This window comes from Equus quagga, chromosome 2, assembly GCF_021613505.1.
Source record: "Equus quagga isolate Etosha38 chromosome 2, UCLA_HA_Equagga_1.0, whole genome shotgun sequence".
NCBI classification, from domain to species: Eukaryota; Metazoa; Chordata; class Mammalia; order Perissodactyla; family Equidae; genus Equus; species Equus quagga.
Genome location: NC_060268.1, coordinates 155,511,109 through 155,581,911, shown reverse-complemented (window position 1 = coordinate 155,581,911; position 70,803 = coordinate 155,511,109). Strand labels below are relative to the sequence as shown.

Here is a 70,803-nt window from a genome sequence, read left to right as displayed (position 1 = left end):
TGTGAATGTCAGTTATTTACTTTTCCATAACATTGCAAATTACAGAAAATCTTAATAATTTCAGGGCAAATCTTCTAGACTGAGCAAAAACAGAGAAAGGAGTGTTGCGAAAGCTTAGTGTATGTGATGGGCCTTCCCTGTCTCTTCTTTGTGTGAGTCAGATGTCTGGGGATGGATGACATTGTAACATGTGCTCCCTTTTGGAAATGTGCTAAAAACAAAGACAGGATGTGTACGTCTGTGTATGTGTTAGGTGGGGAGGTAGGGCTGCCACTCAAAGCATTTTATAAAATATCTTCCTACTTGGGTCTGCAGGGTCAGGGGGGCTCCTGGGGACCTGATCTCCTTCCTTTCATACTAAAGACATCGGTGGATGGAAGATACTGACTGATCAGTCTAGTTTGGAAGACAGGCAACCTTATCCAGAGTTGGGTGTTAACAGCTAGGAAAGTGCCTGAGGTCCCCAATTCATCTCCAAAACAGTTCTTTACTCTGTTTCTGTCATTTCCCACCATCTCTTTCGGACCACCATTGTTTATCCTCTGCTGCTCTGGACTATTGCTGTGGTCGCTCTCATCTTAACTATTCCTCCATCCCACCCTCCACACTGCTGCCAGAGTAATCTTTCTGAAATGTAAACTGGCCATGTTACTCCTACTTAGAATCCTTTAGTGCCTTCTCATGGCGTCTTTGAAAAAGCCAGACTCTTTTTTTTTTCCTTAGAAACTAAAATTTTAATGAAATACTTCAATTCACTTTTGTGTTTCTGAGGATGAACTACTCTAATGTAATCCCCTTTGGTACTTTATTAAACTTTCTATAACTGTTTTTCATACAAGATTTGAAACATTTGGCCAGATATACATCTTGATACAGAAACTAGCATTTTGAAATTGACACACACACATATATAGCCGACAACTTCCCCAATTATATTTAGGATGTAGGGTTCTCCCAAGGCAGAGCTGAAAATACCATAGTTTTTTCTGTGTGTATGTCTGGGGAGGGGTGGGTAGTTCTTACTTTATCTTTTTTCCGGCTTTATTGAAATATAATTGACATATAACATTGTAAAAGTTTAAGGTATATAATGTGATGATTTGATATATATTATGAAATGATTACTATGGTAAGGTTAGTTAACACAGCCATCAACTCACATAGTTACCTTTTGTGAGGGTGTGCGGTAAGGACATTGAAGATTTATTATCCTAGCAACTTTCAAGTATAAAATACAATGTTGTTAAGTATAGTCACATGCTGTACATTAGATCCCCAGAACTTATTCATCTTATGACTGGAAGTTTGCACTTTTCAACCAGCATCTCCCCATTTTCCCCACCCCTTCACCCCCTGGCAACCACCAATCTGCTCTCTGTTTCTGTAAGTTCAGCTTTTTTAGATTCCGCATACAAGTGAGATCACATAGTATTTGTTTTTCTCTGTCTGATTTATTCTACTTAGCATATTGCCCTTAAGGTTCATCCATGTTGTTGCAAATGGTAGGATTTCCTTATTTTTTATGGCTGAATGATATTCCATTGTATATATACACACCACCTTTTATTTATCCATTTATCTGTCTGTGGAAACTTAGGTTATTTCCATGTGTTGGCTACTGTGAATAATGCTGGAATGAACATGGGGGTGCAGAAACCTCTTTGAGATAGTGATTTCATTTCCTTTGGCTGTATACCCTGAGTAGGATTGCTGGATCATATGGTTGTTCTATTTTTAATTTTTTGAGGAATCTCCTTACTGTTTTTCATAGTGGCTATCCCAATTTACATTCCCACCAACAGTTCCCTTTTCTCCACATCCTCACCAGCACTTGTTACCTCGTCTGTTTGCTAGTAGCCATTCTAATAGGTGTGAGGTGATGACTCATTTTGGTTTTGATTTGCATTTCCCTGATGATTAGTGATGTTGAGCACATTTTTATGTACTTATTGGCCAATTGTATGACTTCTTTGGAAAAATGTGTATTCAAGTCCTTTGCCCATTTTTCAACTGGATTATTTGCTTTTTTGCTATTGAGTTGTTTGAGTTCCTTGTATATTTTGGATATTAACCCTTTATTAGATAGATGCTTGTGCACCTTGAAAGAGACACAAAGAGCGCAGGAGTAAATTTGGCAACATGCTGATACTTACTGAATCCAAGTGATGGCCACTTTTCCTTTAATTTTTTGATAGGTTAAAAACTGATGGAATATATGTATGGAGGAGTCGGTCTTGGCCACTAGAGTGTTGGGTTAGGTTAGGGCCGAACGTTGTGCCGGGAACTTTCTAGCATCTCGTTAACTTCAATTGCCCCGAAATAAAAAATCATAATTGGAATCCTTTTTGTCATTTCCTCTTTTCTCTACTGCTGTCCTTCCTTGATTCATCCTTGAGGCCAAACGACCTGAGGGTGGCTTCTGTCCCTCGGCGCTCTCCGTAGAAAAGTGAGCCCTCATTGGCTGGCGTGCGCTGACGTCTTATTGTAGTGCGGCCGCAGTTTTCTGAGGAGCGCGGGTTTGGAGTCCTTATATTTGGTGGTCGTCACAACCCAGGCTGTTGGGACGGATGGCTCAGAAACCGCTGCGCCTGTGAGTGAGCCCGAATCGCAGGTCTCCCTTCCTGTCCCTCCCTCTCTCTTTCGCTCTCCGCGAGTGAGCTGGCGGGGGTCTTTCTCCGGACTGGAAGGGAAGAGGAAAGGCGGGGGTGGGGGTGGGGGTGGGAGCAGGGGCGGCGGCGGCTGAGCTCCGATCACGTCTTTGCCTGGCCGGTCCGGCCTCTTTCGCTTCTGAGCGACCCTCGCTGGGAGAGGCGGAAACTCCCAGCATCAGACCTCCATTTTAGGCCGTCCTGGCCTCTGACACATAATTTCCTCTTTATTTCTCCCCACACCACACACTTAATTATTAACAAACATTTCCATGCATGGGGCTCATTGATTGGTCCTGGTCAGTGGTGGACTGGATGGCTTGGTAGGGCTCCTGCCTTGGCGCACTTTTTTGGGAGAAGGGGGCGCTGGGGTGGTGAAGAGAGGACTTCCATTCGTTTCATTCAACAAATATTTATTGAACAGTTGCAGTGTGCCAGGCCCCGTGCTAGGCGTTGCATAGATGGAGTTCCTGCCTTAATGGAGTTTTAGCCCAGAGAAACAGGTACTAATCGAAGAATCCAGATCAATGTAAAATTACGGTAGTGATGAATGTTGGAATAAAAAGTTCACGGGTCTGAGAGGGTGTATAATAGAGGTATTTGGCTTAATGTGAGGAATCAGGGGAGTGAGGATTGTGCCTTGAATAATATTTTTGTCTTTATCCTAAAAAGTCATCCAGGAGCCGGCCTAGTGATGTAGTGGTTAAGTTCGCGTGCTCCTCTTCCTCGGCCTGCCGGGGTTCCGGCTTCAGATGCTGGGTGTGGACCTACATGCCGCCAGTGAAGCCCTGCTGTGGTGGCATCTCACATACAAAATAGAGAAAGTTTGGCACAGTTGTTAGCTAAAGGACAATCTTCTTCACCAAAATTTTCTTTGAAAGGTCATTGAAATGTTTAAGAAGGCTTTGGCATGATCAAAATTCGTTTTGGGAGGTGATTGTGGCTGCAATGTGAACAAATTAGAGCCAAATAGAGGACAACTAGAATTAGGTAGTCTAATGACAGAAGAAAAGACCAGGAACTCGAGGTTTGTTAAGGAGATAAAATCAACAGGGCTTGGAGATGGTTTGGTCGTGAGTGAGAAGGATTTGACATTGTTGGGGTCCTATATTTCTGTCTTTCTTCAGTGGGATAGGAAACACTGGAAAAGGGCCCATATTAGGAGGAAATGAATTTTGAGCTGTCCCATGAAGTGCAAACTGGACGATGGCTCTCCCAGAAATGATGAAAACTACATGTGACAACTTCTATGATAGAGAAAGTGCAGGATCCTGTGGGGGCACCAGGAATCATGACTGATAGGGCCTGGAGAGCTTCCTAGAAGATGTGGTGCTCAGAAGATAAATAAAAATGCCTAAAAGTTTATTACCGAGCTTGCTCTGAAATGCTATATGGGTTTCTGAAGTTTTGAGAAGAGAGTGACTTTCTGAACCAATCAGGGAAACTTTAGAGATATGCTAGGCTTTTAAGGATGTGAAAAATTTAGACTCAGGATGGATAGAGTGGGATTGTTAGAAGTAACTACCCAGGGAATAGCAGAGGCAAGAAGAGATCAGATTGACAGTGGAGAAGGCTTCTGTTAGGGAAACTTGGAGAAAGCAGTGGGAAGAGAGATGAGGGATTTGTGGCGAGTTCTGCAGGTAGTAGAGTTCTCTTAATGTTTTTGAGGAAAGAAGATTAAACTGTTGGCTTTATGTAGGATGGATAGAAGAAGAGAAGGCATTAGAGGAAATTTAAGTGTGCTGTCTACTTTGTATCCGATATCAGATTCATTACATTTCTCTCTGATTCTGCCTCTGCCATATCACAGGACCCTCAGTTGCTCAGCCTTGCAGCTATCCTCCATTCCTCCTTCTCCATCATTTCCCGTCCTATTTCTCTACTCCAATTTGTGTTTGTGTTCGGAATTCTGAATTTCTCATCTGTTTCTCTCCTCCTTCATTTGGCGTTGCTCTTTTTGCTCATAGTCATTTGTTCCTCCAGACCATCTTTCACTCTGTTACTAAAATAATCTTTCTAAAACAGATATGATCATGTCACTCCCCAGCTTGAAAATCTTCAGTGATATGAATGAGAACGGAACTCCAGAGAGACATGCTGACGAAACAATAAGAACTAGAATATTTCAAGATGAGTTAAAAGACATTAAGAAAATGATATGAGGGGCCGGCCTGGTGGCACAGCAGTTAAGTGTGCATGCTCTGCTTCAGTGGCCTGGGATTCACTGGTTCGGATCCCAGGTGCGGATGTATGCACTGCTTATCAAGCCATGCTGTGGCAGGCATTCCACATGTAAAGTAGAGGAAGATGGGCCTGGATGTTAGCTCAGGGCCAATCTTGTTCAGCAAAAAAAAAACCCAAAAACTCAGAAGTAAGAGAATGGAAGAAATTACTACAAGTTAGGGCCAGTCTGTCTTACGAATCTTGGCTCTTGGCACTTTCTCTTTGCCCCATAACACTTTATGTGTATCTCCTGTTGTAGCCCTTTTCATATATATTTATAACTGTCAGAGTATCTCTCCTTCCCTGATTGTGAACTTTTTGAGGCTTGAACTGAGTCTTCCTCTTCTTTGTGCTCCTACTGTGTACTTTGCATAGGACTCGGCATATTGCCCCTGGCATATTGTAGGTGTCCAGTATTTGTTTGTTGAATGGGTGATTGAAGCCCTATACTAAGAGAATGACAGTGGGAATAACAAGCATGGAATGGATGTGTAAGATGTTTGGATTGATGGGACTTAGTGACCGGATGGGAGATTTTTGACTCTTGGTGACTAAGTTGGTGATAGACCTATCCACAACACTTGGGAATTGAGGAGAAGAAGCTCGTTCAGTTTTGGAGGAAATGATAAGCTGAATTTTAGGTATGGTGAGTTGAAGGTGTTGGTAAGACCTTTAGGGAGAGCTGCCCAGTGGTCAGACATAGTTTATGTGCACTGAACCTCTCAGGTAACCTCAGAGAGATGGACCACACATCTTCCTGATCCAGGAACACTAGTATAAACCAAACCTGGCAGGCTGGTTCGTGTTTCCTGAATTGCCTCAACGCTTGTCTCTTGTTTGCAGCTTGGCTTGTGGAGATGTTGAAGGAAAGTTTGACGTTTTGTTCAATCGAGTTCGAGCAATTCAGAAGAAAAGTGGAAACTTTGACGTAAGATGTTTCTTTTTACTAAATTTAATTTTACTGTTGTAGTCAAACATACTAAAATAGAGTTGTGGCTCCTTTATTCATTCCTTGGTTGAACACGTCCTCTCCTTTTTTGTTAGGTTGAGTTCCTTTTGTGAGCCTGGGAACTTAGTCGCTGCTGAGTGCTGGGGGAAGGGAGACCTGTTTACCTTTTTATACTTCTTTTTTTTAAGGTTGGCACTTGAGCTAATAACTGTTGCCAGTCTTCTTTTTTCTTCTTCTTCTTCTTCTTCTCCCCAAAGCCCACCAGCACACAGCTATACATTCTAGCTGTAGGTCCTTTTGGTTGTGCTATGTGGGATGACTCCTCAGCATGGCTCGACAAGCAGTGCCATGTCCGTGCCTGGGATCCAAATGGGCAAAACCCTAGGCCGCCGAAGCAGAATGTGCGTGCAAACCCAACCACTCAGCTACCAGGCCAGCCCCAGTCTTTTTATGCTTTTTGAATTTGAATCTTGTTACTTTATTGCTGTAGCCAAAATTGAAAACAGGCTAGCAAAACCTCCGTGAGTGATTCTGACCACTGGCTTTGGGAAGTGCAGATCTATTTCATGGGTGTATGGTATGGATTAAATCAGATAACGTGCAAATGCTTCACAAACTAAAGAGCTCTATATAAATGTTATGTGTGGTTGCCAAGTAGACTGTAAACTCCTAGAATACAGAAGAGTATTCTAGGTGTGGGGATAATCTGTTTATTGGGTTAAAGGTTAAGTAAAGGGGCCGGCTTGGTGGCGCAGTGGTTAAGTGCGCACGTTCTGCTTCAGTGGCCTGGGGTTCACTGGTTCAGATCCCGGGTGCGGACATGGCACCACTTGGCAAGCCATGCTGTGGTAGGCCACATATAAAGTAGAGGAAGATGGGCACAGATGTTAGTTCAGGGCCAGCCTTCCTCGGCGAAAATAGGAGGATTGGCAGCAGTTAGCTCAGGGCTGATCTTCCTCAAAAAACAAAAAAGGTTGAGTAAAGACAATAGGCAGGAAATGTGTCTTTTATGTCCTGTATCTCTCAGGGTATCTACTATTTAAAGTTTTATATTTCACAGAGGGATTCTCTAAGGTCCATTTCTTCATCTTTCCCTGACTCCCTCTTCCCAAACCCCAATATGAATTTGACAGCCAATGAGCCAAAATTTAGTAATTTATAGAATCAGAGTAACTACAATTGCTGCTAAAGAATTATGTATTGAAATTCTGTAAATTGATTAAGGGAAACACCTGGTTTGAGACCTCTAAGTAGGATAATTAGCTGAATAATGTTGCTATCAATTATGTACGACTTGATATTAAAAAAACTCATATCTGTTTAAAAAACTCATTTTAGCTGCTGTTGTGTGTAGGAAATTTCTTTGGCTCCACTCCGGATGCTGAATGGGAGGAGTATAAAACTGGCATCAAGAAAGGTATAGATACTATTTTTATTTAACAAATAATGACATCTAACAAAGTTTCAAGGCTACACAGTTCTTGCTGGGTTGTTTTTTACATGTGTTAGTTATTTAAGACTTTCTCTTTTAGCTCTACATTGAGCTGGGCAGAATGCCAGTGCATCTAAATGTTCACTTTTTGAATTTGGTTGGATTTAGTTCCAGAAAAATAGTTCTAAGTAGGCAGGAATTGAATAAATGCAACCATATGTTCCCTTTCCTTTTTCCAGTTTTAGTGTTCTCTTTATCAAGTTCTTTAGGGTCTATGTTTTCGTAATTATACATTGACTGTCCTCTCTAAGATGTCAGTTCATCAGCCTTAGTGATATCAGTTGATAGGCCACAAAGTTGGGTATAGGATATCCTATGTGGTGAGCATATTCCACATATAGGATTGTAGACTCTTTACTTTGGCTTGAGTATTTTTCTTATGAGGAAGCATTTTTCAAGTTCCAAAGCAGATCTGGTAACTATGTGGTGTCATGTATGTTTCTCTCACTAGCTCCTATTCAGACATATGTGCTGGGTGCAAATAACCAGGAAACAGTAAAATATTTCCAAGATGCTGATGGGTGTGAATTAGCTGAAAACATTACTTATCTGGGTAAGTTGATATTTTTTGTGTTTGTAATGAACATAATAAAGTGTCCCCAGGAATTAGTCTCCCTGGAGATTTCTGGCTGGATTCTTCTGCCATTACTGCCTGAGAGAATGGGGGTCAAGGGGTTCTTTACTAAAGTCTGTCTATACCCTTAAGACTATGGCATTTTTTCCTTTGTTGTGTCTCGCACCTCTTCTCCAATCTTGTATTCCCACAACCAAATATATACTCTTTCAGCCAACTAGAGGATAAACTACTTGACTACAGTGTATGGAGTACTTAAAGTATAAATTATGATAAAAAAAAATTCCATGTATGTGTTCTCACCATATAACATTGCTAGATACGTACAACTTACTTGTTGGTTAGACTCCTGACTAGCTATAGCTTAGGTTTCACTAAGGTTTTGGAAACTCATTTTTAGTACTGATCCTTGAATTTTTCACTCCCGTTGTCCTTTTCTGGTTCCAGATCCACTTTCCAATTCCAGGTTAAAGTTGTTACCTCCACAATCCCCTGAATCTCTTTTAGTGGTTCTTTCAATGTCCGGCCATTTTGAAAACCAGTATCAAATTGTGCTTTTGTTGCCCAGCCACCCCCTGTTGTCGGTCTCCTGCATCTTGGATCATTCAACTTACTCTTTTCTAAAATGGCTCTTCTGCTGGGCACATTTCCTCTCTCTTGTTCTTTCATTTCTCTGGGAAGCTTCTGCATTTCCTTTGCTGTAAATGCCCTCCCATTGCCTCCTTACCTTAGTCCATCTTGGCCTTTATTCTCTACATCTGGCTGTGGCCCTCATGTAAGCAGTCTCATCTCCTCTTACTTCACTCATATGAGGCCCTTTAGGCAAAAAACTGAGGGATGGATTTTTGTTGTTTTTAACCACAGTTGTGAACTATAAATTTTGAAATTCTCTTCTTATAGATGGGCCTGACTTATGTCAATTCTCACTGTAGTTAATAAATTTGGATTATGACCACTACTGTAGATATTTGAGAGCCATTTTACCATATGAATTTAGTGTCAGGAGTGGAAAGAGCAGCCAAGGTATTGGGGTTGTTTCTGTGGAAGATTTTTTGAGATCCAATAGGAGGCGCAATGAACTTGATAGTAAATGTGATAGTGAGCTTGTAGTGCCAGCAGAACATCCGCCTTATAGATGGAAGTGATAGTTCTTTCTAGAATATGTAAACAAGATTGTTTGAATCTTGTGTTGAAGAGTGTGTGTTTTGGGGACTTGGTCCCATAAAGATGAAAAATAAAGCTGGGGATCGAATTGTTAAGGAAGAAATATGAGAAGGGAAGCAGGCAGATTATAGTTCCCTGTGGTGGGGGCATGTATATCTTCATCTAGAGGCTGTGCAGAGGGAGGTGAAAGTGATTAGAGGTGTGTTTGGGGAGGTAAAAATATACTGTCAAGTTCATAGAATCTAAGTGAAGAGAGCGTAGTTTCAGGAGAAGAGACCTTTGGCAAGTATATAGGGTGATTAATGACCTTAAGAGAATAGTGGCAGAGGGAAACTAGGTTGCAGTGGGTTAAGGAACTAATTAAGAGGTAAACACTTAGCGTGGACTGCTCTTTTGAGAAACTTGAAACTGAAGAGGACGTTTCTTTATTAGTTAGTATGTGTATGACTCCACTGCTCTTCATAGTTTCTCTGTCTTCATCTTTCATTTCTCTAGAAAGCTACATTTCCTTTGCAGTAAATGCTCCTTTATTAGTTTTTTATTAGTATATGTGTCTCTCTTTTTTTTTTTTGAGGAAGATTATCCCTGAGCTAACATCTGCTGCCAATCGTCCTCTTTTTGCTGAGGAAGACTGGCCCTGAGCTAACATCCATGCCCATCTTCCTCCACTTCACACGTGGGACGCCCGCCACAGCATGGCCTGCCAAGCAGTGCCATGTCTGCACCTGGGACCTAAACTGGTGAACCTCAGGCCGCCGAAGCAGAACATGTGCACTTAACCGCTGTGCCACCGACCCGGCCCTTATGTGTCTCTTTTTATTAGTTAGTCTGGACATTCCTTTATTACTTTATTTTTTTATTTTTATTTTTAAAGTCTATTTTTTTTTTAAAGATTTTATTTTTCCTTCTTCTCCCAAAGCCCCCCCGGTACATCGTTGTGTATTTTTAGTTGTGGGTCCTTCTAGTTGTGGCATGTGGGACGCTGCCTCAGTATGGCCTGATGAGCGGTGCCATGTCTGCGCCCAGGATCCCAACCAGCGAAACCCTGGGCTGCCAAAGCAGAGCACACGAACTTAACCACTTGGCCATGGGGCTAGCCCCGCCTTTATTACTTTATTCTTTGTTAGTATACGTCTTCCTTTATTAGTTAGTCTGTGTGGTTATTAGTTAGTATGTGGAAAGAGTCATTTGAGAAGAAGAGACTCACTAGATGAAAAGGAGGTGAAAACTGATGGAGCAAGGTATTGGAGGCAGCCAGAAGGAACAGAATAAAGGGCACAAGCCAGGAGTAAATTTAGAAGAGGGTCAAGTCTCTCAATTTTTCCCAAGCAGTTGCTCTTTCCAAATGTTTTCCATTTGGAAGCTGCTGCCTGCCTGAAGGGTACATCTTTCTAGACTATAGCTTTCTTAGAACTGCTGTTTTTTTTTCCTCATTACCTCTTCCTGTGTTCAGGTGTCTGGATTTCTTTTAGTCCATGTAGAGTCTCTAGAAGGCAGAAAGCCTTTTTCTTAATCAGTGCTTCCCAACTTTTTTCATTTGTAAGGCACCTGGGGTAAACAGACTGGCCTGTGTGCTCCAGCAGCCTCCACATATGGGCTGCTCTTACTGAACAGGAGTACTGTTGTAGCCATCCAACACTGAGACCTAGTAGCCAGAAGTGGGGCTTGAGGAGGGTTTTCACTCATCCAGACACATAGAATGGCTGGGACATAGGAGAGTCATGGCATGGGGGGAGAGAGAGATTCATCACCATAACAACATTTCATCATTCTGCAGTTTTAACTACAACTTATCCATTTTTCTTTGAACCTAGGTCGTAAAGGTATCTTCACTGGAAGCTCGGGGCTGCAGATTGTGTACCTCAGTGGGACAGAGTCCTTAGATGAGCCGGTCCCAGGTTACAGTTTTAGTCCCAAGGATGTGTCTTCCCTGAGAACAATGCTCTGTTCAACATCCCAGTTTAAAGGTGTTGATATCTTGCTCACATCCCCGTGGCCCAAGTATGTGGGGAACTTTGGGAATTCTTCTGTGAGTAGTGCTTGTTCAGTTGGAATTTCTAAAAGTAAATTGCACTGGCTTAATCTGGGCTTTCTTTCTTCTTTATATTGAGTATTTTAGTTCTTAATACCTTTCAGTAGACGTCTTTTGTGAATTTCTTCAGAATACTTAAAGCTGTATCAACTGACCAAAGCAAAAGTTGATCTTAAGAAAGCACAATTCACAAAGGAGATTGCTAAAATTTTAATTATAAATGAATGGTAATTTAAATTATATTCTCTGCTTCAAGTGGCCTCTCTCAAGTTTCCTCTTAATATGTTTTGACTGTTCACTAATTTTCAGTGCAAAGATTTATATCTAGTGGCAGCTCTGCAATTGTATTTCCCCCTTTTCATTCCAGATTATAGCTTTTTGGATCAAAATGTTTTTTTTATGGAATCATTATGGGATCAAAGATAGTGATCTAAAGATGTAAAGATGAGAAATGAGATGTTGAAAACTTGGTACTTCTCTAATATGAAAGGTTTAGTATGAATGCATTGGAGCTCACCATTGCACTTGATCTGAATATTTTTATAAGCTGTCTAGACGAGGATGTACACCAGGTTGATGAGTGATGGCTATCATGGGTTGTGAAATGCTACACTGGTGGTAATAAGGCTAATGAAACTTGAAAGGTTGCATGTGAGGGCAGAAAGCGTCAGGTGAGCTTCAGTGAAGGGAAATGGAAGAATGCATTTAGGGACAAATATCAATTAATAGATGTAGAAGTATCAGCAATGATCCAGAAAAAGGCCTTTTAGACCACTCTCTGTCAACTTCAGCACAATGACTAAAATGGCCAAGAAGATACCAGGCATTGTCAGGGAGGATGTTGAAAGGAAAAGTGCTCTCTTCTCCTTCCACAAACCCGTGGTTCTTCACCCAGAATACAATGGGCAGTGCTGGTTACAGAATAGAGAAGATATAGCAAAGCAAGGGGAGATCCAGAGGACTATTAAAGTGATGATGGAAGGGAGAAAGACACTGATGCTCTGTAAGGAAGGATGAGAAGAATGAGGCCCCTTCATTTTGGGGGTCTAAAAGAGGATTTTGATTAAAGTTTATAAATAACCATACAAGATATTTGTAGGGGAGAAAACAGTATAGTTCACCACTCCCTTTGGTACTATAGCTGACCTCAAGGCCAATTCTCTGCCCTTCAGCAGAAACCTGAAGGAGGCACGCATAAGACAAAAGGAAGTTCTTGCTTTACTTAGTGGGAAGTTAACTTTGGTAATTTCTTTATTTCCAGCTAATACCTTCTTTTAGAATAAAGTACATAAATAACGTTATGGAGGGGCTGGCCCCGTGGCCGAGTGGTTAAGTTCGTGCACTCCGTTTCAGCGGTCCAGGGTTTCGCCGGTTCAGATCCTGGGTGCGGACATGGCACCTCTCATCAGGCCACACTGAGGTGGCGTTCCCACATAGCACAAGTAGAAGGACTCACAACTAAAAATACATAACTATGTACTTGGGGGACCTTGGGGAGAAAAAGGAAAAATAAGATCTTTAAAAAAAATAATAATGTCATGGATGAGAGAGCGCGTAATTTGTTGTTAATGGAAGCTGGGGATGTTCTGGGAACAAGCCTAACTTTTGACAAACTATGTTACAGACTTTGTAACAAGGGTGTGATTGTGCCCTTCAACAAACCACACTTTTCTTGACTGAAGCAAAATAAAAGATTGCATGCTTACGTGAGGAAGCCCTTGAATATTCCATACAAAATAGTCTGTGGATCCTAGAGGCCCTGAAAGCTAGCTTTTAATGGTTATTTTCCACATTGTCTTTGACTGTCTGCATTGTCAGAACTGCAGGTGCACAATAGGGCAAATTCTAGAAGCACAGTTTGCGGGCTCCTGAGAGGGAGCTTACTTTCCAAAAACGATTTTAATAAACCCTATTTTGGGTATTAGTATGGAAAACTTACCTTTTAACCTCTGGCTGCCAGCAACTGTTCCTATTTCAGCATTCATAACAACCCAGTTCCCCTTATGTGTTTGTGCTTTCTCTGACTGCCGTAAGTGTGGAATTCACTATGTAAATCCTACTACCCACATCTGTATCCACATATAAATTTCAGTTGATATATTTTAGGGACAAATATCAGTTCAAAGTGTCTTGTTATTTCTTTGCATTTCTTGATAGCTCTTACATCTCGTGTGATGACTGAGTTTCTGTTTACTAGGGAGAAGTGGATACCAAAAAATGTGGCTCTGCTTTGGTCTCCAGTCTTGCCACAGGCTTGAAACCAAGATACCATTTTGCTGCTTTAGAAAAGACCTATTATGAGAGGCTTCCATATCGGTGAGTAGCATTTTGTTCTTTTGGCTTTTTAAAGAGTTTAACTGGGATCTTCTGTGTAAACTGCTCATGTTCATTTTAGCCATATAACATCTTGGTTCCTTTTAGTTACTCAGGCACTGAAATTAGTGACTCTCAAATCATTCAGCTTCTCTGAATTTGTTTCCTAATTTGGAATACAAGGTATTGGACTATAAAGAACCCCTTAGAGGTTTGAGCTTCTGAGGTAACAATATTGTTTAATCATCATAGCTCAATGTAGCACAGTAAGTGCTGTTTTGATCAGGCCAAACAGTACTCTTTGTAAACTCTTAAACTCAGTATATGGGCCAGCCCCGTGGCCAAGTGGTTAAGTTCATGCTCTCCGCTTCCGTGGCCCAGGGTTTTGCCGGTTTGGATCCTGGACATAGACACAGCACGACTCATCAGGCCATGCTGAAGCGGCATCCCACACGCCACAACTAGAAGGACCTACAACTACAATATACAACTGTGTACTGCTGAGCTTTGGGGAGGAGAAGAAGAAAAAAGAAAATATTGGCAACAGATGTTAGCTCAGGTGCCAGTCTTTAAAAAGAAAAAAAAGAAAACTTAGTATAATCACTTTAGAAGTATTTCAATTTGGGAATCAAGAACTCGTATCAGGGGGCCGGCCCCGTGGTTGAGTGGTTAAGTTCACACTCTACACTTTGGTGGCCCCCAGGGTTTTGCCGGTTTGGATCCTGGGCGCGGACATGGCACCGCTCATCAAGCCACACTGAGGCAGCATCCCACATGCCACAACTAGAGGGACCCACAACTAAAATATGTACAACTATGTACTGGGGGGATTTGGGGGAGAAAAATCAGGGAAGGAAAAAAGGAAGATTGGCAACAGTTGTTAGCTCAGGTGCCAATCTTTAAAAAAAAAGAAAGAACTCATATCAATTTTTTTTCTTTTGTATGAGTTTGGAGGTGGAAGTTTTAAAGGATGTATTGCAGAGAAAAAGAGAAAATAAAACGAGTGTTTTGTAAATGGTAGAGTTAACTGAATTATCTTCGCTGATAAAGGGCATGAATAATCTTTAAAATAATGGGTAAAAACTTTTTTTTTAACACAGACGTAGTAGATGTAGATGTTGAAAGTTCCAAAAATATAGGCGAGCGAAAAGAAGAAAATAGCTTGCCCTTCCCTCACAATCCCATGGCCTCAGGTATAACCACAGGTAATGCAGACTCTTCTGTTATGTCTCCGTGTGTGCATTCCAGAAAAACCTCTTGCACTAAAACCACGCACTAAAAACAGAGGTTAGAGAAACAAGCCACTCAAAACCTGTTTAACTTTTAGGGATCTGCATACATACTTCTCTGAAGAACATATACCAGTGACCAATAGGCACATGAGAAGATGCTCTTTCTCTAGCATGATCATTATTAGCCGTTAGGGTAATCCAAATCAAAACCACAATGAGAGACCACTTCATACCCACTAGGATGGCTGTCATCAGAAAGACAAATTATAATACGTGTTGGCAAGAATATGAAGGAATTAGATCCTCATGTGTTGCTGGTGGGAATATAAAATGGTGCAGCTGCTTGCACAACTGTTTGGCAGTTCCTCAAAAGGTTAAACATAGTTACCATATGACCCAGCATTGCCACTCCTATTCCAAGTGAAATGAAAACATAGCTCCCCCCAAAACTTGTACACAAATGATCATAATAGCCAGAAAGTGGAAACAACCCAAATGTCCATCAGCTGATGAATGGATAAATAAAAAGTGTCCTATCCATACTATGGAATGTGACTCAGCAAGAAAAAGGAAGTACTGATACCTGCTACAACATGGGTGACCCTTTAAAACATTGTGCTGAATGAAAGAAGCCGGACCAAAGGACTATATACTGTGTGATTCCATTTGTATGAAATGTTCAGAATAAGCAAATCCATAGAAATAGAAAGTAGATTAATGTTTGCCGGGGGCTAGTTAGAAGGAAATGGGGAGTGACTGCTAATAGGTATAGGGTTTCTCTTTCAGCTGACAAAAATTTTCTAAAATTAGATTGTGGTGATGGTTGCACAACTGTGAATGTACTAAAAACTATTGAATTGTATGGTTTAAATGAGTGAATTGTATGCTATTTGAATTAGAGCTTAATAAAACTTAAATAAAACAAAAAACCCTCTGCAACTTTTTAACTAGAGCTGTAACAAAAATTCTATCATAGGGGCAAGCCTGGTGGCGCAGTAGTTAAGTGTGCACGTTCCGCTTTGGCGGCCCGGGGTTGGCTGGTTCAGATCCCGGGTGCGGACATGGCATCGCTTGGCAAGCCATGCTGTGGCAGGCGTCCCACATAGAAAGTAGAGGAAGATGGGCATGGATATTAGCTCAGGGCCAGTCTTCCTCAGCAAAAAGAGGAGGATTGGCAGCACTTAGCTCAGGGCTAGTCTTCCTTTAAATAAATAAATAAATAAATAAATAAAAATAAAAGAATAGGTTGTAGCAGACAGAGTGTATTTTGGTTTATTTCCTTTCAATATGAATATAAAATATATATGTGTATATTTATATAAAATGGTATTAGACTAGATTTTGTGAAAATAAAATAGTATTTTGTGACAGATTCAGGAAATTTTTGTAGCATGAGGAAAGTAAAGGACTTAAGGATTAGCATCTGTATTAATAGTCAACTCACTAAAAACGAAAAATATATATAATGCCACGACTTTTTTTTCTTTTAATTACAAATAATAGTTGCTCAATGTAGAATACTTGTAAAACACAGAAAAGCTCAAAAAAGTATTTTGGTATATGTAGTTACCATATCTTTTCCTATGAAATAGAGACACTCATGTATTTTTATATTTTTCTTAGAAATATGAAATCATACTATATATTATTATTTGAAACTTGTTTTTCTGCTTAAAACTAATTTCTTTTTTGTTTTCATTATTTTAGATTTTTATTATACAAGAGAGAATAGTATAATGAACCCTCCTATATACCCATCCCCTAGCTTCAGCAATTGTCAACATTTTGCAAATCTTTTTTTTTTTTAAAGACTGGCCCTGAGCTAACATCTCTTGCCAGTCTTTTTCTTTTCTTCTTCTTCTCCCCAAAGCCCCCCAGTACATAGTTGTGTATTCTAGGTGTAGGTCCTACTAGTTGTGCTATGTGGGACGCCGCCTCGGTGTGGCTTGATGAATGGTGCTAGGTCCACACCCAGCACCAAAGCGGAGAAACCCTGGGCCACCGAAGCAGAGCACACAAACTCAACCACTTGGACGGGGACCGGCCCCAACATTTTGCAAATCTTGCAGCTCTTTTAAAACTGAAAGTTGAAGTTTTTGTGCTTTTTGGATATGTGATCTCGTTTTTTCCTAACAACAGCCCTGTGAGTAGGGATGATTGTCTTACTAGACAGACAGGTAATATCTGAGATTGTTACTTGTGGTGATGGACTCAGGATCTGTGCTTTTTTTGTGGTCGCATGGAGTCTGCATATTTCATAATTGTAAATTAAAAGTAAAGTTTATTGGTAACCCATTATCTCTCAAATATGTTACAGAAACCACATCGTTCTACAGGAAAATGCACAGCATGCCACCAGGTTCATAGCTCTGGCAAATGTTGGAAATCCAGAAAAGAAAAAGGTAAAGATCTGAGTATTTGGTGGTAGGTTAATATTTATCTTCCTGATAAGTATTTCTCTTGCCCAGTTTAACATTCAGATCTTCTCTTTTCCGTAACTGCAAGGTTTTAGCACCTCAGTGACTTTTTGTTAAAGGTATGGTAATGAAAGCTCAAGTTTCCTTGGGTCCTTTTTAGGAAGTTTTAGAGAAGGGTTTGGTTTGGCAAAATAGGCCCAGTGGAACAAAGGCAGAATTTCAAATGAATGATTTTCCTTTCTTCCTACATCCATGTGGTTGCCTCTGGGTACGCATGAGTTTGCCCTCAGATGGTTTTCTTGCTTTCCTTCTTAGCAACTTGATTTAGCAGAAATAACAAAATCCTCCCAAGGATTTGCCTAAGCCCTCCTTGGCTTTGGGAAATTTTAGCGATACCTGGAATCTATCTTTGTACTGGAAGACAGTGCAGCTGCATGAGAGAGAACATATCAGAAAAGTACATTAATTTTCTCACTTCCCTGAGAGCATTTCTTATTCCCTAGGGCCAAAAGCAGGATGTTGTGGATTGAGACAGCTAAAATCCGAACAATCAGTCAAGTGGGAAAATAGATACATAATCTGAAGATTATTCTACTATAACGTGCCATAAACAATGTACATACTATGTACGTTGTTAGCCTCAGCCCTAACCAACTCATACTTCAGTCAAAGAGTATGCACATTTTTAAATGTGGCAAGCACTGTTAATTCTTCTCAAAGTTTTGTTCTGATTTACACCCCCTCCAGCAGTGTATATGTCTAAGTTTTTTTTTCTATCCACATTTTCACTAAATAGTGTCACATTTTTATTAAAGTTTTTGCCAATCTGATAGATGAAAGATGGTATATCATTGTTGATTAGTTGCATTTCCCTGATCAGTAGTGAGGTTAAGCATTATTCATATTTCATCTGAAGTTTTCAATATTTGTGCCATTAGTCCAAGATTCTGGATGCTTTATGAATATTTACTTCTTTGCTACTAGTCCCTAAGAAAATTTATCAGCATGTACAGCAGAAATCGTATAATATCAGAGGGTAGCCCTAAGTTGTCCAGTTTAGTTTTCATTAGGAAAAAAAGAATGGCAGTGCCATGATTCTGTTGACAGAGTCCACAAAGATAAAAGACCCAGAGACAGAAGCAGTTTGTGTTCAAGGGTTAAGGGCCTTGTAGTGATGGTTGTTTGGTGTAAGGACTGATTTTTGTGAGGGCTGGGCCTTTGATCTCTTGCTCGTTACTTCGTCAGCCCTTGGTTAGCCCCGCAGAGATCACTGAATTGGCATTTGATTTACTGTGTATTCTCTGAGCATAGATGGGCCAAGTTGCTGCTCTTTTAATTTTACTCTATTTCTGAAGCTTTCTGTGAAATTGCAATAAAATAGGTTGATTACGTTTGGATAAACAGTATTTCCCCTAATGTTATGTTGTTTTTCTCCCAAAGTACCTTTATGCATTCAGTATTGTTCCTATGAAACTAATGGATACAGCAGAACTGGTAAAACAGCCTCCAGATGTCACTGAAAACCCATACAGAAAATCTGGGAAGGAAGCATCCATAGGAAAGCAAATTCCTGCCCCTGAGGTATGTTCTGATTGAGAGGTGGAATTTTCTGGGCAAGATTGCCCATTACAGGTATCCCTTTCCTGGTTATAGTTTAGTTCATAAGACAAGTTTAATCCTTTGAATCTAGATCTTTTTTTTTCCTTGGGAAATCATGGTGGTATTTAGAAAGCCTTCGTAGATTTCAGGTAATCTGTGGGGTTACCAGTTTCACATGTTCAGTTTTGCTTTGACTAAACTTGATTCATATGTTAGGGTTATTGTATCATAGTGTTAAATCTTTCCTTGTCTGAAGTTGATTATCTGTTCTTAACTTTTCAGGCAAGGCTCCAACTATTTGGTGGCAGTGTAGTTTGTGATTTTATAATGAGTGCTAATAGGTAAATAAGACTCATTCTGAAGAACTTTCTTAATAGTAGACTTTTCTGAAATTAATTTTTCCCTCACTAAAGCGATGACTGTCGGATTCCCTTACTAGTGTGCATGGTCTGCCTTCTCAGGCTTTTTTTCTTTATGAGCAACCTGCTCATCTTTTTAATTAAAGTTCAGTTAGACTTGTTTGACCTGTGAAATTGTAGGACTGTGCTATGGGCCTATTGAGAGAGAAAGGAAAAAGAATTTGAGTGAGTTCATATTGTTCTGTTTTAGGCAAGAATTGCTCTATAACTTGCATTTTAACTTTCTTTTCCAAAGAGATGAATTTGGTAGCTTGGAAAGTATTGAGAAGTAAGACTGGGAATCCAGGCTTCAGGACTGGAAAGATGTTTTTCTTCTCTAGAATAGGCAGAAAGGGCTGGGAGGAAAGATAGACATTACCTGGCAGCAGTGTTCCCTTGTGTGTGAATTGTGGGCTGCTTGTCTAAAGGTTAGTTTAATAACCTTTGCTCTTCTACCTTTGGCCATTCCAGGAAGAAACAGCCTGTCAATTTTTCTTTGATTTAAATGAAAAGCAGGGAAGGAAGCGTTCATCTACAGGCAGAGATAGCAAGTCATCTCCTCACCCAAAGCAGCCTCGCAAACCTCGTAAGTACCTTGATTCTAGAGGTCTCCTGTGTGAGCAATAGCTGTTATTTCAGGTCTTGTTTGGGAAGCAGCATTGCTAAGACAGCCTCTTTTGGCAGAGGGAAATTGTACAATGAGTCATTAGGACCAATAATAAAAATACAATATTACAATGATGGCCTGACTTTAAGGCTGTCTGAGCCTATTCCTGTAAGAACTATGGAAAAATCTCCATTCCTTCATGTCAGATAAACGTATGAGTTAAAGAGCCTTCAAAACTAATGTGGGTTTATAAAATAATAGAAAAATCAAACTGGTGGAAGTGACCTTAAGGCTATTTCGTTGAGATCCTCTTTTCCCATCCCCTTGTTTCCAAGATGAGGAAGCTGACCTTGGGAAGGTAAACTTCTTACCCAGGGTCAGTTGGCTAGCTAGTGGCATAGCTGGGACTATTATTAGGGTTCCTGACACCCAGTTCAGTGTTCTCTCATTGCAGCCTGTTGCTAGTTACATACTGCTTTAGTCAATATGTGGTTATCCACTTGTGGATCACCTACCTGTGGATTGGTTACAAATTCAGAACTTTGAGAATAGAGGTTCATTGATAGTGGTGGTTTTGGGCGGGGGGTTCATCGTGGGAGCACAACGGCCCAGCCCGTTGTGGCAGTGCTGTATACCAGTCCTTGCAGGATATAAATATCAAACTAGACTGAGTTCTGTTCGGTGATTATATGCTAGAGTGCTTGGACCACAGTAACATCTACTTTCTTCCACATGAAGCTCAGCCTCCAGGACCCTGCTGGTTTTGCCTTGCCAGCCCTGAAGTGGAAAAGCACTTGGTGGTCAACATTGGCACACATGTGAGTTACTTCCATGGACCTTTTACAGAGAAGGAGATATCTGTTTGTTTTTTATTAACTTTATTGAGTCATAATTTACATATCATAAAATTTACCCACTTTAATTATGCAATTCAGTGATTTACTGAGTTGTACAACCATCACATAATACAATTTAGAACGTGTCCGCCACTCCAGTAAGATCCCTTGTGCCCATTTACAATTAATCCCTCTTCCCACCCTCAGCCCCAGGCAACCACTAGTCTCCTTTCTGTCTCCATAGGTTTGCCTTTTCTGGATATTTCATTTAAATGGAGTCATACAACATGTGGTCTTTTGTGTCTGGCTTCTTTTACTTAGCATAATCTTGAGGCTCATCTGTGTAGTAGCATGTATCAATATTTCATTCCTTTTTATTGTCAGATAGTATTCTATTGTGTGGATATGCCACATTTTGTCTATACATTCATCAGTTGATGGGCATTTAGGTCGTTTCCGCTTTATGGCTGTTAGGAATAGTGGTGCTGTGAACATTTGCATGCAAGTCTTTGTGTGGACGTATGTTTTCATTTGTTTTGAATAGATACCTAGAAATGGAATTGCTGGTAAATTTATGTTTAACTTTTTAAGAAGGTGCCAAACTATTTTCCAACGTGGCTGTGTCGTATTGTATTTCCACTAGCAATGTATGAAGGTTCCTGTTTTTCCACGTCCTCACCAACATTTGTTATTGTCTGTCTTTTTGATTGTAGCAACTCTCCTCTGGTTTTGCAGAGCCAGTTTCATAAGATCACTCCCTCCTTTTCTCCCTCTTTGACAAATAGTTATGGATCTCCTAGGGTGATGCTTTTATGTACTTCTTGAACTCTGTATTTTTAGTTCATACTTCTTGGGGGTGATGAATTGCTTTTATTAATTGCTCACTATTTAAAACAGGGATTTTCTTTGTCCTAAAAAGGGAGTCCTTTGTTGGCTGTGTACCCATGTTGGGTTAAAGATGTTGATATTCTTTTTTTATATCTTTAGATTCAGAAACTTGAGCTTATTAATTTTTATGGGGAATTTTGTAATGCTGGGAACTGATTCACACAAATTATATAAAAAACTACCATGACAGATTCTCAGTTTTGCCTAGTAGTAGAGGATATAGCTTCCTAATGACAGGAATACCCATATCCACATTTCTGGCGTGGGTATCTGGGAACCCAAGATGATAATTATAAAGTTGCTTGGTAAGCGCTGAATCAGACTATGAGAGCTAGATGATGTTGAGGGTGATTTTATTTAGGCTGTGGAAAACCGTGACGAACTCTCTGTGTCTCACAGTAAAGTCATCCTATTCCAGATTTCCCCAGATACTTTCCTTGGGCAAGGCTCAGTTAGGCATTAAATAATACTGTTCTTTGATCTTCATTTTTTTGAGCTCCCTATAGACCATTATCCTTCTTTTTCACTCACTTAGAATGGAAAAAGCTTCGTTTTCAGGGTTACAGTTTTACCCTAGCCACATGTGGCTAGAACTAGCTGTTTCCCAAGGCTCCTGAGGGAAATATTTATAAACTATTTCCTAGTGTGTGGTGCTTCTGCAGACAGATACTTTCATCCATTTCCATTGATTTGTTCTAATTTTGGTTTCTAAGGGTGACCTTTTCCTCAGCTTCTCTTGACAATCTGAGGGCCCTTTATTGTGGCCTCCGATGGACTGACTAGAGTCTCACTTTTGTCTTACAGTTTGTCACATCCCTCTCCTGTCTTTGTTGTTTCAGACTGAAGCGTCCCAGTCTTTTACATTTATTGTTATGTCTTGATTTTTTGGCACAGTCCTGTCTCTAGGGGGAGCTCTCCTGTCTCTAACGGGGTCAAGGCCCGTGACACAACTGGGACATGGAGCCTGTAGATGAACTCTTCAGAGGGAAGAAGAGCAAACTTGAAAAGCCCTTGCTTTTACAGGAATGCCCTTTTTGGATTCTCTCTCTTGGACCTTGTTTTCCTCTTTGGGTTAGTTTATGCCGTTCTTCTCTCCCATGCAACTTGTATGGTGAGGCAGACTTTGGACTGCCATCTGTTTGGGAAGCTTCAGTAGGTTCAAGATGCCATGCAGGGGAGAAGAGATTTGGAATGGTTGACTTAGCTCAGTGCTGCTCTAGGCCTCTGGGAGAAATGACCTTTTCTTTCTGTTCACCTTTCTATTGCCCACGGTATGTAGCTCAGGGTATGGACTTAGAGGATAATGAGGAAACCTGTTTGCTTCTCATCTAGGCCTGAAGCTAGAAGGGCAAAAAGCATCTCGGGTCTTGTTTATGGCCCAACCCAGCACCCCAAGTAGGAGGGCACGTGAGGATTTTAGCCTGGAGCCTACCTAGTAATCAAGTCTATGCTTACTCGCGCTGTCCTTTGTCTGGTAGAAACCTCATAGCAACCTCTGGTGTCTGGCAAAGGGTTTGGAATCCCCTCCCTGCAACCATTCCTCTTGATCTCCTTTCATTACCTTTTTTCCCCAGCTTTCTCTGTCTTTGCCATGCCTTCCTCAAGGGATATACATAGAACTATGCTGACAGCCCATGGCCACAAATTGGTAAAAGCAGGGAAAGGCTGCTAAGAGTCCAAAATAACTTGCAAAATCCGTGAATTTTACTTAAGGGGGAAACATTCATTCTGGTCCTTTTCATGCATTGTTAGAGATAATTCAAGTATAGAACAGGTTAGAAGGTGAGAGTTTGAAAGGGAGGGAGGAGATTAGGCAAGTGGATTTGGGCAGTTCCAGAAGAACCAGAAGGTGCTGCATTGGGGGTGCTGTTTAGTCCAGACTAGAAACCTTCAGTAGCCTCAGTGCAGATCACAGTATAAAAATTGATGTTTATGGTGGCGACTCTGCCATAAAGGAAAGGCTAGAAGACTCAGGCTTCTAGAGTAACCTTTTAAAACAAATACAATCAAGAATGGTTATTGTAAAAAAAAAAAAAAAAAAAGGCTTATTGTCAAAATTAAAAAAATGTTTTGGTGCTTTACACCAAGTAAATGAAGGATGATCATCCTTTAGTTTGTTTCTAAAACCTATCCTGTCATTCTGTTGGGCTTTCTCGTTGTAGATGAGACATAAATGACTCCTTCTTCACCCTTAACTTTGAACCTACAACACTACAAGTATACTTTGGATTGTGTTTTCTAAAGCTCTCATACCTTCATCATTTGCTTGCATTTGATATTCATTGGCCCTTTGTCTACACACTCAGTGTTTTCCCTTCAAAGAGTGTCTGAGTGTTGAGCAGTCTTGCGTGTTTTGGTTTTGACAGAAATATTTTTGGCTGCTCTTTAGCTGCTGACCTCCACTGTTGGGAACCATAGTTTTCCACCGCTTTGAATGTATCTGAGTTTGAGATTTCTCCTCCTTCCTTCCACCCCATTAGGTTTTATGGTTGCTTTGATGTTGTAGAGGTTAGTCAGCAGCTTAGGGCTGTAGGAACATTGGATGCTAATGAGGTCGTCTTAGCCGTTTTTTGTGAACCCACGGAGTGTATTTAGCAGTGAGATTAGATGTTACTATAGGGAAAGTGGTCGTTTTGAAATCAGAAGTGGGATCTTTCTGTGGCTGAAAGTGATAGTAACTAAAAAATTGTTCTCAAGTTGGGAGCCTGGAAGGGAAAGCCAACTGTTAGTCCAGTCTCCCTCATTTCCAGTGCGTTTGAAGCCAAAAGGCTGTTTGTATGCTGCTCATTTGCTGCCAGTTCATTTGATACTTGCATAGAAATTTGTTGCATCTGATCTTATTCTTCAGCAGGTACTTGAGAACATTGTCGTTATAACTTCTAAAATCAGATTTTTAAAAGTTGAAGAATGTCTCTTGATAGGCTCTTGAGCACTTTTTCCACCCTGTCAGGCTCACCGTTGTGGAAGCTTTTCTCCCTGAAGAACCATGCATGCGGTATTGGTGTCTCGGTTCTGTGTGCTTCCTCTTCAGTGCTACCTTGCCCTGGCCAAAGGAGGCTTGTGTGATGACCATGTCCTCATCCTGCCCATTGGACACTACCAGTCAGTGGTGGAGCTTTCAGCAGAGGTGGTGGAAGAGGTGGAGAAGTATAAGGCTACACTGAGGCGGTTCTTTAAGAGTCGAGGGGAACGGTGTGTTCTATTTGAGAGAAATTATAAGAGCCATCACCTGCAGTTACAGGTAGGTGGTTTCTGCTCAAGAACTTGGAGGGGTCCAATGGGAACCTGGATATTGATATTTAAATAATGTTAATTTTAATTAATATTTAAATATATTATTCTAATATAAAATTAAATATTTAATATGAACTTTCATATTAATATTTGAATAATGTTCATTTGAAAGGTTAAAGAGTCTCTGGTGATAACTCTAGAGAGTGCACAGGGAAGTGCGTGGTCAGGGCAAGTGAACAGCACAGACAGTAAGTACCTTGTTTAGAAAAGGAATGGATAGTTGAGGAAGGTTCCAAGAAAGATTTGGGCCTTCATCGGTAGAGTTTGGAAGAGAGTGGGTATTTTGTGTGAAGGCCCAGTGTGAGTGAAGGCTCAGAGGTAGGAAATAGTCCCAGAACCTGCATGGAGCTAGCAGCTCAGAAATTCCAAGGTTGTTTATGGTTAATTTGTTTGTAGTTGTGGTGGCTTTCTTTCTGGCGCATTTGTTAAGTTTTCAGATGGGCCTGACTCTGCCACATACATTATTTAGGAGCTGGCGAAGGCTTGATGACAGAGCTGTCTCTCTAGCCTTTCCTGCATCAGCGATTGGCTCTCACATGTGGCAGGCCACCTCATAAGTTTAAGTCCTTACAGACAGACTGACATAGGTCTGTCTGGCCTGAGGAGAATCTCTGCTGAGGGGTGTTTCTCCACCCCTGTGATGGATTTGCTGCTTCTCAGGAACTGTGCAGGAGGCATGACCTCTCTGGCACCTGCACAAAGAATTTCTCCTATCTCCCTATCCCCTACCCCTACCCTCCAGGTTATTCCTGTGCCACTCAGCTGCTGCACTACTGATGACATTAAAGATGCCTTCATTACCCAGGCACAGGAGCAGCAGATAGAGCTGTTGGAAATCCCAGAGCACTCTGACATCAAGCAGGTAAAACAGGAGTAGAAGGTGATATAAAACAGGAGTAGAAGGTGATATACAGGGAGAAGTAAAGACCTGGTTTCTCACATGGTGAGCCTGAGGTACTGTCAAGGCATTCCAGAAATGTTAAATAGGCAGGTGACAATTTGGAACTAGAACATGGGGTATTGATTAGACTGCAGATGAAGATGGCATTACAGCAATGCCTTAGTGCTTTCCTGGGAAGAGCAAGAAATTAGAGATTTCCTAGGGCAGGAACTTAGAAAGATGGGTGCCACAGGGAGGATCTTTGTGTTATTTGCCAGTTTGGCTTTTTAAACTCTAATTCCACTAAGTGGCTTGGTATAGCTGCTCACATCCTTTTTCTTGTACTTCTAGACTGAATTCTTTGCCAAATTAATGTAGAGCTGAGCTAGGATTTTAGATTTTTAAAGCACTGTTGTTTGTCCTCATAAAATTCTGTTTACTTTAGATTGCACAGCCAGGAGCAGCATATTTTTATGTTGAACTTGACACGGGAGAGAAGCTTTTCCATAGAATTAAAAAGAATTTTCCTTTGCAATTTGGAAGGTTTGTATGTATTTCTTATTTTAAATGTATTTTCATTAGACCTACTGTGAACAAAGTAGAGAGCTGCATGGATAGTTGAATAAAAAGCCAAATAAGAAACAGTCCTTCGTCCAAGGAACCAGTACTCTTAGGGCAAGGCAGATATTTATGTATATGACAGTAGTGTAATGCAGAATGTGAAAAGTACTGTAACAAGGTTTTGAGGAACAATGTACTTTAGAAGTTCAGAGAAGGGAGAGCTCATTTCTCCTTAGTGAAAGGCTTCATGAAGGGGTTGAAGTTGAGCTCGAGAGAGAGATTAGAGGGCAAGCATTGGGGTGTGGACATTCTAGCTCAAGGGAGTAAAGTGCTGCCAGTAATTGAACATATGCTTAGTGCCAGGCACTTTGCCAAGTGCTTCACATGTGTTGCCTCATTTAATCTTCCCCACTTTGTAAGGTAGGTACTGTCATCCCAATTTACCACTGTGGAGAATGAGGCTCTAGAGCAACTTTCCATGATGATAGAAATGCTGTATAAATCTGCACTGTCCTGTTCAGGTAATCACTAGCCACATGTGGCTACTGAGCACTAGAAATGTGGCTAATGTGACTGATGCACTGAATTTTTAAATTTAATTTAATTTTAATTAGGGTTAAAATTTAAATAGCTGTATCTGGCTAGAAGTTCCTAGAGTGGACAGCATGGCTCTAGAGGGGTTAGGTAGTTTGTCCGTGGTCACACAGTAGTAGGTTCAAACTCAGCTCTGTTGGACCCCAAGATGTGAAGTCTTAACCTCATTATTCTGTAGTATCCTAAAGGTCTGGATAAGGTTTCATTTCTGCTCCTCATATCAGGCAGAACATGACTACAAAAGCATACAGTGATTAAGTAAAGACTGAAGACAGGAAGTTACTAGCAAGAAGAGATAAGAGTACGGAGAAGAGTTGAAAATATGTAGAACAGATTATCTGATGCTGTGTCTGTGATTTGCAGCTGTTTTTTTCCCTAGTTAGAACAGAGCTTTGAGGCAACCTTGAACCCTTCTTGGACTAAATTGGAAAGCCTGCCAAGAGATTGCTACTGTTGGATAAGTCCAATTGTCTACATTTTCAAGAAGATAATTGATAAATGAGAACACGTGTGTGAGGAGCTTCAAAAATCTGACATTATCTTTTTGTTGTTGTCTTAGCAACAGATTCACATGTGGACAGTGATGACATGTAGGCACATGATTGCAGATACACACAGGCACATAAGCCCAAAAAAAGATTCTCTGAATGCTTTTGTGCTCCTGATAGTTGTATTTTCAACATTGAGAATTTTTCAAAATACAAATTTATAGTTATATAGTATTTTATAGTTAACAAAATACTTGAAAAGTATTTTTGAAGTACTTGAAAAGACATATTTTTCCCCATTGTGCAAGAAAGGTGGTTCTGGGGCTGGCCCGATGACTGGTTGGGTTCGCGCGCTCTGCTTCGGCAGCCCAGGGTTTCGCCGGTTTGAATCCTGGGTGCGGACACAGCACTGCTCATTGGGCCATGTTGGGGTGGTGTCCCACATGCCACAATTGAAAAAATGCACAACTATGTACCGGGGGGGCTTGGGGAGGAAAAAGGAAAAAAATAAAATTAAAAAAAAAAGGTGGTTCTATCTTCATTATATGGATGAAGAAGTAGGCTCAACGTTTGCCCAGTGAGCCAGAATTTGAGCTCAGGTCCTCTGACTTTTAGAAGACTCATGTGATTTGTTTTCAACTTTTCCATTTATTGTAGCTTCAAAGTGGAAAATGAACCATATATTACGGATAGTTATTTCTAATATATCAAAATAAGTAAAAATAAAAATATAAAGCAGAGGCAATCAGAAGGTAGCTTGTGTGTGTGTATGTCTGTCTGTAGTTCTGAGAGCTAAGTTGTTTTGTTGACACTGAGCTTGTGATGTTGTGCCTGTGTAGGCCTGAGTCCCCTTGAAGGAGAGAGGACTTTTAAGTCAGAGTGGTGCCTGACTCTGTAAACCTCAGCAAACTCATGGTCTAGTTGGGATGACAAAGCTACATTTTAAGGTAGGATGTAATCACAGCTAGTTCGGTGCTTTGATTGTGTTATCCATACCTCGTAAAATCTTTACTTTGCATTTCATAGGTGAGAAGATCAAGATTTGTAGATGAAGTAATCTGTTCAGGTTGTAGACAGCAAGTGGCAGAGCTAGGGATGGAATTCAGTCTCTGATCTTTCTGACATCAGGACCTGCCCTCTTTCTACTATGCCATGTTGCTTCTCTGAGTACCAGTAAGTTCCAGGTTGTTCAAGAGAGAGAGAAGAAATGGGCTTTGAGGGGTTAGGAAAGAGGTAGGACCTGAGCTGGTCACTTAAAATGGGTATGATTTTGGCAGAGATGGCACTCAGGGCAAGAGAGAATGGTATGAGCAAAGTCGGAAGAATTTGCATTTCTTCTTTGTTGATGCTGAGGAGAGAGCTCTCTGGCCGGAGAGTAATAGAGGGAGGGAGAGGCTTTGGGGCTGATACTGTGCATTTTGACTTGTGTTCTTTCTGCAGGGAGGTCCTGGCCAGTGAAGCCATCCTTAATATTCCTGACAAGTCTGACTGGAGGCAGTGTCAGATCAGCAAGGAAGAGGAGGAGACCCTGGCTTGCCGCTTCCGGAAAGACTTTGAGCCCTTTGACTTCACTCTGGATGACTAAGCAAAGGGAAAAACACTTTATGAACATCACAGGAATTAGTAACAGCCTGTTTTTTAAGAAACTACAGTCTCCCATGGGGACTGTTTTCCTGCCCCTTTTTTTGTGCATTCGCATGGAAGCTGCCTGCAGCAAGAGGCCTCAGATTGAATATTTTTTGGAAAAAGTCACAATCTAGGATGAAAATCCTATGTTAGAAGCACGTCTGTCAGCTCCAAGTACAGCTTGTGTTTATCAATATTTTCAAAAACACTTAAACTATCAAATAAAATCCAAGTGCTTTTCCATGGTTGTGGAAGTATCTTGTGTTCATGTTACCTGTAACCATTAAAATGAAATAGTATATGTGTGTAATAGGAGGGGCCAGGGCTTTAGGCCCAGCAGTTATCCCAGGATCTCACAGGTGACTTCTCCCTGAGCAAGGCCCAGGTGGTGCCATTTCTCTCTTATAGCATTCATTTTATTGATAGAGCTCATTCAGTCCTTCAGCAAATACTTAACTCCTGTGTGCCAGGCGTTTTTCTAGGCTCCAGGACTATAGCTATGTTCCAAATGGTCCCTCTTGTCCCAGAATTTACAGTTTAATTGGGAAGAGAACAGCCAGATCTAAGAAAAGATGAGTTCTGCTTTGGATCTGTTGAGTTTTAGCGTGCTGTTAGATAGTTCCAAACTCATGGAGATGTGGGTTGGTGATAGGGCTTCAGGGAGCATCAGGGTATAGGCCAGAGGTGAGATTATGAGAATGGATGAAAATAAGGGTGAATACAGCCCTAAACTGGAGATAACTACCTGAGAAATCTCAATATTTAAGGAGTGCTTGGAAAGAGAGTGATCCATCAAGTACATGGAGAAGGAACAGAGAGAAAGCTCACAGGAGAATGCTGTATCTTGGAAGCCAAAATAAAAAATTACATGTTGGGCATTCATGGCATAGACACTGTTTCACTTAATCCTCACAAAATGTTTATGAGGTAGGTATTGCCTCCATTTTACACATGAAAAAACCCTAGACTGGGGCCCAGTCCAGTGGCTTAATGGTTAAGTTTGGGTGCTCCACTTCAGCGGCCTGGGGTTTGCCGGTTCAGATCCCTGGCACGGACCTACTCACCGCTGATCAATCCCTGCTGTGGCACACGTCCCACATATAAGGTAGAGGAAGATGGGCACGAGTGTTAGGTCAGGGCCAGTCTTCCTCAGCAAAAAAGAGGAGGATTGGCGACAGATGTTAGCTCAGAGCTAATCTTCCTCAAAAATACCCAAAAGACTGGCAAACTTGAAAATAGTGGAGCCTGAGGTCAAGTGGCCCTGGATTTTTTTTTTTATTTTTATTAAGATTATGATAGTTAACCTTGTGAAATTACAGTTGTATATCATTATTAGTCATGTTGTAGGTACACTACTTCACCCCTAGTGCCCTCCCCCCACCCCTCCCACCCCCTTTCCCCTGGTAACCACCGATCAGTTCTCTTTGTCTATATGTTAACTACCTCCTATGAGTGGAGTCATGCAGAGTTCATCTTTCTCTGTCTGGCTTATTTCACTCAACATAATACCCTCAAGGTCTGTCCATGTTGTTGTGAATGGGACAACTTTGTCCTTTTTTATGGCTGAGTAGTATTCCATTGTGTGTGTGTGTGTGTGTATATATATATATATATATATATATATATATACACACCATATCTTCTTTATCCACTCATCAGTTGCTGGGCACTTAGGTTGGTTCCATGACTTGGCTATTGTGAATAATGCTGCGATGAACATAGGGGTGCATGGGACTTTTGGAATTGCTGATTTCAGGTTCTTAGGATAGATACCCAGTTGTGGGATGGCTGGATCATAAGATCTGGCCCTGGATTTTTAAAAAAGGAGCTACACAGCATCCCTGAAAATGGGAATGTTCAAAGAGTGAACTATGGGAAACAACTCAATTCCTGCAAAGATGGTTACTTCGGTGCCAGCCCAATCATCAGTATCCTCAGGTCTTCAGCATCCTTCCCAAACTCTTCCAAGTGAGAATTAGGAGACTGCAGCCCCATGTGTGGAGATCAGACCCATTCCAGTGCCAGCTATGCTGTACACCTAGCAAACAAGAGGGCTTCATCCTATTGGGACAGTCTGTCCCACAATCGGTGCAGTCTGCCCAGCTCTAAGAGACGTGTTCTTACAGGGACTATTTGCCATCACCTCCAAGTCTGATACTCCAGCTCCATGGCTACCAAGCACACATCAAATCAGAATCGCTGATACCACACATACATCACTGAACCTACAACACGACCTGGTTTGTATCATGCAGTGGGTCTACCTTCTGGTTGAACTGTTCAGCGATTCTGGTAACAATAGACACGTTTGCTCTGCCAAAGGCTGATGGAATGCTTTCAAAGCAGTTAGCAACATTGCTGTGGTGTACATGCCATATCCACCTTTAGACATCTCAGCATGTTATATCTGCCATGGCACAACTAGGTGTCACAAAGGGTTGGTTGGAATTCTAAGTCAACACAACTGACATATTTCTTTAGGGATTTTGACTTTAGCTGATTGTTACACCTGGAGTGATTGACAAGATCCCGCAGTTCCGCATAGCGTCTGACAGACTCAAAGGGAAAACTGGGAGCTGGTTTCCCTACGCTAAGGCAATCCGCCACTTGGAAGCACTTCTTGTTGCAGCAACAGCATTCCCAAAGCTTGCCTCTGTAGCCCCGCAACGCACATCAGAAACAATCCCCAGAATGAAGAACTACTGCACTGGCAAGCCCTCTAACTGAAGGACTGCTTGACCGCAAGCTCCGTGGTAAATTTAGGAAAAACTCCCAAGGTCAGGAGGAACATTCTTTATTCCGGAACAGCGTCACTTCCTTCAGCCGTTTGATTACACACAGGGGAGATCCTGGAACAGGTGTATAGGAAGTCAAGCAAGAGAAGAGCTGAGCCTGACTCGTCTATGCAAGATGATTAATCGTTTAAAAAAAAAAAGTGAACTATGAAGGCTAATGTATCAGCGGGCCTGTTAGCGCAGGATTCTTTCTAGTTCTTTGGATTCCTCAATATTTAAATCACTGGTGGCCTGTGCCAGTGCCAGCTCAGCGGGTGATGAGGTTGGAGGATAGATGGCAGAGGTCTGAAAGGTGAAGTGTAGACAGGGGTGGAGACGATGTGAAGTTTAGAAAAGACGAATACTGGAGAGACTGGTTTGGAAAGTAATTTGAAGGGAATGCAGGATGTGGAGAGAGCTTATATTTTTGAAGACTGAAAAATCACACGACTGGATCTCTCAGCCAGGAAAAGGCCCAGAGAACCTGGCAGCTTGAAAGCGCCCTCTTCCCCCTGTCCTTCCACCGGCTGGTCCCCTGCGGAGCCCCCGAGACTCGGGGCGGAGCTTTTCCTGCGGCAGTTGCCGGAAGTGACGCATACCTCTCGCGAGAGGGAAGACGCGCGAGCCGCGGCGGCCCGGAACCGGCCTTGGAACGGTGGCGGAACCTGAGGCCGCTTGCCCTCCCGCCCCATGGAGCGGCCCCCGGGGCTGCGGCCGGGCGCGGGCGGGCCCTGGGAGATGCGGGAGCGGCTGGGCACTGGCGGCTTCGGGAACGTCTGCCTGTACCAGCATCGGGTGAGGCGGGGCGCGCGAGGGAGCGGCTGTGGGTGTTTGTCAGAGCGTCTGTGGAACACAGTGACTGTCAGTGTGTGAGAGATTGTCACTGGGACCTTGGGCAGTATTGTGGGCCACTGAGCTTCTGTGTGTGTGTGAGAGAGAGAGAGACAGACAGACAGTCAGATTGTGCCTGTGAGCCTGGGGAGTGAGTCCGAGGTTGCCTGAGGTTCTGGGTCAGGTTCTGGTGAGAGCCCTTAGGGAGAACTCTTGCTATGGGTGTCAAGATGTGACAAAGTGGGTGACAGTGCGTGTGTCTTTTTGCATGTAGAGTGTCAGGGTGTGTGAGGCAGATGCACATCAGAGAGTGTATGTGTGAGCACCAATGGGTGAGAAAATGGGGCTGAAGAGGGGGCTGCCTGTTGGAAGGGGTGTGCGCTTGGAGGCCATATGATATTAGTAGGGGCTGGAGTAGGGGAAGAAGGTTTTATGGTGGGTCCACCGTTAAGCTTTTGGAAGCAATAGTAGGCTTTGGAGTTGGGGATACGTTCCAGGTGGGGAACAGTGTGAGGATCAGCTGGTGAAGTGATCATGACTTCACAGGGGAAGGAGATAGCCTGGGGTGAGGTGCTCTAACCGGTGGAAGACAGCTAACATCCGAGTCAGGAGTTTTGCTTTGATTTAATTGAGAACGTTTAACCGTCCTAGCAGCAGTTAATAATCGTGTTTGAGCTCTGTCTTTTGATATACCAATAAAAGCTGTGAACCCTTTCCCCAGAAAAATGCACAGATGCACATCCATACAGCCTTATGCATTGTCATTTGAGGGAGTTCATGCTCTCCTGAAGGACATCCGCAGCCTTTTACGTATATAGACCCTGGACTAATAATCCCTGCAGTATAGCCTTTGTTTTGTCATCTGTAAAATGGTTATATTAATGTATATACATCATGGGTCTGTTTGACAATTCAGTAAGGTAATTGTGTAAAGCTAAGAACAGTAACTGGCCCATGGTCAGCCCTCAGTTGTTAGCTCCTGCTACTGCTGTGTTGTTGTTGCTGTTATCATCATCTTCTTCATCATTAATTGACCTTAAAAAAGGAAATATTGAGATGTATGTGTTATTCTAGGAAGATGTTTTGTAAGAGATAAATCTGAGTGGAAAAACATATGGGACAAAATGAGCAGTTAAGATATTCCTAAAATGCTTGCAATTGGCCTGTGAATGGAGAAATGAATTCAAGAGGGAAAATCATGATTTGCTGTCCTATGGAATATGGGTGTGGGTAGAGAGCCCATAATGTAGGGTGGGAGGTAGGGGAGATGGGACTCTACCTGGGAGCAATAGGCATGTTTGTGTGGCAGTTACAAAGACAAATATCACTGAGGAAATTTTGTGAAGCAGGTTTCTAGATAGAGCATAGGAGGAAATCTTGGAGAGAGGGGGAGTGGAAGGTGAAGGACTAAGGCATTAAGTACTGTGACAGCCAGACAAGTAGTAAATTTAATAGTTCCTACAATAAGAGAGGACATAAGGCACTCAGAAATGAGAGGGAGCCAGGTACTTACAGGAGAATATTGCCTGTGGCCTTGTTATCTAAGCCTGCCCATCAGCCTGTCAGAAGAAAACAGTATGCATGCTGGCATGCTTTTGTGACCAGTATTCTTGGTCCCTGGCCGGAGATGGATGAATACATCACTTTTTTTTTAAAATTGTGGTAAAGTATGTATATCATAAAATTTACCATTTTAACCATTTTTAAGTGTATGTCAGTGGCATGAAGTACATTCATATTGTTTTGCAACCATCACCATCATCCATTTCCAGAACTTTTCATCTTCCCAAACAGGCGGTCTGTACCCAGTAAACAATAACTTCCCATTTCCTCCTCTCTCAGCCTCTGGCAACCACTGTTCTACTTTCTCTCTCTATGGAATTTGTCATTTTTTAAATGGAAGAGATTTGGGCTCCTTTAGAATCTTAGAAATCTCTCGGGAACTTTCCAGTTGTCCAGAGTGGCCCTTCTCCAAAACTGGGACATTTGACAACTGGGCCCGTAGTGAGAAGAGAAGAAATAGTCTGTCATAAGACTTGGGAACAGCATCATTCCTTTTCCAAGCTTGACTTAGGGTTTGCATTTACAGCTTTCAAGATCCTTGTGTTTTGGTGGAAGCCAGGTCCCAGTATTTCATTTACACTTCTTAAAGCACAGTGAGGAAGAGAAAAGGATGTGAGATAGTTTATTTAGCTGGTTATTGTGCTGGGTGCTGGTGGTGCCCAAATCAACAAAAAAAGTATTTTCTGCCCTCAAGGAGACTTCAGGTGAAGTGAGAGAGTAGACACAGAAACACTTTAAGTACGGTGTGTTACCGATATAACAAAGTTATTTGTAAAGTGATGTGGAAGCATGGCAAAATAACCAAAGACCTCTTCCTAGGGAAAAGGGTAGCACTTCTCAAAGTGTGTTTGGAAAAACGATTCCCATGAAATGCTTCGAAAACAAGGATACTATGGTCAAATACAATGGGTGATGCTGCATATAATATTCCTTCATTTGGAGATTCATAACCCATGTAGTATGTTACAAGCCCTGAGCAGTCCTATAGTAAAGAAGTTAACTTAGTATTTTCCAGTTTTTAAAATTGTGGTAAAATATACATAACATTTACCATTTTAACCATTGTTAAGCGTATAGGTCTGTGGTGTTAAGTACATTCACATTGTTGTGCAACCATCACCACTATCCATCTCCAGAATATTATCATTTTTTTAAACACGGAACTCGTCTTTTTGGCCAGACTTGTATGAACTTTCTACAGAACGTTCTTTTTGAAAAGGTAGAATGAGGAAGGCCTTCACAGAGTAGGTGAAATATAAACTGGAGTGTTGAAGGGTCTTATAGAGTGGGATCTTTTTGAAATAGATAGCTTCCTGCCTCATTCATATGAGAATTTAGGACTTAAAGTTGTTTATGGTTGTACCAGGTTGTCTCCATGGTGGTAAAAGCTTACATGGGACCTAGGTAAAACCAGGTATCTGCTGAAAACAAAAGAAGGGTTGAAGGGAGTGAGGACTGTGGTTAGGCTGGATTGTAGTCTATCCTTTCTTCTCTCTCTGTACGTCTGCTATCTTATTTATCTCTAGCTGTTTCCCCCTGCCCCCATTTAGAGTTCCATACAAGTTGTGTCTTGCGTCCTCATCTATATATTTTTTTTCCTTCTCTTTGGTCCTGACTGCTGTCCCTGAGCTGCATTATTACTGTTGCCAGAATGCGATGAGGTCTGGCTATTTCCTGTAATGTGCATCAGGTTGTGTTTAATTTCAGTCAGAACTGGCTAAATTACTAGTCATAGGCAAGAGCTATTAGGTTCATTTTGTAGATATGGAAACAGAAGTACAATCATTGTTAGGATTTTTTTTTTTTATGTCACTTGAAATGCAAAGATTAGGAACTAGTTTTGGAGTTTTTTTGCATTAGAATAGGGCTCTTGTTAGCTTCTTAACTAAGCTCAAAAAGAAGTTTGTTGGGGAGATATTTTTCTAGCGGTATATATGAGACTGTTCTAAAGAGACCTGTTATAGGATCAGCCTCAGTCACTTTTTGCCTGTGTGCTTTGGTGTATTTGGAGGTTAGTTTTAAAGCATTGGTTTAATAGTCTCATGGTTTATCTAGCAAAACTCTGGCTCAAGAGAGCTGAGGGTGAATACAGTCGTGTGCCACATAAACATTTTGATCAGTGACAGACTGCATATACAATGGTGGTCCCCTAGGATTAGTATCATATAACCCATGTGTGTAGTAGGCTGTCCCATCTAAGTTTGTGTAAGTACACTCTATGATGTTTGCACAACGGCGAAATCACCTAACCATGGATTTGTCGGAATGAGTCCCTTCTTAAAATGACACATGACTGTGTTTAATTAGTAAAGCTAAAGAGTTTTGTTTCCCCATTTCTTTGATAGTAAGTAAATCTGCACAAGAACCTAATTTATGTTTTTTTCTGTTGATTTTCTATTTTGGCAGGAACTTGATCTCAAAATAGCAATTAAGTCTTGTCGCCTAGAGCTAAGTACGAAAAACAGAGAACGGTGGTGCCATGAAATCCAGATCATGAAGAAGTAAGTGTGCTTGATGACATATTTCCCCAGTTCTGTAGCCTAGCCAGATGTCATCATAGGGAAGGAGGCCAGGAATCCATTCTTATGAAGATCTTTTTGGGAGCGTGTTTTTCTCTTTCTCATTAAATGTAAGTTCTATTTCAAATAACATCACATTAAGTAAGTCTAGTTTAAAAAGTCAGCTAGGTATTATCAGACTCAGCTCTCTGAGGGCAGAATCTATTTCTTGTGGATCTTGGGCAATGCTCATCTTGTTATACTTTCTAGTTAACAATCACTACTCTCATTTCTTTGCTCTCAGCTACTGTTGTTAAATAATGTATCTATTGCTAAATAAAAAATTACCCCAAAACTTAGTGGCTTAAAACAACAAACATTTAATATCTCACATTTTCTGTGGTTTAGGAATTTGGGAGTGGCGTAGCTGGGTGGTTCTGACTCGGGAGCTCCCTCCTGAAACATCTCAAAATGTTAACTGGAGCTGCAGTCATCCAAAGGGTTGAGTGGGGCTGGAGTATCCACTTCAAGAGGAGTGCATTTATATGGCTTTTGGCTCGAGGCATCAGTTCCTCACCATGTTGACCCCTCCATAGGGAAGCTTGAATGTCTTCATGACACGGCAGCTGGCTTTCCCCAGAATGGGTGATCTGAGAGAGAGAGCAGGATGAAAGCTGACATATCTTTTATGATCTTTCCTCGGAAGTCACACTCCATCCTTTCTATCACGTTCTGTTTGTTAGAAATGAGTCACTAAGTACAGCCTACACTGAAGGGGAGGAGAATTAAGCTCTTGAAGGGAGAAGTGGACATATTTTAAAATCTCTACAGGTAGTGTGCTAAGTGCTTTGCAAGTAATTCTTCTAGTTGTCACAACGACCCTGTATTTATGTATTATCCCTATTTTATAAATGAGGAAGTTGAAGCTCATAGTCATACAACTGATAGGTAATAGAGTCTGGATTTGAAATAAACACTTTCTGACTGCAGTGTCTGTTTCAGTTCACTTTAATGGTTTTCAAACTTGGCTGTGTGGAGAAATCACCAGGAAAGCTTGTTAACAGTATAAATTCTCAAGCCCTGCACATGAAGATTCTGTTTCTTTAGGTCCCTAACACCTGGGAATCTATTCCAGTTTTGAGAACCACTGAGCATAATGATGATGATGATAATGTCTGGGATGATATATTGTTAAGTTAAAAAAAGATATTAGAAAACAATGGATAGTGAGATTCAGTATTTATCGAGAAAATCTATTTGTGCTCAGATTAAAAACTGGAAGGAATTATGCCAAAATTTTAATGGTGTTCACTTCTGGGTGACATCGTGAGTGATTATGGGAGAGGCAGTATGATACGGACTTTGGAGCCAGACTGCCAGATTTGTATCCTTACTTGACCACCTTCTTGCTGTGTAATCTTATGTTACTTAACCAGTTTGTGCTTCAGTTATCTCCTATGTGATGAGACTATTAATAAATCTACCTATAGTAGGATTATTGTGACAAGTAAATGAGTTAATGTATGTAAATTGCTTGCTACTTGGCACATAGAAATGTAATGGTAGTAATAATGATAGTGTTTTTATCTATATCTTCTTTTTAAAAATTATTAATTTTTAGTTATACAGGTGAGACATTAGAATATTATAAATAATGCCAGCTTTTCTTCCCCACACTGCCCCCCAATTAACTACCCTTTCAAACCCAGTTTCTTTTCATTGTAAAAAAATTTTTTCTTCTTCTTCTTCTCCCCAAAACCCCCTAGTATGTAGTTGTATATTCTAGTTGTAGGTCCTTCTAGTTGTGGCATGTGGGACGCCACCTCAGCGTGGCTTGATGAGGGGTGCTAGGTCTGTGCCCAGGATCCAAACCAGCGAAACGCTGAGCTGCTGAAGCAGAGTGTGTGAACTTAACCACTTGGCCACGGGGCCGGCCCCGGAAAACAATTTTTGATTATGGTATTTTCCCCTTCTCGTTAGGTTGAACCACGCCAATGTTGTAAAGGCCTGTGATGTTCCTGAGGAATTGAATTTTTTGATTAATGATGTGCCTCTTCTAGCAATGGAATACTGTTCTGGAGGAGATCTTCGGAAGGTAGTGTGGTTGTCTTGAGATGATGAGATAGCATATCATGAACTTTAGCAGTGTTTGAATCACATTCAATATGATAATCTTGAATAAGGGTTTGTAAACTATGGCCCTGTTACCTGTTTTTATGGATGCTTTCTTACTATAGCAGAGTTGAGTAGTTGTGACAAAGACCATATGGCCTGCAAAGCCTGAAGTATTTACTATCTGGTCCTTTACCGGGAATGTTTGCTGATTTGTTGTTATTGGTAGTGTTTGCAGGATGGGACTATACTGATCGTGTTAGATCAAAATATCAATGTTGAAGATGTTTATAAAAAAGTTTTTTTCTCTATTTCAAATCTTTCTTTCCTATCTCATTTTAAATCTGCCATATGGCTATTTTTTAATATATCTGTGAGATTTTTCAACTTCAAATACTTTCCCCCTTTATCTTTACTTGAATAAGCCTTTTCATGAAATTTACATGTCCTCAGTATGGATTTGGTAATTTTTCCCCTCTTATATTTTCTTTCTTTCTTTCTTTTTTTGGTGAGGAAGATTTGCTCTGAGCTGACATCTGTTGCCAATCTTCCTTTTTTTTTTGGCCTGAAGAACATTAGCTCTGAGCTAACATCTGTGCCGGTCTTCCTCTATTTTGTATATGGGTTGCTGCTACAGCATGGCTTCATGAGTGGTGTAGGTCCACTCCCAGGATCCAGACCTATGAACCAAGGCCACTGAAGCAGAGCACACCAGCCTTAACCACTACGCCATGAGGCCAGCCCCTCTTATATTTTCTTAATCATGACTTATTTTCTTATTTGAATATTCTCTTAGAATACAGTGATTAATGTGTCTCCATTACTGCCCGGCAATATTGGCAGTGTACATTTTTAGACTTCTTTTTTTTTTCCTTTAGCTACTCAACAAACCAGAAAATTGCTGTGGACTTAAAGAAAGCCAGATACTTTCTTTACTGAGTGATATAGGTATGTAATCAATATGAAAATACCATCATAATTTAATGCCCTTTTGGTCTATAAAAGATTCTGTATACTTCTTGGGAATTAAGGAGAATTGTTAATGTACCATTCAAAGCGTAGATTTTTAACATCTATAAGAAATTATTGAAAAATTTAACTATTACTGTTGATGTCAAGTTAAACCTAGGATATTTTGTTATTTATTTTTTGGTTTTGGGTAGGAGTCCATTTTTGACTAATAGGTGTTCCATTTGCTGACAAAAAATGATGTGAAATGACCTTATTTGATTTTACTTCCCCTCCCTCCCTGATTAACATAGTAATTTTTTTTAACAGTGGCATTGCATCTCATGGACATAGGTTCTCAAGTCAACTCTTAGGGTGAAAATCTCTTTTTAATCAGAATTACTCCTAAAAAATCCCTAAAATAACCACTACGTAGGCCTTTGGAGGAAGCTCAAAAGCCATAATATGCATTTTAATTTTGCTTCTTTTCCTAGGTTGTGGAGGCGAAAGTCTAGTTGAAGAGGGTGATTTAGGTGGGAGGGAAACGATACTAGGGTAAATATAGGGGTTTTCTCAGTTGCTTGTTCCATTGCTTTAATACTAATTCTCCTGTTACTTGAGCATGTATTATAATACTACAGTATTTGTTCAATGTTACTGGATTTTCTGTGAAGAAAATATGAACTGCTATAATATCATTAATCGTAGAGTTATGATGGTTCATATAACTTTGAGCATCAGGGCAGATCTGTACAAAATGTGAGGATGAATTTTTTAAAATTGAGTGTTTTCCATTACCTCAAAATACATTTTAAACTTTATTTAGGGTCTGGGATCCGATATTTGCATGAAAACAAAATTATACATCGTGATCTAAAACCTGAAAACATAGTTCTTCAGGATGTTGGTGGAAAGGTAGGTGAAACCTGAAGAAATGTTCCACTCCCTTGAGTCCAGCCTCCCTGATGTAGTTAGTCTTTGAGGTTTGGTGCCTTTCCTGTACACTCACAGCACTCTATACTTTTTCTATCCTGGCCCTCACTACACTGAATGGTGGTTTTGTGTTTAGTTATTTATCTCCTCTGCTAACACAGGAGCTCCATTAGAGAAGGAACTGCACCTGTCTGGTTCACTTCTGTTTTTCTAGCACAATATCTAGCAGAGAGAGTAGGCAGTGAGTAAATAATTTGTTGATCCTTATGAAGCATAGCCAAAAAACACACACATCCTGGATCTGCTTTACTTCAAGAAAAAAAAGTATGTTTACTTAAGTATGTTTCTTATTTAAGAAAAAAAAGAAAAACTCCTTCTCTTCCCCAAAGTCCTAAGTTCTATATTTAATTAAAATTCAAAACCTTGATTTCTCAGATTCCTCGATGAGTCATCTTGAGAAGAACCAGAATTGTGAACTGACTGCTGAAATATTTGTTTTTATCAGAATAATTTGAGTAGTTTTCTTGCTTCTAGCACCCAAGTTGCGTTCCAATAAAGTTGTAAAGCCAAGAGTCTGACCCTTAAACTGGGTTGCATCCTGTTTAGTTAGTGAAGATGGTGGTCAGTTGGAGGTGATGAAACCCTGATGATGATACTTCTCTTAGGAGCTCTTCATGTGTGCTTGGCACCAACTGTCTCTGCTTTTTTTGTGTGTCCAAAGACTTCAGGATGTTCTTGAAGTTAGATAGGTATTTACTCGCATTGATTTACTTTAAGATGGTGTGATGCTTCTTCAAGTTTGCAAGTCACCCTTACCTTTGCCTGATCCTTAATGGATCAAGCTTATTCTGAATATACCAAAATAAAAATTAATAGTCAATCTGTATTTAGTTTTTACCTTGTCCTTAGCGCTATGTTAAATTCTTTCCTTTCAGTATTTCATTGAATGGCAATAACAATTCTGTGAAGTAGGGATTGGTAGTAATCCTGTTATATAGGAAACTGAGAGAAGTTAAATAACTTGATCAAGATCACATGGTTAGTAAAGTGGTGGAGCTCAGGCTTGAAATACGTTTGTGTCATTCCAGAGCCCAGGTTCCTCACCACCAGCATTAGAAGGACATTGTTGCCTTTCGTTTTCAAGTTTCTCAACCATTTAATACTTATTATTTTGCAGATTATGCATAAAATAATTGATCTGGGATATGCCAAAGATGTTGATCAAGGAAGTCTATGTACATCTTTTGTGGGAACATTGCAGTATCTGGTAAGACATGTATTATTTCTTTGAATTTAAGTGTGCAAGATACTCGTTCTTATTTCTGAAGGTCATAAATATACTAGTTCAAAAATAAAGTGGCTTTTCTCTTATAGTATTGACATTTAAAGCATTTTTCCTTTTTAAGGCCCCAGAGCTCTTTGAGAATAAGCCTTACACAGCCACTGTTGATTATTGGAGCTTTGGGACCATGGTGTTTGAATGTATTGCTGGATATAGGCCTTTTTTGCATCATCTGCAGCCATTTACCTGGTAAGAAATGAAAGAGAATTTTGGTGTGCTTAATGGGATACCTCTCTTTAAATGTTATAATTGCTTTTTAAACACATAATTGAATAAAATTAAATGGCAAATATCTTAGAATGTTTATGACAATCAGGTTGTCAACTGAGGTCGTTTTTGTTTTTATATAGGCATGAGAAGATTAAGAAGAAGGATCCAAAGTGTATATTTGCGTGTGAAGAGATGACAGGAGAAGTTCGGTTTAGTAGCCATTTACCTCAACCAAATAGCCTTTGTAGGTAAGTATATTTTAGTTGAGGAAGTTCACCTCAGCTTCTTTACGGTTGTAAAAGTAACAGTAGGGTTGTCTGTTCCAAGTAGCATTATTCAGTAGGACTTTCTGTGATGATAGAAACATTCTATACCTGCATTGGCTGTGTGAAGCTACTGAGCACTTGAAAGATGGGTAGTGTGACTGATTAACTGAATTTTAAATTTTAATTAACTTAAGTGCAAATGCAAATAGCCACTTGTGATTAGTGGCTGCCACATTGGACAGCACAGGTCTGGTGGAAACAAGAACTGCTACCATTTAACTGATTGGCTTAGGTGCTGAGAAGACTCTTGGGATAATGAAGTAAATGGGTTCCTTGGAGAAGGGAACTGGACTCGCCTGTTGGAGTTGCCAGTAACTAATGTATATATGTGGATTTTGGATTGTTTTTATGGAAGAAAGTTTGTCCCCTGTCATTTTATAAATTATTTGAAAGTAAGATACAAAATGGTACAGACAAGTAATGAGAAAGGAAATGGACAACCTATAAAATTACCTTTTTTACACTGCTGAAGGAAAATTGGAACATAATGATTTTCACCCTATTTTTGTATGCTTTCTAGTTTAATAGTAGAACCCATGGAACACTGGCTACAGTTGATGCTGAATTGGGATCCTCAGCAGAGAGGAGGACCTGTTGATCTAACTTTGAAGCAGCCAAGATGTTTTGTGTTAATGGATCACATTCTGAATTTGAAGGTTAGTTTGAATGGGATCTACTTCGTAAGATTTGCATTGAAGTTAACAAATTTATTTGGGAAATGAGCATAAATATGTTTTAATAATCTTTTCCTGATGCTTATTTGAAAAAGAAAATAATATTCTTAGAGCTGATGCATTTTTATTTCTTTAGTAAGCCTTCTCAGTTTTGTTTCTAAGTGGTCTTTGTTGACTACTCATTTGAAGCATCTTTAGGGTTTTCCCTTTCCTCATATTCCTGCCATTATCACCTCACAAATTTAAGTTGAATCATACTGGATTTGGTTTGGTGAGGAAGGTTCCTACCTGGCTTTCGTGCCTCTATACTTCCTCCCTATTCTACAGTCCATGCAGCGTGAACTACCCATCTCATGTTCTGAAAATGCTTTTTCATTCTTCTGTCCAAGAAACTAACATAGTTCTTTCTTGCCAACCAAGTTACTTCTAAACTGATCTGCTTGGCTTTTTTTGGGCTTTCCTAAAGCTGGTCCACCACAACCAAGTGCTTGCCTTGAACCTGCTTCTCTTACCCTTTACTTCACTGAGGACCAACTTGTCACTGCTTCTTATGCCATCAAGCCCAGTATCTTTTTTGTTCTTTGACAAATGCTATCTTTCTACCCAGAATGATCTCTATCTCTGTGTGTCTCCTCACCTACACTGGCACATATTCAACTTTCCTTTTCTCTGAATGGTCTCTGCCAGTCTGTCATTTAGTCATATTTACTATATTCCCTAATTGTTTTTCGTCTTCCACTCATCGTCTCCATGTCGATCATCTTCTTCAATGCTGGGTTTGTTTTTACTACTTTTATAAACAATCGCCCACCCTGCTACCTTGCCATGCCTATCCCTTTGTACAGCATTCTGTACAAAGCAGGGCATGTACCAGGTTCTCAGTAAATATTCACTGCTATGAATGAGAGGTTCTCTTACACTGTATACCCAGAAACAGCTCTCATCTGTGGTCTTTCCATATTGATTGCTTGTAGTAGATATGGTTTCCGAAATTGAAATGAGAAAGTATAATCATAGAAGATTTTACTCTAATCTTGGCATACTTTATTAAATAGGAACTTGAGGCTGTATTGATGTCATTCTTGGCTAACATTGAAAAGATACCTGACTTCTTGAATTTGTTTTCTTCTACTGTGCCAAGGAATAAATCATCCCTTAATGTGTCAGCCAAGCAGGACTTGGTGATGCCTTCTAGTTCTTTGTTGCCTCCAAAAAGTTTTGGTTGTTTATCTCAGATTTTTTTTCAGACTTGTCTTGGTAATCATAGTATCATTTCTACTTTGAAGAAGTCTGTGAGCATCTGCTTGTCATAGGGTATGGGGAAAGAGTCCTCCTTATGTGTTTTGTGGTCTGTACAGTTTGCAGCACCACTGTTTACTTCTGTGAATCTGGGCAAATGTATTTATTTATTTATTTATTTAATGTCAAGTACAATAATATATTCTTGAAAGGATCAATATTATTATGAGGTAGTGGAGCATAAGGTATGCATAGGGTACTATTCATAGTAGTTCAGGGATGCTTCGTGGACATGATAATAGGACTGAATTTTAAAGGATAAGTAAGAGTTAATGAGGGGAATGGGTGGGGGAAAGATTGACAGGCAGGGGACTATCATGAACACAGAAGCATAAACTGCAAAACAGCTTGGTATTATTGTAGGGCATTTTTCTAAGGTGTTAATTTTATTGTTCAGGGAGGGAATGATGTCTGTTTGATTTTCATTTAAAAAAGAAATCAACAAAACAGTTACTGAAATATTTCTTTCCCCTAAAAAAAAAACAGTTGAGAGAGTCTGATTGCGTATTTTTCCAGTTGTTTATTAGGAAAAACTTTAAATATGTGGAAAAGTTGAAAAAGTATACTGAACTTGCCACTGAAGATAATGGTGAAACAGGAGTATTTAATTATTCCTTCTTTGCCTCGTTTTTCATGCCCCTATGTGTAACTGTATCCTGAAAGTCTCTCCTTGGTTTTCTCTTTTTCCATAATAGTTTTTCTTCCTTTTCTTTGGCAGTCTCTTCAGTTGTATAACTTTAACTGTAACTGAATATGGATAACTCACAAATTTATCTCTCCATTGTGACTTTTATGCAGAGTATTTATAACTGGTATGTAACTACATCTGGTGGTCCTACTGGCACCCAAGACTCAATTTATTAAAAACTGAACACATTTGCTCCATTAAATCTACTTCTGCAGCTTTTCCTGTGTCTCTTACTTGCACTGTCACCTTTCCAGTTACCTAGGTAGGAAACTAGCTATCTGACTATTCCTTCTCCTTCAATCTGCATATCCAATTATTTTGTCAGATTTATCTTTTGATTTTTTTTTTTTTTGGTGAGTAAGATTCACCCTGAGCTAGCATCTATTGCCAATCTTCCTCTTGTTTTGCTTAAGGAAGATTAGCCCTGAGCTAACATCTGTGCCAGTCTTCCTCTGTTTTGTATATGGGATGCCGCCACAGTATGGCTGAGGAGTGGTGTAGGTCCGTGCCTGGGATCCAAACCCACAAACCTGGGCTGCTGAAGTGGAGCACACGTGTGGACTTAAACACTACACCACAGGGCCAGCCCCTCTTTTGAATGTTTTAACAATGCAGGTTCTCAAGTTAGAAAGCCTTCCATATTTCCTTTTTGCTTATTGAATAAAGTCCAAACTGTTGCGTTGGTATTCAGAATCTATCTTGTTCTCATTTCATCCTACACTTCCTGCCTTATCTCCTATTATGCCCTAAGGGGACATCATTTTGTGTATGTTTGAACTAGATTGCTTATATTCTCTGATTATGCTCATTTCTTTCTACTTCTCTCCCTCTGCCTACCTTGTTTTCTGCCTAAAAGAACCTTTCTTCTTTCATTCTTTTCTTGTTCTAATCCTTCTTCCTTTTCAAAGTTTAGCTCAAATAGTGCCTCCTTATAAAACACCTTTTTCCTCCCGCCAAGTAATCTCCTTTGGAACCTGCACAATACTTTACGTTATTATTGTACCTATCGCATTTTGCCTTATATTTTAGTTCTCTTAATGTTTCTTAGTATCTTCTATTTGGCTATGATCCTTTGGAGGGCAAGGATCATAAGTTACTCAATTTGCATACCCACTACCACGACAACACACTTAATAGTATGTACCATAGTAGGCACTCATTAAATATTTGAGTGAACAAAAGAAGAAATTTCAGTTGTATTTCCTCTCCCTTTCTTTTGCTCCCTTCTGGCTCAGCTTTGGTAGTGTGATCACTTACCCTGGTTTAACATATACCCGGTGTAAAAGTAAATGTCCACCTTAGGATTTTCATCCTAAGTTTCTGCTGTTGTTCTTAGAGGCAGCTGTCATAGTGTGAAATCTGCCTAGGCTGGGAAGGAATGGAAGTTCTCAGTGGGTTTACTTGTATTGTAAATCTGTGTCAACTTAAAGATCCCCTTCTCATCCCTCCCCCTTTTTTAAACATAAAAGATTGTTATATGTTAAAGGAAAGTTAATGCTTTACCTACTTTTTTTTTTGAGGAAGATTAGCCCTGAGCTAACTGCTGCCAATCCTCTTTTTGCTGAGGAAGACTGGCCCTGAGCTAACATCTGTGCCCATCTTCCTCTACTTTATATGTGGGACACCTACCACAGCATGGCTTGCCGAGTGGTGCCTTGTCTGCACCTGGGATCCAAACCAGCGAACCCTGGGCCACCAAAGCGGAACGTGCGCACTTAACCGCTGCACCACTGGGCCAGCCCCAATGCTTTACCTTTGTAATAAGCATTTCCAGCAGAGATAATTTTAATTATTTGCATATACTAGTCGATGTAAGGCATTGGAGAAACATAGGTATTAATTTTGTATGGCTTATCTAAGGACAATGGAAGGAAGAGGATTTAAAATCATGTTGTGTTCAAAAGACCTTTAACTCTGTGGCTGTCCTTAGTTACCTGGGTAGAGCCCCACCCAAGTCAGTCTCAGACTCCCTTGGCCTGTATCAGACTGCTTTCAGTGGGGCTTTATGTGAGAATATGAACACTGTTTTCTTATCTAACTTTGGGTCCTTAGGCAGATCACTGCTCTGGGATTTGGTTGCCTTATCTGAAAAATGAGAATAACAGTATGTTTTTCTGTTTAAAGAGAGGCCTTGCTCTTCTATCCATTGATTATTTCTTGAGACAGTGTGGGGAGTCAGATAGATATGAGTTCAAAGCTAAGCTCTCCCAGTTATCAGCTGTGTGATCCCTAACGAGTTAACTTCTCAGAGCTCTGATTTCTCTCCTTGCCAAAATGGAGATTAGAAAATCTAATTAACGGGATGTTATGTGAAAGCACTTAACTCTGTGGTTGGCATGTTATTAAGCACTTGATAAATGGGAACATTTCCTTCCAGATCTATGATATGTTTCTCAGAATAAATAAGTGTTGCCTTTTTAAATGGGGGTTTTTATTTCTTGATTTTCTGCATCCTTAGAACTAGAAAGAATAAACTTTGGAACTCTATTCCTTGGAACTAACATCTGTTGTGGTAGAAAAGTAAACACTCCTTTTTCAGTTTTCAGAATGTCATTTTATAATTATAGAAGATCTCACTTTGGAAAATGATTGAACCTTGTTTAGTGCAGAGATAATGCCTTTTGCTCATATACCCTTTAGTATCTAGCACTGAATCTTTTATGTAACAAATGATCCATAACCATTTCTCTTTTTTCCTATTTATCCAGATAGTACACATCCTAAATATGACTTCTGCAAAGATAATTTCTTTTCTTTTACCACCTGATGAAAGTCTTCATTCACTGCAGTCTCGTATTGAGCGTGAAACTGGAATAAATACTGGTTCTCAAGAACTTCTTTCAGAGACGGGAATTTCTCTCGATCCTCGAAAACCAGCCTCTCAGTGTGTTCTAGATGGAGTGGTAAGAGAATTCTCATATACCTAGAGTATAAGAAATCTGTTTACATAGAGGGATTGCATGCCCTGCATTTTCTGATGCATCCTTGGAATCCCTTGGAGGGTGGTGCACATCTTATAGTTCTTTTAGTTTTATCCTAGTCATTACTCTTAGCAACGTGAACAAGGAAGAGATGAAAGATTTGTTGTTTTGAACTTTGTATGACTTTCTCTTCGGTGCCAGTTCTCTCCTGCCTCTTTCTTTCCCTTTTGGTTCTTGAAGCCTAGAACCTTGAAATTAGACCAGCAGTCTCATAGGTCCTACCAGAGGATAGATGCATGGTAAAATATGATTGTGGTCATGCCTCTTTTTTTCTTTTTTTTTGATTGTATTGAGGCATATTTTATGTATCATATAGTTTACTCATTTCAATTGTACAAATTGGTGGTTTTTTTTTTTAGTAATTTACCTAATTGTGCAGCCATCACCATAAATCAGTTTTAAAACATTTTCCTCTCAGTAAAATCGTTCGTGTCCATTAACTAATCTCCATTCTGCTCGCCTTAGGCAGCCGCAAATTTACTTTCTATTTCTAGATTTCCTTTTTCTGAACATTTTATGTGTAGGGAATCATACAATCTGTAGTCTCTTGTGTCTGACTTCTCTCACTTAGTGTTATGTTTTTGAAGTTCATTCATGTCATAGCATGTATCAGTACTTCATTCCTTTTGATTACTGAATAGTATTCCCATTGTATGGATATGTCTTATTATGACTTTTTGCTTTTGTCCTTTTGGGTCTGGTGATTGGTTTTCACTTTAGCTCATACTACAGTTATTTATTTATTTTTCCTAAACAAAAGTTTAGACCTTAAATCTATAAGATGTATGCTAATGAATAGTAACTTTATTCATTTGCATTTCGTAGTAGGAAATCTGGTGCTTAAGTGCTTAGAGAACCTAGAATTTTTAAGGATCTTTTTTTTTAATTGTTTCTTTTTCAGCGAGGCTGTGATAGCTATATGGTTTATTTGTTTGATAAAAGTAAGACTGTATATGAAGGACCATTTGCTTCCAGAAGTTTATCTGACTGTGTAAATTATATTGGTAAGTATAGTCCATTTATTGACTGAGCTTTAAGCCTCAAATAATTTTGTCTTAACATGTTTAGTGGAAATGGTCTTTTGGTGTTTCTGTTCTGTATCTCATACTTCAGGTTTCTATATGTGGTAAAAATGGATTTATATAGTTTGGAAAGTGAAAAGGTAGATTTTAAATCACTACCAGATCCCTCATTTGGGAGAAGACTTACTTTCCTAAGGGTCAGGCGCTCTCAGATAGAAGAATGAATCTCCACTCTTAATTAAGTCTATATTTTAGTTGCTTACTCATTATTTAAGCATGTTCAAATATTTCATTTTATCCTATGAATACTGCTTAATGTTCAAATCTTTTCATTTATTCTGTGAGAATTATTCTTTTTTTTAAAGATTGGCACTCTGAGCTAACAACTGTTGCCAATCTTCTTTTTTTTTTTCTCCCCAAATCCCCCCAGTACATAGTTGAATATTTTAGTTGTGGGTCCTTCTAGTTGTGGCATGTGGGACGCCACCTCAGCATGGCCTAATAAGCAGTGCCATGTCTGCACCCAGGATCCGAACCAGTGAAACCCTGGGTTGCCGAAGCGGAATGCGCAAACTTAACCACTCAGCCATGGGGCTGGCCCCTATTCTTTTCTTTTGAAGAAGTTAAGTGATCAGTTTCTATCTACCCAAAACTAAAATCAAGCACAAAATTGTATAATCAAGAACAGAATTGAACATAAGGACTAAAATTATATAATCTTTCCTCTCTGTTACCTTTTTATTAGTTTTTTTAGAAATATTTTAGATTTACAGAAAAATTGAGCAGATAGTACAGAATTCTCACGTTACTCCTTTGCCCCATACATATAGTTTCCCTTCTTGTTAACATCTTACATTAGTATGGTACATTTGTTGCAATTAATGAACCAATATATTACTATTAACTAATGTCCATACTTTATTCAAATTTCCTTAGTTTTTATCTGGTATCCTTTTTCTGCTTCAGGATCCCATCCAGAATTCCACATTACATTTAGTTGTCATGTCTCCTTAGGCTCCTCTTGGCTTTGACAGTTTCTCAGACTTTCCTGAAGGGTTTTTGATGACCTTGACAGTTTTGAGGAGTACTGGTCAAGTATTTTGTAGGATGCCCCTCTGTTGCAATTTGTCTGATTTTTTTCTGCCTCATGATTAGATTAGGATTATAGGTTTTGAGAGAAAGATCGCAGAAGTAAAGTGCCATTTTCATCACAGTATATAAAAGGTACATACTGTCAACATGATTTATGACTGTTGGTGTTGACCTTGATCACCTGGCTGAAGTGGTGTTTGTCAGGTTTCTCCACTGTAAATTTTTGTCTCCCCCCCTTTCCATACTGTCCTCTTTGGAAGGAAGTTGCTATGCAGAACCCACACTTCACAAGGAGTAGGGAGTTATGCTCTCACTTCTTTAGGGTAGAGTATCTGTATAATTTGTTTGGAATTCTTTTGCACATGAGATTTATCTCTTCTCTCTCATTTATTAATTTATTCAATCATTATATCAATATGGATTCATAGACATTTATACTTTGGATTATAGTCCAATACTAGTTTATTTTGTTGTTCAAATTGCTTCAGCTTTGGCCATCAGGAGCTCTTTCATTTGGCTTCCTGTGCTGCTTGTACTTGCTCTGTCATTGAGAGGTTTTTGTTTTGTTTTTAGCACTTCCTTAACTTTCTGGCACTACAAGGGGCTTCAGGCCCATCTTGTATATTTCCTGGTCCAGTCCTAGAATCAGCCATTTCTCCAAGGAGCCCTGGTTCCTTTAATTGGAGAATAGTATTGGAAACCAAGATCTGGACACTAGGTGTGCTTCTTGCTATGGGGGTATCATTTCTTAGGACTTTTCAGACTTTATTTTTTAAAGTATATGATTTTTCTTTTTTTGATCAGGCTGCTCTTCCCCAGATTCTTTTTCTAAAAGAGTTTGGGTTTTTTAAATTTTTATTTGGTTTGGTTTTTCGGTCTGTTGTAGGAAGCCTCTGGAGTAAGTGTGGATATATAAGAATAGAAGAAAGGTTAATTGAAGCTATTAATAATTATTAGGGGAGGCAAAGATTTTTCCAGATACCAAGCTTTATTTTTTAAAAAATCTGCTTCAGATCATGTGTGTTCTCAATATGAACCCTAATGTAAGCACCCTTTCTCTGAAGGTTTTCATTGGAAAAAAGTAACAGAGAATATAATTGCCACCTTACAATGTAGAATGAATCTCTTTAAATCTTGGAGAATTTCATAATGTTAAAATGGGATTTCACTGAAGTTAATACATGCCTGCCATGGTTTTAGAAAGTAGCATTCCATTTATCAAAGAAAAGGTAAGAGAGAATCATAAATAGATAATTTCATGAGTCTGGCATTGAAGAAAGCATATCTTATTAGGATGTCACTTACCGTGTATGTTTTCCTGAAGCTGGTTGTAGTTCAGGAGATGAAACTTATTATTCAGAGGCAGGAAAGACTGGGAGATTGTGAAGGAGATGGGACTTGATTTAGAACTTGAAAGAAATAAAGAATTTGGATTATTGTAAAGAAAAAAAGTATTCTGAGTTGGAGAGAAGCAAGGAAAAAAAGACAAGATATAGGAATAATTGCAAGCTTCGTTCTTATGTAGTAATTACATCTTATTCATTTTTATTTCCCCTTGCATCTGGAGCAGGGCTTGTGTAGTGCAAGTGCTCCATAAATGTATATTGAACTGAAACAGTAACAAGTGGTTCTTTTTAGCATCAGTTTCTAACATCTATAAGAATGATATTTGTATGGACAGAAAATCACGAAGAATGATAAATGAACTGTAAAAATCTTCAAAAGTAACTCCCCTGTCCTTTTCCCCATCATCTTACAGTACAGGACAGCAAAATACAGCTCCCAATTATACAGCTGCGTAAAGTATGGGCCGAAGCAGTGCACTACGTATCTGGGCTAAAAGAAGACTACAGCAGGCTCTTTCAGGGACAAAGAGCAGCAATGTAAGTGGATTCTATTGTTTATAGGCACAATATCCTATGCATTAATGCTCAAGAATTAATCTTGCCAGTTTTCACTAATCAATATTCCATGCAATGCTAAAATATTGGGCCAATTTGGAATGTAATATTGTGATCAGACTTATAGAATTCTCACTAATGGTCTGAAACTATCCAGTTGCAATGACTTGAGAGTAGTTCCTGAACGGTCTTAGAATAAGAAGATTGTTTTATCGTAGAATATCACAGGCAGGAAGTCTTTAGAGACCAGATCCTAGAGATCAGCTATGTCTCATAGATTGATAATAGAAACTTAGGCTTTGGGCTTATGGCAATTTAAGATTTTAAATTTTTGTTCAATATTTCTGAAATGCTAATATCTTTTTTTTGTTGTTATGGTTTAGGTTAAGTCTTCTTAGATATAATGCTAACTTGACAAAAATGAAGAACACTTTGATCTCAGCATCTCAGCAACTGAAAGCTAAACTGGAGTTTTTTCACAAAAGCATTCAGCTTGACTTGGAAAGATATAGTGAGCAGATGACTTATGGGATATGTAAGTGTTTGAGTGATGTATTTGAAAGAAGCATCTAGTCTCTTGACACTATCTGCTATTTTCCCTTCTTGTCTCATAGCCAGATGTTTCACTTATATTGATATTAGAACATTGGACACCTCAAATCATCATAAACCATCTTTGTTTTGAATGTTAGCTCTTTTTTTTTTTAACCTTTAGTTGAGCCACTTTACAGGGATTTCCCCCCACACGCACACAATTGGGCTAAAATTTGTTCAGCTCCAGAAAAATATAGAAGTGTTATAAGAATTTGTGATTTTCAAACCTCATTTTTAAAATATATACACTCTGTATTGGAGTAACTTCTTACCCAGGGAAGTCTTAAGCTACTTTCTGTAAATAATAACACAAATAATTCCACAGTGTTTTTTTCTAAACCACCTACTGTGGAGTCCCACTGTTTTTTTGTTGTATACAGCCTCCGATTTTTCAGTATTTGACTGCAAGCTTATCCCCCTTCGGATATACTAAGGAAATATAAAAAGCAGAGTTAAAATTCAAATAATAAGCTGAAGGGGGTCCCCATCAGCATTTCTGTTTTCTTTCATGAAACAAATCCTCTTTGTATACCTGTCTGAGCAAGGTATGTATATCTCAGAATAAATGATCACTAGTGTCCAGTTGGGTGAATAAGTTTACACACTAGAGCTGGTTCTATGATTGATGTTTTATTTCTTTTTGTGTATTACAGGCATTCTGGTGAATAGCAAAACATAATTATTTCATCAAATTGTCTTTGGTTTGGCTTGTCAGTTTTATATCTTATATAACTGTTAAAAAAGAATGAGGTATATGATTTTTGTGTGCTGATATTCAAAGATCACCTGGGTCTTTAATGGCAGCAATGTTTTAAGTTGGGGAAAAAGCAAAAAAAAGTATGGATAGATGGTCTCTCTTGTGAGGGAAAAAGATATGTGTCCATGTAACAAATGATTAATAATAAGATCCCTTAGGGTGGAGGGGAGGAAGAGAGAGTCTGTTCTTTTTATATCCTTTCATAGTGTTTGATTTTTTTAAAAAAAATCATATTCCTGTATTACTTAAAAAACATGTTTTTTTAAGAGAAAAACCATCTGTAATAGTTTCCTAGGGCTGCCATAACAAATTAACATAAACTGGGTGGCTTAAAACAACAGAAATTTATTATCTTACAGTTCCAAAAGCTAAAATTCCAAAATCAAGGTGTCGGCAGGGCCATGATCCCTCTGAAGCCTGTGGAGAAGAATCCTCCTTGCCTCTTCTAGCTTCTGGCGGTTTGCCAGCCGTCCTTGGCGCTCCTTGGCTTGCAGCTGCAGCACTTTAATCTCTGCCTCCGTCGTCAAATGGTGCTCTCCCCTTATATGTCTGTGTCTCTGTGTCTCTTCTCTTCTTGTAAGGACACTAGTCATACTAGATTAAGGAGCCATCCTACTCTAGTATGACCTCATCTTAACTTAGCTAATTGCATCTGCAATGACCCTATTTCCAAATCAGGTCTCATTTTGAGGTACTGTGGGTTAGGAACTCAGCATATCTTTTAGGGGGACAATTTGATTGATAACATTATTTTTGATGTTGATAAGGCAAGGAGGTGGGCACGTTAGTAATTAAAGCTGTGGCTATTTCTGAGATAACCCATTTAGACTTTTTTTTTAGCCTCAGAAAAAATGTTAAAAGCATGGAAGGAAATGGAAGAAAAGGCTATCCACTATGCTGAGGTAAGATCACTGAGCTCATTCTGTGTGCTTATTCATCCCTGAGGTCTCCCTTAGAAATTATCTCTGGTTTTGGTACGTAGAGTATTTTTCATGTCATGCCTGAATGTCAGACAATATCTAGTAGGAGCTTTGTGTATATAGAGGACGGTACCATAGTGGATAAAAACAAGGGCTTTGGGCAAATGAGAGTAAACTGAAGCCTCACTAAGTTTCAATTTCCATATTATATTATGGGACTATTCCTTTTTTAATAGGATTATGCACATTAAATGGATATAAATAATAAATGGTAGTTATTGTTATTTCTGTGACTGGTTTATTTATTTATTTATTTTTTAAAGGTATGGTTTGTTTTTTGGTGAGAAAGATTGGCCTTGAGCTAACATTTATTACCAATCTCCCCCTTTTTTTTCTCTCCCCAAAGTCCCAGTACATAGTTGTGTATCCTAGTTGTAAGTCATTCTAGTTCTTCTATGTGGGACGCCACCACGGCATGGCTTGATGAGTGGCGCTAGGTCTGTGCCCAGCACTGGAACTCGTGAACCCCAGGCCACCAATGTGGAATGTGTGAACTTAACCACTTAACCACAGGACTGGCCCCCTGTGACTGGTTTAGATAGGATGGCTGCACATCTTGGTTTACCTGGGGCAGTCTCAGTTTATCTCTGTCTTGCCATAATTATCAATAGTATTCCCTTTCACTCTCAAAATTATGCTATTTTGGACAGTAAATTATATGGTCACTGTGGGTATAGATCATTCTCTAGGTGGCAGATTCTTGCCTTACCCTGTACGTCTGTCTGTGGTCCCACTAAATGGTTGCTCTCGTTGATACCAGTACTTACCCTGAGGATAGGGGTAGGGCAGTTGGTATCCTGGGGTGGGAAATCCAGTGCCTGTCTTTCTGCGTCCTTATTCAAGGCACTCCAGAACAAGAGGCAATGAAAACCAGAGAACTGAAAACCACAGGGCAATGAAAACCATACCAATGGTTTTGGTGGCCACTTTTTCTCTGTCTTATTACTGACACTTCTATCTTTTTGCTTCTCAGGAGGAGAAAGTGAATGCTAGTAGTTTACTCTTGTCAGGAGAGAAGAGAGAGAGGCATAGGAATCAGGATGTTCTTATGGGAAAGATGGTGTCAGAATCTGAAAGATAAAAAGGGTTGAACGAAATTAGTGTTTCATATTAAATCATTTAGTTCTCCTACCGTAGCAGCAAGTCATTCTCTAAAGTCTGAGTTCTTTTCTGTGTTGTCTGGTGGTCAGCTTGTCATTTCCTTTGTGTTTCATCATATTTTAGGTGGGTGTCATTGGAAACCTGGAGGAGCAGATCATGTCTTTGCACACTGAAATCATGGAGCTACAAAAGAGCCCCTATGGAAGACGTCAGGGAGACCTGATGGAATCTCTGTAAGGATGTGCTCATGTTGGTATTGGCGTCTAATGTTTTGCAGCAGATTGTTCCTTCTGTGTACAACAGGCTGTAGTGCACTGTAGTGTAGGCTGCAGGTTAAGCCTGTATGTGATTTTTTCCCTATAGTTTTCCTTTCCCCAAATACACTGGCATCATATTTAAAAAAGAAGTTTTCTCTTAGTCACAGGAAATTTTTGAAATAACTCTTTCGCTTGACTTTTGGTTTGTTAATCAAAGCATCTTTTCATGTGAGTGTTAAAAAGAATTTTTAAAGTATTCTAAGTTATAGGCGATTTCCCTACTTACCATACTTCTGGTCCAACGTATTGTCTATTAAATGCTCCAACTGAGGTTAACTTCCTAAGTGTTTGGATTAGAAACTTCAGATTTTTTTGTCTAGTCACAGGCCATCATTTTTGCCCATTTAAGTGTTTCTGGTACAAAGATGTTGTATACGTGGTGATAGATCAGAGCAGACATGAAGTATATTCAACTTTGCATTTTAAGATCTTTCTTATTACTCAGTGTAATGCTGTGTAAAGTATTCGTTGGCAACATGTACTTGCTTTAAAATGGGACCATTACTCTATTCAAACGATGTCGTTCATTTCAAGTTGTGGAAATGACTAATAATTTCGATTATTAGTCATTAAATTATCTTCACATATGGAAGCATGTTTTCTGTTTCCTAGGGAACAGCGTGCTATCGATCTTTATAAGCAGTTAAAGCACAGACCTTCAGGTAAGACACTTTTATCACAGTATACAAAGTCATTTTAGGAAACCATCACTAGCTTAAGAAATCCAAGGGATTGAATTTTAAACAAGCTGCAGAATAAATTCCAGTTTTGGTATAACCATTGAGATGTTTATGGTACAACAGCTGTTAAGTTTGTGAGACTTTAAGAGATTAGAAAGGCAAAGTAACAAGAAAATTGAGATGGAAAAATTTTAAAAGGGAAATGAAAGAAAGGAATGAAAGAGAAAAAAGGAACTCAAAGAAGGGGAAAAGGAAGCAAGAAAATGTTTGGAAAGATGGAAAAAATAAGATTAAGATTAAAGAGGTTGGAAAGAATTTGCTGCTTGGGTTCAGGTGTGGAATGGTCAGAGGGAAGGCCCATGTGCTAGGCCGGAGCAGTTTACCTTGAAAATGATGCTTTCATCTGCACTGGTCACTGATGGCTTGTCCTCTGCAAAACATTTCCTGTTGAACATCTGCTAAGTACAGAGTGTGACCTGCTGGAAAGAGCACTGGATTGGGAATTGGAAGGCTTGAATTCTAGACTGTGCACTTTACTGACCAAGTGACCTTGGGCAAATCACCTAATCTCCCTGTATCTCATTTCCCTCTTCTGCAGAATGGGGGTGAAACCTAGCTTTCCTAACTCAGTGAGTGTGCTTGGCAGTGTATTTGAGAGGATGTTTGTGAAAATGCTTTGAAAACTATGAAATAGTATGTACCTGCAAGATATTATCCTTCAGCTAAAAATTGATTTGTTTTGAAGGGTTACAGAAAAAATAAAAGGTGAAGTCTGTGCCCTAATTTGCTATATACCTAAACTGTAAAAAAAAAAAGACGTAAGTTTTGCACTTTAAAATTTGCAAACATATGCAAATTAATGTAAGTGTGAAATTGTTTTTAACAAGTAATGTGATCTCTTCTACATTGGTTTTTATTGTAGTTGAGTTTGTTCAGTTTATTTCTACAAACATTTATGAGGTACATATAAGATAGGCACCTAACTCTGACTAGGGGTCAGGGATGGCTAGGGGAGGTTTCCTAGGAGATGACATCTGAGATGAGCCTTAAAGACTAAGTAGCAGTAGCTAGGAGAAAAGAGATGGCCTCTTATGTATATGAGTATATTTGGTAAAGACATGTACATGGAGCACTTAGCATGTTTGAGGAAGTTCACTGTGACTGGAGTGTAGAGTTTCAGGAGGAAAGAGATGTGGCTGGATCATAAAGGATCTGGTATGTCATGGTAATGAGTTTGAATTTCATCATGATGGCAAGGAGAAACCCTAAAAAGTTTTAAGCACGGGAATGGCATGATCAGATTAGCATTTTTGGAATACTGCTCTGGTCGCATTGTGCATAATGAATTAAAGTGTGGCTAGGCTAGAGACGGGCATTAGTCATGAGGTTGTTGAAATAATCATAGCTCAGTACAGGGTGAGCCATGAGCTAAGGCAGAGAGACTGAACTGTGGCAGTGGGGTGAAGAGGAGGGTAAGGGCAAGAGAGAGATTTGGGAGGTAAAACTGATAGTGTTGAATGTGAGTGGCTGGAGATGGAATAGGGAGTCGTGGATGCCTCCCAAGTTTGTAGCTAGGGCAGCTGGGTGCATTGTACTTTTCACTACCATGCATTCATAGTTTTAAAAAAGCCAGTTTTATTTAAGAGTCCTAGATAAAGCAGTAGAAATTGTATTTAGATCTCTACATATTTTTCGTATTCTGTGTGATGAAATGGAAGTACTTATAAAGTGCTTCTGCTACCTGCTGCAGTATGATGGTTGTCTTAAGGAAAATCACTTCAGCAATTGTTTACCTTGCTTATTGACTGGCCTCTTCTTTAATGGAACACCATTTTTACTTGAAAGAAAGACCGTCAGACAAACTGTGGTTATTGAGATTTGGGTATGTGGCAGATATTTTCTCAAAAATTAATGAAGCCTGCCTGTCACTTTAAGGAAGAAACCAACAATATTTGTTGTCAGTGATAAAATTCCATGTTTCAAGCAAAAAATTACAATTTAGGAAAACTTGTATTCATCAACTGAAATTTGTCAGCTTCTCAATCCTTAAAGACTTTCCTGATGAGAGCAGTGGTGATGTTAAAAAGATTTGCAAAAATGTAAAACAATGCCAGTTTTCTCACTAAAATTTTTTTGTTTTGGAAAATACAGTTATTTTTAATAAAAGTATGTTAACAGGTAATGAGGGTTTTTTTTCAGTTTATTTTTTTATTGTGGTCATAATCGTTTGTGACGTTGTGAAATTTCAGTTGTACATCATCATTTGTCAGACACCATATAAGTGTGCCCCTTCACCCCTTGTGCCCACCCCACAGCCCCCTTCCCCTTGGTAACCACTAAACTGTTCTCTTTGCCTGTAAGTTTGTTTATGTTCCACAAATAAGTGAAATCATATCGTGTTTGTCTTTCTCTGTCTGGCTTATTTCACTTAACATAATACCCTCAGGGTTCATCCTTGTGATTGCAAATCGGACAGTTTTGTCTTTTTCTTCTTTTTTTTGAGGAAGATTAGCCCTAAGCTAACATCTGCTGCGAATCCTCCTCTTTTTGCTGAGGAAGACTGGCCCTGAGCTAACATCTATGCCCATCTTCCTCTACTTTATATGTGGGACACCTGCCACAGCATGGCTCTACAAGTGGTGTGTAGGTCCACACCCAGGATCCAAACCAGCAAACCCTGGGCCACCGAAGCAGAACATGCGAACTTAACTGCTGCACCAGTGGGCCAGCCCCTAATTTTGTCTTTTTTTATGGCTGAGTAGTATTCCATTGTGTATATATATATATATATATATATATATATACCACATCTTCTTTATCCAATCATCGTTTGTTGGGCACTTGGGTTGCTTCCACATCTTTGCTATTGTGAATAATGCTGCAGTGAACATAGGGATGCATAAGCCTCTTTGTATTGTTGATTTCAAGTTCTTTGGGTAAATATCCAGTAGTGGGATGGCTGGGTGATATGGTATTTCTGTTTTTAATTTTTTGAGAAATCTCCATACTGTTTTCTATAGTGGCTGTACCAGTTTACATTCCCACCAGCAGTGTATGAGGGTCTTCTTTTCTCCACAACCTCTCCAACATTTGTTATTTTTTGTCTTGGTGATTATAGCCATTCTAACGGGCATAAGGTGATATCTAAGTGTAGTTTTATTTGCATTTCCCTGATGATTAGTGATGTTGAGCCTCTTTTCTTGTGCCTATTGGCCATCTGTATATCATCTTTGGAAAAATGTCTGTTCATATCCTCTGCCCATTTTTGATTGGGGTTTTTTTAGTTCAGTTGTATGAGTTCTATGGAAATTAACCCTTTGTTGGATATATGATTTGTAAATATTTTCTCCCAGTTAGTGGGTTGTTGTTTCATTTTGATCCTGATTTCCTTTGCCTTCCAGAAGCTCTTTAGTCTGATGATGTCCCACTTGTTTATTTTTTCTTTTGTTTCCCTTGTCCGAGTAGACATGGTATTCGAAAAGATCCTTTTAAGGCTGATGTCAAAGAGTGTACTGCCTATATTTTCATCCAGAAGTTTTATGGTTTCAGGTCTTACCTTCAAATCTTTGGTCCATTTTTAGTCTATTTTTGTGTATGGAGAAAGATAATGGTCTACTTTCATTCTTTTGCATGTGGCTGTCCAGTTTTCTCAGCACCATTTTTTGAAGAGGCTTTCCTTTCTCCATTGTATGTTCTCGGCTCCTTTGTTGAAGATTAGCTGTCCGTAGATGTCTGGTTTTATTTCTGGGCTTTCAATTCTGTTCCATTAATCTGTGTGCCTGTTTTTGTACCAGTGCCATGCTGGTTTGACTACTATAGCTTTATAATATATTTTGAAGTCTGGGATTGCAATGCCACCAGCTTTGTTCTTGTTTCTCAGGATTGCTTTGGCTATTTGGGGTCTTTTCTTGCCCCATATGAATTTTAAGATTCTTTGTTCTGTTTCTGTGAAGAATGTCATTGGGATTCTGATTGCGATTGCATTGAATCTGTAGATAGCTTTAGGTAGTGTGGACATTTTAATTATGTTTATTCTTCTGATCCAGGTGCATGGAAAATCTTTCCAGTTTTTTTTTTTAATATTTTATTTTTCCTTTTTCTCCCAAAGCCCTGGGTACATAGTTGTATATTTTTATTTGGGGGTCCTTCTAGTTGTGGCATGTGGGATGCTGCCTCAGCATGGCTTGATGGGTGGTGCCATGACCGCGCCCAGGATTTGAACCAGTGAAACACATTCTACGAGGCCAACATCACCCTGATACCAAAGCCAGACATTTATTTATTTATTTATTTATTCTAGTTTGTTTGTTTTGAGGAAGATTAGCCCTGAGCTAACATCTGCCACCAATTCTCCTCTTTTTTGCTGAGGAAGACTGGCCCTGAGCTAACATCCATGCCCATCTTCCTCTATTTTATATGTGGGACATCTGCCACCGTATGGCTTGAGAAGTGGTGTGTGGGTCCACACTCGGGATCTGAACCAACAAACCCCAGGCTGCTGAAGCGGAGTGTGGGAACTTAACTGCTGTGCCACTGGGCTGGCCCCTGACCCAGAACATTTATTACGAATCCAGAGCAGGGGCCGGCCCCGTGGCTGAGTGGTTAAGTATGCGGGCTCCGCTTCGGAGGCCCAGGGTCTCACTAGTTCTGATTCTGGGTGCGGACATGGCACTGCTCATCAGGCCATGCTGAGGCAGCATCCCACATAACACAACCAGAGGCACTCACAACTAGAATATACAACTATGTTCCTGGCGGTGGGGGGGTGGGGGGGGTGCTGGACTTTGGAGAGAAAACGAAGGTTGGCAACAGACGTTAGCTCAGGTGCCAATCTTAAAAAAAAAAAAAAAAAAGAATCCAGAGCAGAAGTGAAAACCTGTGAATCAGTAGTGACAAGAGAGCACATGGTCGTATAATTTTTTTTGTTGGTAGTGTTTAGTAGCTTGGATTACAGGAACTGATAGAGCAGATGGTTAGACTGATCCAGGGTTAGGATTTTGCTGATAGAATAAGAGGACAAAGAAGTTGAAGATAATGATAAAAAGTGATAGAAGTGATAGAAGTTGTGGTTAGAGTAAAATATTAAAATTTTAGATTTCAAATAGAGCAAGTCTAATTCTTTTTTTTCTTTAATCAATATTCGTTACTCCAAGTCTTCTGGCCAGTGAATCAGATACTGCAGATGAAGATACACAAAATTCCATCCATTGCCTCAGTCAAATTAACTTTCCACAGTCAATGATAGCATTTGTTTGCAGTATCCAGGTCAGCATATCAGCATATCATAGGGCCTAGAAATAAATTTTCTAGCCAGTAAACTTCTCTGAACTGAGAGTCACCTTGAATGACAAACTAGTTGTAACAAGAAATTTTGTCTATTGTTACAGGTTATATAATTACACTTGATATATAGTCTCTAGTGTTGTTTCTAGCTTATTGTTGACTTGAGACTCTTGTTCAGCTGAAAACAGTGAAAACCAACTTTCTTCATTCTCTGTGTTGGAGTAGGTTAAAGTTCTGAAGGCTTTGACCATCTAAAAGACCTGGTTATGTGGGAAAGCTGTGGGGCCTGGTCTGTGGGATTGAGGAAGGGGAGTGCTGTTTGGAGAGGAGCCTCTGTATCTGGTTGTTGGTGAAGAAGTGACAAAGAGAGAGCTGTGTGGGGAAGAAAGTTGAGCTACGGGGGAGGTCTTTGCGGTGATAACAAAGAACACTGAAATTTTTTTAAATCTCTTTTGATACTCTTTTCATAGTAAAATGTGAGTAACAATAGTAGCCATCTCATAGGACCCCTGTAAGGGCTAAATGAGAAAATTGTAAGCAAGTAATAGCAAATAATAATAGTATTTTTGCATTTGAGATTAATTATTTTCCAAGGAAATACCAGCGTGATCCATGAGCAGTCTTCCAGTTTTTTAAAAGTTAAGTAGCCATTTTCTGAAATGTAACAGTTAATGTTAATTTTTTTTTTTATTAAGGTAGCATCTGGTATAAACTGAAGAACTCACTCACTGTGACCACACAATTATCCCATTTGACAACCTATGTCAGCTGCCAGTTTACTTTAAGATGTCATACCACCCTCAAAGTGAACTTTCAGGGTGTCTAGAGGTCCTTTTATTAGTGCCTCAGTCAACTTTTTCAGTTTTCATGGGCTATAAACAGATAGATAAACATGAGATTCCAAGCAACCTAGTTGGGGCAAGGGCCTCCTTCCTTTGAGGCAGTCCAAGTTTGATGAATTGTCCTACAGTTTCTGAATAAGTGATGTTAATCATCTAAAAAAAGTGGATCTCTTGGCCAGAAGGCTGCATATGTGTCTGGGGCTGGGGTTAGTATGGGTTACAGATAGCCAAGACTACTCTTCTCAAAAACAGGCAACGAAGGTCTCCAAAGATACAGTGATAAATTTATGTATACATTATACACACATAACATTGTTTTTAGATATATAATTATAATTTATTTGTATATATCATATCTTAAAATCTTTTATCTTAATCTAATTTTGAATTTAAATGGAGATGTGTATTAATTAAAACTAGTTTCAGATTTTTAGGAATTTTTTGTTCATGCAGAAGAGAGGTTCTACCTATTGACTGAGGTCTTTTACAGATCACTCCTACAGTGACAGCACGGAGATGGTCAAGATCATTGTGCACACTGTGCAGAGTCAGGACCGGGTTCTCAAGGAGCTGTTTGGTCATCTGAGGTAGAAAAATTGTTTTATTTCCTATTGAAAAGCCAGGGCACTTTTGTCATGTTCCTTTCAAAGTGTAATAGCCCTTTTTGGTAAATATCCTAGACCCGGGAAGAGTTCTGGCAATATCCTGGGCAGCTTGACCACAGTTGCATGTGTGTCTGTGTCCTATTTGTGTACACTGCTTTGGAGATCAGTCATTAAATCTGAAGCTGATTGTGGTTCCTTTTCCCAGCTGGGTTTGGGAGTATGGTGTACAGTCTTGGGGGATGTTTAAGGGTCTGACACTGATTTAATCTCTCCAGCAAGTTGTTGGGCTGTAAGCAGAAGATTATTGATCTACTGCCCAAGGTGGAAATGGCCCTCAGTAACATCAGAGAAGCTGACAATACTGTCATGTTTATGCAGGGAAAGAGGCAGAAAGAAATATGGCATCTCCTTAAAATTGCCTGCGTAAGTAACTATTAATGAATTATTTATGTAACATTAATTTGCTGTCATTCCCTGCAAAAAGGATTTTTATCAGCATGATCTGGATCCTCTTGAAGACGTGTATTTTGTGTTGGATTGACACTCATGTTCTTTACTTGGTGTCTGACTAGCACTTCAGATGCAGGACTTCTTGATCATCTTTCATTACCACTCTCCTTTTCAGCCTCCTGTTTTTATATTCCTCCGGCCCTAGACCTCTATGGTATCCCAACCTGATTTGGGGATTGATGTACCTGACTAGTTAATGAAACCAACTGTTTGTTCAGCTGTTTTTTTTTTTCTCCAATCAAAGTGGAATTGGATGGGTAGATACATTTGGTTTTAGCCAATAAAGAAAGGGGCCACAGACAGGATAGTTAGTAGTGGTGTGTAAAGGTGGGGATAGTCTTATACAGAAGTAGTCTGATTGTGCATATAAGTAGTGATAAAAATAGAAGTCCTAGGAATGTGGTAGGAAATTGTATGAATCAGTAGAGGTGCTTGCCTATAATCGTTTGGCTTTTTTTTTTCCTTCAGACACAGAGTTCTGCCCGGTCTCTTGTAGGATCCAGTCTAGAAGGTGCAGTAACTCCTCAGGCATCAGCGTGGCTACCCCCGACTTCAGCAGAACGTGAACACCCTCTGTCATGCGTGGTAACTCCTCAAGATGGGTGGGTTCACTTTGTAACAATAGATAGTTGTGTTTTCAAGAACAGTGTTAGGAATGAGGCAGGAGAGTATAATGGTTAAGGCATAGTCCTCAGTGCCTTATAGACCAGGGTTGAGTTCTGGACTGTTCCTTTGTAATAACCTTCTGTAATTAACTTGACTTTTTTAATGTTCACATTTCTTCATCTGTAAAATGGGAACTGTGAAAATTGAATTAGACAATGAATGTAAAGTGCTTGGGAAGTAAATATTCATCAAATGTTACTTACTATTAGCTCAATCCAAGTTCTAAGTCCTTTCTCTGTTACTGGCTTATTAATTCTTTTTCTCAAACTTTACTTCTCCCTCAAACATTTATGTCTATGAGAAATTATGCTGTCTTTTTTGCATTTATCATTTTGGGGCCCTTGATTATCCCTCTAATGAACTGTTGAGTTTAACTTACTCTTTTTTATAACTTAGTATTTCTAAAATCAGACTTTTTTCAATGCCTTAAATCAGTTTTGCAAATAAGAACTCAAGTTTGAAGCCCTATATTTTCTTTTATTAATTCCTACTCTTCTGCTAAAAGCTGAATGACTATCCATTTTTGTTATTTTCTCAGCATAAGATGTGCCGTATCCAGAGCCAGTGGCTCTTTGCTAGCTTGTGTACTGTTGCTTTTCTCACAACTCATGGAGACCTCTACAGCACCAGCATTTCCTGGAAGCTCTGCCCATAATTAGTTTTGCAGAATTGCAGCCCTGTTACATCACTGCTCAGGAGGTCATGCAGCTGCACATTCTGTACTCTACTTTTATGAGAGAAAAGCACATGGCAGGAAGGCAAGCTGATATCAGGTATTTTATTTTTTCAAAGAAAGCAAATTATAGGGTATATCTTAGGGTCAGTATAGATTTGGCCCAGTGTAATACATCCACAGCTATAGTACAGGCTAATTATATAGATTTGAGGAAATATTTCATTAGTCAGAGTTGAAGCAAATAAAATTTAATACATTACTAACCTTTTTGCTTTCATTAAAGGCACTTAGGTTTGTTAGGGGATGCTAATGGTTGCAAATATCACCTCTATACAGGTAATTTCCAATTTGAGGTTATGGTTGTTTGCAAAAGCATATCTGACAGGAATTTTAAATATATTTTCTAGTAGGAATACATTATAAAGGAAAACTGATTTCAATTATAATGTACCTGTGGTACTTCACCACCAAGGATTGGGAACTCTTGGACTCAATTTTTCCATCTGTTGAATAAGAGCTGAATTAGAATTTAGTTCTAAGCTAATACAGTCATGTGTTGCTTAACAATGGGGATACATTCTAAAAAATGTGTCATTAGGTGATTTCGTCATTATGCGAACATCGTACACAAACCTAGATGGTATAGCCTACTCCACACCTAGGCTATATGGTACTAATCTTAGGGGACCACTGTCATAGATGTGGTCCATCATTGACTGAAACTTTGTTATGCAGCACGTGACTATAGTGGCTATCATCCATAGGCTAGAACTGATTCTAATAGGGTAGGGACTGAGGGTTGGTAAAAGGTGAGGATCTAGGTTATATGGAAAAGGAAAGCATGGAAGGCGGAAACCAGAATCAGGAGTTCCTTCAAATACAAACTTCCAGGGATACTTCTAGGTTCTGGGCAGCTCCCCGTCACATTGTTTTCTTCTGCTGTCCTCAGGAATCAGCTTGCTTGTTTTCTTTTTCATTGCTATCATCTGTAGTTTCCAACCAGAGTTTCTTACCTTCCCTGATCCTTGCAGAACAGATTGTACTTTTGTGTCTTCTCCCCTACATTTGTGTCTCTGAAGTAAGCATGCTGGTGTTTTTATACTTGTAAGGAAAAGGAAATAATCCAGAAACAGAAAGAGATCTTTCATCTGTCTATGCCACAAGGATTCCCCTCCCTTGCCAGTTAGCATTTCAGGGGAAAAAAGTTGTGTATAAGTGCCATTTATATTTAAGAGGAAAATCAGATTGGAGTTACGGTAGACTTCTTATCATTAGGGCTGGGTAGAGACAACAGCTTGGAGTAACAAGCAGGACTCTGCCTCTGGGCGGGAGGGATGAGGAAACTGAAGCACAGGAGTCAGCTGCATTGGGGTGCTGGGTTGCAGGAAGGGCAGTGATCGTGTTGACCCTGAAGACCAGAAAGTAGAGGAAATTCATATGCCCCTTTGCTGAATTTGAAAAGGCTTATTTTTTCATCCCACAGGGAGACTTTAGCACAAATGATAGAAGAAAATTTGAACTGTCTTGGCCATTTAGGCACTATTATTCGTGAAGCAAATGAGGAACAGGGCAGTAGGATGATGGTAAGTTTTATATGGCTATGGGTGTGTATTTTAGGCATGTTGGGTGCTAGCCTTATGTGGCATTTGGGATGCATATGGGGAATAGAAGAACTCAAGAAAGAGCATTTGAGGAATATCTTCCACCTCAAATCCCCATCTTCTCTTATAGACATATCAGGGATATACTAGGATTATGTTATCAGTAATCTTCAACAGTAGCACTTTTGGTCAAATTAAATGAATGATGAGCTTTCTTTGCAATGTGACTACTGAAATTGAATGGTTTATGCCTTTTTGCTTCAGCAGTTAATTTTCTCCCATAAGATGGGGCAGGATTTGTACTATAATTCAAATGTAGTAACTGCTGTATGTAAAATAAATAATGTTATTATAGTTGTAGTTAACAGAAGTGTTTATATTAAAATTTGGTTACTGTGAATTATTGATTTGTTAAAATTTGGAGAAACTATAATAAAATGTTTACGAATTAACTTTTACTACATTTAGTCTCAATGCCAACTCTTTGTATTTCATCTTTCATTAACAACAATTGCTTCAAATATTTATGAAAACTCTTGGAAATATTTTTTTAATTAGCAAAAAGTAAGGTAAACTAAATTCTCTAATTGTAACTTATTTATACTTTTGATTTTCCAACTTTTTTTGGATTATAAAATGTCCAAACATAATTTGCAAAAATGAACACCCATAGACCTGCTACTTATAGACAGCATCTAATTATAACTTTTTCATGCCTGGTTTTAGAATCTTGATTGGAGTTGGTTAACAGAATGACTTGCCACTTGTTCACTGTCCCTAAACCTATGGAAGTTGTTGCTGCACATGTTGGAAATTTTTCTCCCATGAAACTATTCTTCAGATACCAGTCAGTGGAAGAAATGGCCATGATCAGAAATTATGCATGATTTTACAAACACAATATTTTGATTTGGGGTAATTTTAACTTCTGTACAGATTTGCAATCCATTTGTTTTCAAACTTGGTAAAACATTACTTATTTAACTGACTAAAAATATCTTAACATTTAACTTTTGGGCATAAGGCCAAAAGTAATATATGCAGAGAAGAAACCTCAACTAACATGTGTTCTAAGTAAAAGCTGTCTGCTTATATTTTTATGGAAGATACTGTTCTTAACTAAAATTACTTGTTGAAGAATAAACCCTACCTCCTTGTGTTGCACTCAACAGTGCTCTTCCTGGCATCATAAGGAGGTGGCTCAGACCTGCACATTTGACAATATCCCTTTCCTACAGAAGGGATTGTGCATTTGGGCCTTTAATACCAGTTGAGACTCATGAGTCTTAAGTGTGCTATGTGAATACATATTTAAGATGTACATTTAATAATATCCAAGAGAAGTCACCTGTTAATTTATAATGTATTTGAAAGCTTATTTGTTTTTTCATTTGTAAAAATGGGTTAAGGTATATTTCATGTGTTGTCATACAAATTTATAAAGGTCTGCCCTCCCTTATCTGTAATTCCAAACTCCAAATGTTCTGAAAACAACATTTTTCATAAGCTTGGTGACAAAACTTATTTGCTTGCAAATCTAACCTGAACTGACATTGAATCTGTTTATCCCATTTAGTGTGACTATTCATGTATTTTGTTCCAGAACTATGAACATGTTTGATTAGGGGGGAGGGGTGCTGCCAAAGACCCTGCTGGGGGTTTACGTAGTATGGTATATGCACTGAATTACCTTTCTAAAATCTGAAAACTTCATAATTCTGAAACATGTGGCCCTAAGGGTTTCAGATAAAGGATTGTGGATCTCTATCTGTTAAGTAATTTAGAAGGAATTATTTGTTAAAAAAAAATGTGAAATGCTTTTGTATTCTAGACAGTTTTTAACTTTGTGTATTAAATGATTTTTAAATTACTTTTGAATCTCTATTTATTAAAATCAGATTATAATAGAACAGTTGAATATGGTTTGGGAAAAAGTAAAGGTTCCATGAAGTGGATTTGGAGCACAGTATAAGATTAATGGGCTCTCAGTGTACTTTCTTTAGGAATTAAACAGGACTTATGGTAAAGACAGAATTGGGTTTCTTTAATATGGTCTTTTCTCCTGAGATGCCCTATCACCACTGTCCATGTCTAAAAATCATGCTCATATCTTGCCCTATAAACTGATGGCTTAGTCACAGCATCGCCATTTTGCAGTAATCCCCAGCATTCCCATTTTGCCAGTCATCTAAGTTTGAAAGCTTGAGGTTATCTTTTTAGTCATCCAGTGGTACTGTTTCTCTAAATAGGGAAATTCTGACTGTCACCTGTTACAACAGGCAGTCTCTCTCTCCTCTAGGTCTAGGTTTTCATCAATAAACATTTATTTGGGTACCTGTTGCTTGGAAGATAGTGAGCTAGATAGTAAGATCAGAAACAGTTAACAAAGGTAGTACAGAAAGAATGCTTACCTGGGACTCTGAACACTGTAAGCCATTCAAGCAATGAAATTATTGTTAAAGGATTTTATAAATGATCGTGCATTTTCTAAATATCATTTTTTTAATTTAAAGATTTTATTTTTCCTTTTTCTCCGCAAAGCCCCCCAGTACATAGTTGTGTATTTTTAGTTGTGGGTCCTTCTACTTGTGGCATGTGGGATGCTGCCTCAGCATGGCCTGATGAGCGGTGCCATGTCTGCACCCAGAATCTGAACCGGTGAAACCCTGGGCCGCTGATGTGGAGCGCACGAACTTAACCACTCGGCCACGGGTTCGGCCCCCTTAATATCAGTGTAATAACTGATAGAAGATCTGCTATAGGGTCAGTGTATTGCTGCAGTGATGTCAGAGTAGCCTGATCTACATGATATGGGCAGGTGATGTGAGTCAGAACAGACTATTATAGTGAGATCACCTCAGACATGCTTTTGATGCATGGGTTGACCACTCTATTTTTTGTTGGGTGACATCTTTTCAGAGTTGAATGGCAGTTGTGAATTGTATACATTTCATTGTCTAATTCAAGCAATATGAAAAACTAAGAGAATCCATCCAGAAAAGAGGCTCTGGAACAAGTTATTTTTTATTCTTTTTGCTTTTTGGAAGTTCAAGTAGCTAAGCTCTACAAATATCATTTATCTGGAACAGACAAGGTCCCAGACATTCCTAGGTAATAAAAGTCAAATGAATGATATGGTAAGTGCATTTATTGAAGGAAGAGGGTAGAGTATCTGGGAGGACTTGCTTTAATGAAGACTTGAATTGGTTCTATTTACTCCTCCCATTTCCACTGTTACTACCATTGTAACCTTGGGCCTGCAGTTTCCTAACTAGTTGGCTTCCCTGCCTCCAATCTGTCTCCACTCTAAGCCATTTTGCAGACTCACTGGCCCTAAAGCAATACTTTCCCATATTTTCCTGCCCAAGAGGTTACAGGGCCCTCCAACTCTAGTCTACCTTGTCCAGTTGTGATCCCACTGCTAGCTTTTCATGGCTTACACCATTACTGTCCAACCTATTCTATATGCTGCCTTTATTTCCCTTGTATTCATCCATCTCACTCCCACCTCTACTCTGTAACTTTGTCCTTTTTGGTTTTGGTAGTATATGCACATAATGCATATTTTAAAAAAATAACAGAAGAATATGCAATGAAAATAAAGTCTGTCTCTCGTCTCTAGCCATTCAGCTCCCCCTTCCTACAGAAAAAGTGCATTGGAGCCTTTCAAAATCTGGGCCTATTCTAGCCTACCATCCCACTCCTTTCCATCACATTGGCTTCAGGGAAGCTCAAATGCTCACAGTTCTTTTTAGTCTTCCTGGAGGACACCCCAACACATACACACACACACAGATACACACATGGTTAGCTCATTCTGTTCCTATTGCTTGAATGGCCTTCATAATGCCCTCACTAGATCAACATTCTGGCACATACTAGAGGCTCAGAAAAATACTTGGTGAGTGAATGATGCAGTTAGAGTATCTTCCTCTTTTGAACTTCCACAACACTTTACTTGCAACAAGTCTAGTTGCTCCTGTAGGGGAGGAAGAACTATTCCTCTACCCTCTAGGTCCTTCTGGCTGGTCTAAGAAATTGACAGACAATAACAGGAGAAAATCAAACCAGGTTTAATAACATGTATACATGGGAGAACCCCAGAAAAACTGAGTAACTCACCATTGGAAGCCACTGCCTTAATACCTCTTCAGCTAAAAATAAAGGAAGATGTTGGGGGTA

The 70,803-nt window shown here is 39.5% G+C and overlaps 2 protein-coding genes and 1 non-coding gene across 9 annotated transcripts; all 3 read left to right on the top strand.

The window, feature by feature from the left end:
* The first annotated feature begins 2,482 nt into the window (after positions 1 to 2,482).
* Positions 2,483 to 29,056, top strand: CWF19L1 (CWF19 like cell cycle control factor 1). Of its 6 annotated transcripts, XR_006887558.1 has the most exons (15): positions 2,483 to 2,590; positions 5,715 to 5,799; positions 7,159 to 7,237; positions 7,764 to 7,865; positions 10,865 to 11,079; positions 13,280 to 13,398; positions 16,945 to 17,029; positions 18,485 to 18,625; positions 19,513 to 19,627; positions 20,387 to 20,466; positions 24,404 to 24,613; positions 25,409 to 25,528; positions 25,992 to 26,089; positions 28,029 to 28,136; positions 28,630 to 28,761. XR_006887558.1 is itself a non-coding variant. In XM_046654130.1 (14 exons), the coding sequence occupies exons 1-14, from the start codon at positions 2,568 to 2,570 to the stop codon at positions 28,772 to 28,774; spliced, it is 1,617 nt and encodes a 538-aa protein (XP_046510086.1). In that variant the 5' UTR covers positions 2,483 to 2,567; the 3' UTR covers positions 28,775 to 29,056. The 6 variants fall into 6 exon arrangements, 4 of the variants coding, with proteins under 4 accessions (XP_046510086.1, XP_046510087.1, XP_046510088.1 ...); XR_006887559.1 differs by lacking the exons at positions 28,029 to 28,136; positions 28,630 to 28,761 and adding an exon at positions 24,779 to 24,854; XM_046654130.1 differs by lacking the exon at positions 28,029 to 28,136 and having other exon boundaries at positions 28,630 to 29,056.
* On the top strand, positions 25,061 to 25,206 carry LOC124236532 (small nucleolar RNA SNORA12). The gene has a single exon (XR_006887767.1). It is a non-coding gene; the product is annotated as a small nucleolar RNA SNORA12 (small nucleolar RNA).
* Positions 29,057 to 32,226: 3,170 nt separating the features above from the next.
* CHUK (component of inhibitor of nuclear factor kappa B kinase complex) lies at positions 32,227 to 68,502 on the top strand. 2 transcript variants are annotated; one of them, XM_046654305.1, is made up of 21 exons: positions 32,227 to 32,384; positions 36,390 to 36,484; positions 38,462 to 38,576; positions 39,472 to 39,541; positions 40,368 to 40,456; positions 41,652 to 41,741; positions 41,881 to 42,005; positions 42,167 to 42,274; positions 42,873 to 43,008; positions 47,722 to 47,916; positions 48,896 to 48,998; positions 51,868 to 51,991; positions 52,393 to 52,544; positions 54,201 to 54,262; positions 55,565 to 55,674; positions 56,371 to 56,420; positions 63,054 to 63,150; positions 63,444 to 63,591; positions 64,147 to 64,263; positions 66,504 to 66,603; positions 67,348 to 68,502. In XM_046654305.1, the coding sequence occupies exons 1-20, from the start codon at positions 32,280 to 32,282 to the stop codon at positions 66,570 to 66,572; spliced, it is 2,160 nt and encodes a 719-aa protein (XP_046510261.1). In that variant the 5' UTR covers positions 32,227 to 32,279; the 3' UTR covers positions 66,573 to 66,603; positions 67,348 to 68,502. The 2 variants fall into 2 exon arrangements, with proteins under 2 accessions (XP_046510261.1, XP_046510260.1); XM_046654304.1 differs by having other exon boundaries at positions 64,147 to 64,280; positions 67,348 to 68,501.
* Positions 68,503 to 70,803: the final 2,301 nt, after the last annotated feature.

What these genes read in the sequence shown, in the direction of transcription:
- CWF19L1 (XM_046654130.1), top strand. Translation starts at nt 2,568, where the DNA reads ATGGCTCAGAAACCGCTGCGCCT. An exon ending in AGAAAAGTGGAAACTTTGAC is followed by an intron (nt 5,800 to 7,158) that starts GTAAGATGTTTC and finishes AACTCATTTTAG; the next exon opens with CTGCTGTTGTGTGTAGGAAA. An exon ending in GCCATCACCTGCAGTTACAG is followed by an intron (nt 24,614 to 25,408) that starts GTAGGTGGTTTC and finishes CCTACCCTCCAG; the next exon opens with GTTATTCCTGTGCCACTCAG.
- CHUK (XM_046654304.1), top strand. Translation starts at nt 32,280, where the DNA reads ATGGAGCGGCCCCCGGGGCTGCGGCCGGGCGCGGGCGGGCCCTGGGAG. An exon ending in CTGGAGGAGATCTTCGGAAG is followed by an intron (nt 38,577 to 39,471) that starts GTAGTGTGGTTG and finishes TTTTTCCTTTAG; the next exon opens with CTACTCAACAAACCAGAAAA. An exon ending in GAGCTGTTTGGTCATCTGAG is followed by an intron (nt 63,151 to 63,443) that starts GTAGAAAAATTG and finishes TAATCTCTCCAG; the next exon opens with CAAGTTGTTGGGCTGTAAGC.